This window comes from Bos taurus, chromosome 6, assembly GCF_002263795.3.
Source record: "Bos taurus isolate L1 Dominette 01449 registration number 42190680 breed Hereford chromosome 6, ARS-UCD2.0, whole genome shotgun sequence".
Classification (NCBI taxonomy): domain Eukaryota; kingdom Metazoa; phylum Chordata; class Mammalia; order Artiodactyla; family Bovidae; genus Bos; species Bos taurus.
Genome location: NC_037333.1, coordinates 84,442,765 through 84,514,853, shown reverse-complemented (window position 1 = coordinate 84,514,853; position 72,089 = coordinate 84,442,765). Strand labels below are relative to the sequence as shown.

General features: G+C 37.6%; 2 protein-coding genes and 1 pseudogene across 2 annotated transcripts; all 3 read left to right on the top strand.

Moving 5' to 3' along the window:
* Nucleotides 1-1,748: 1,748 nt before the first annotated feature.
* Nucleotides 1,749-18,232, top strand: LOC100296421 (UDP-glucuronosyltransferase 2B4). The gene is made up of 6 exons (XM_002688329.7): nt 1,749-2,501; nt 3,243-3,391; nt 10,051-10,182; nt 12,723-12,810; nt 13,653-13,872; nt 17,193-18,232. The coding sequence occupies exons 1-6, from the start codon at nt 1,772-1,774 to the stop codon at nt 17,470-17,472; spliced, it is 1,599 nt and encodes a 532-aa protein (XP_002688375.1). The 5' UTR covers nt 1,749-1,771; the 3' UTR covers nt 17,473-18,232.
* A 15,346-nt stretch (nt 18,233-33,578) lies between these two features.
* Nucleotides 33,579-41,729, top strand: LOC104968908 (UDP-glucuronosyltransferase 2B18-like; annotated as a pseudogene).
* Nucleotides 41,730-50,183: 8,454 nt separating this feature from the next.
* On the top strand, nt 50,184-71,415 carry UGT2B10 (UDP glucuronosyltransferase 2 family, polypeptide B10). Its single transcript, NM_001046354.3, has 6 exons — nt 50,184-50,936; nt 51,788-51,936; nt 59,675-59,806; nt 60,047-60,134; nt 61,229-61,448; nt 70,924-71,415. Exons 1-6 carry the CDS (start codon nt 50,216-50,218, stop codon nt 71,201-71,203), a joined length of 1,590 nt encoding a protein of 529 aa, NP_001039819.2. The 5' UTR covers nt 50,184-50,215; the 3' UTR covers nt 71,204-71,415.
* The last annotated feature ends 674 nt before the right edge of the window (nt 71,416-72,089 follow it).

Genomic DNA, 72,089 nt, shown 5'->3' with positions numbered 1-72,089 from the left:
CATGTATCTTCTCCTTTCTTCTCTTAACAATATAAAAAGCAAGCAAGTAAAATGGATATAGTTGTATTTCTAGACATATGACATAGTTATTTAATAGTATATTTGAGAGGTGGGGGGAAGGCAGGAGCGGTTTAGGCCCTGAGATGACAAGGTTGTGCAGTGGCTTAGGCCCAGGGGTCAGGTGCTGTACCTGGGACACACAGCCTGGGGATAATGAGTCAAAGTTCCACTTTTGGCCAGAGGGGAAGTCAGAGAATATCAACAGTTATGTTCCTAGTAATGACCTATCAGAGCCACATGTTGGGACCCAAGGGTGAGGTACAGAGAAGCAGTGGTGTGAACACGGTAATTGTGGATCAGAACCCTGACTAGGACCCATGGTGAGGCACAGAGTGTCTGCACTGTTGCCCCAGCAATGGTAGGCTAAAGCCGTGACTCAGGACCCAGGAATGGTGTGTGAAACAGCAGCAGCTCAGCCTGGGTAATGGCCAGTCAAAACCAAGACTAGGATTAACAGCGTGAGACCCAAATAAACAGCAGCATGACCACAGTTATTAAGGACAAATCACTGACTTAGAACCTGGGAGCAGGGCACAGATCAGAAACTCTAGTTGCACAGATGGTAAGGCACTGTGACACATGGATCAGGGAAAGTGGGGTACAGGAGAGATGGGGAAACTCCTGGACCCCAAGACCAGGTCTCACCACAGTGACATTTCCAGCCTCAAGAAAGACACAGCAGCAGGGACCCTAGGCAGCTCTGTCAGTTGAATCAGTGTAGGTGGACACTGTGGAAGTGCTCAGGAGCAAGGCTGCAAAGGTCATGATGATGAGATTGCTGGAGTTCCCTTGCATTATTTTTCCTCATGGGCTGAAATTCCTCTGAGGGGATCTCTGCCAGTGCCAAGCTCCTCTGAACTGGAGGAAGGGGTGGTGGGGGTAAAATCTTTCCCACGCTTTTCTACGCAGTAATCCTCAGAGTTTGCAACCAGCAAGGTTTCTGCTGCTTCTCCATTGTAGTCCAGAAATTTTAAAAAGTAATTTATATTGGTTTATAGTTGTTCATTTGTTGTTTTTTTTTTGTTTGTTTTTGTGAGGGATGCAAGTGTTGGGACCGCCTAATGTTCCGTTTTGTTGATGTCACCTTTCTCTTATTCTATGTCAAAGTGATTGAAGACACAAGAGCCTCTCACTTGCTATTGTTTTACACTAGTCATTTTTCTTTGGAGAAGGAAATGGTATCCCACCCCAGTACTCTTGCCTGGAAAATCCCATGGATGGAGGAGCCTGGTAGGCTGCAGTCCATGCAGTCGCGAAGAGTCAGACATGACTGAGCAACTTCACTTTCACTTTTCACTTTCATGCATTAGAGAAGGAAATGGCAACCCACTCTAGTATTCTTGCCTGGAGAATCCCAGGGATGGGGGAGCCTGGTGGGCTGCCATCTATGGGGTCGCACAGAATTGGACACGACTGAAGCTACTTAGCAGCAGCAGCAGCAGTCTTTTTTCTTACATTATATAATTGATTTGTGTGTACAAGGTCATTGACTTTTAGCTGGGTGACAGCACTGACAAATCAATGTAAACACGGTGTATAATCTTGAAGTAGTCTACACTTTGCCCTTTGATCTAATTTCCACATCTGCTGACTATTCATGCAATATACTTATTTGAGGCAAAGGAGTTATAATTTAACTTCTGAATGATTTCTTCCAGATATAAACCTGAGCAATAGCAAAAGGATATAGTAGTTGTTTAATCTACTTCATATGAACAAGATGTCTATGAAATGGCTCTTGCTTCTGCAGCTGTTACAGCTCACTTGCTATTTTAGCTCTGGGAATTGTGGAAAAGTGCTGGTGTGGCCAGTGGAATTTAGTCACTGGATGAATATGAAGACAATACTGGATGAGCTTGTGATGAGGGGTCATGAGGTGACTGTACTGCAATCTTCAGCTTCCACTCTTATTGATCCCAACAAACCATTGGCTATGAAATTTGAGACTTTCCCTGTATCTTTAACTAAAGATGATTTTCAGACTCTTGCCAAGATTTTGATTGAGACATGGATGCTTGCGGTGAAAGATTTCTTTTGGATCCATCTTTCAACAATACAAAGTCTATTTGATGAATTTTCTGATATTGGTATGAAGATATGTAGTGAAGTTGTTTCAAACAAGAAACTTATGACAAAACTACAGGAATCGAGGTTTGATGTCGTTCTTGCAGATGCTGTTGGACCCTGTGGAGAGCTGCTAGCTGAGATACTTAAAGTACCTTTAGTGTACAGTCTCTACTTCTCACCAGGCTATTTGGTTGAAAAGAGGAGTGCAAGACTTTCATTTCCACCATCCTATGTACCTGTTATGTTGTCTGAATTAAGTGATCACATGACATTCATGGAGAGGGTCAAAAATATGATATATGTACTTTATTTTGACTACTGGTTTCAGCTGTACGATGAGAAGAAGTGGAATCAGTTTTACAGTGAAGTAGTAGGTAAGTCAGGCTTCCCTAATGGCTGAGTGGTAAAGAATCTGCCTGCAAATTCAGGAGGTGTGGGATCGATCCTTGGGTTGAGAAAATCCCCTTTAAAAGGAAATGGCAACCCATTTGGGTATTCTTTCCTGGAAAACTCCATGGACAGATGAGTCCATTGGGTTACAAAAGAGTCAGACACGGCTTAGAGACCAAACAACACACAACTAGGTAATTCATGTTCTTACTTGGTAACATTAAATGCTATCTTTCCTTATGCCTTGCAAGGTGAGTTTGTATAAATATAATTTCACAGAAATTAGTCTCAAATAAGTGAAAGAGTGAAATAAAAATATAAAATGACCCATCCGTCTTATAAATATTATGAAAACACTTAAATTATAGGGTAAGGTAGAACCCATTACTAGTTTCAGATACCAGGAAGTCACATACCACAACTTGAAGCACATAGGACTTCTGCAAGTGAATATATATCTAACTCACAAAACTTTTTTTTTAATTTAAAAAAATCACTAGTAATCTCATAAAATGTCTTAATAAATGAAGACATGTACACTGAGAATTACACACATATTATATTATACTATGTTATATTTATATTTATCGAAGAACAGATACATTCAAACATTTTTGACCACATTATCCCAAGCTCCTTTACAAAAATTACCTAAAATATATACACACAGCAATATTCTCATTTGATCCAACATTTGTTGTTTTTGTTTTTTATTTCACTTTCAGGAAGGCCCACTACAATGGCAGAGTTGATGGGGAAAGCCGAAATGTGGCTTATTCGAAACTATTGGGATTTTTCATTTCCTCGCCCACGGCTACCAAATGTTGAATTTGTAGGAGGCCTCCACTGCAAACCTGCCAAGCCCCTGCCTAAGGTCACCTACTCTTCTTTGTTCTTCTTTGTTAACTTTGTGTTTTCAATAGGAATCATGCTGTATTCTTTATTTAAAATGTTTGATTACAGTGAGTCAGATGTGGGAAGCTGGATAAAGTGACCTTCTAGTTAGATACTGATATATGTCTATAGGAACAAAGTATCTGAATTTCATTGTTGTTCCAGAATAAGCTAGAATATGTGGGACACTTTAAGAATATGTCAGTTAAATAACAGCTTCATTATTCAACACATAATGAAGCATAATCAGATATCCACTAAACAATATTTCTAGTTATATTACATTTTATATAAGTAATATATTAGCTACATAATTATATTATAATTGTAATCTTATGGGATAATTATATATGTCATATATTCTAGAAGTGAGTAGTAACATACATTAATGTAGTAGACACAGTTTTTGCTACGTGACACTCCACGTGGAAAGACAGAATACAAAGAAGTCATAAAAATTGTGCAGAAGTGTCGCTAGGAGTTGGACACAACTGAGCGACTTCACTTTCACTTTTCACTTTCATGCATTGGAGAAGGAAATGGCACCCCACTCCAGTGTTCTTGCCTGGAGAATCCCAGGAACGGGGGAGCCTGGTAGGCTGCTGTCTATGGGGTTGCACAGAGTCAGACACGACTGAAGCGACTTAGCAGCAGCAGCAACAGTTATAAAAAGGAAAGAATGGAATGCTAATAATTATCCAGCATGAATCATAGAAGGTATCTCTGATTCACTGATAATTAAGGTGAAATCAGAAGAATGCTCAAGAATAAACAGAAGGGATGGGGCAGGGGTAGAAGAAGATAGATAAGAAAAGCATGTAGAGTAGTAATGGTAGTTGTGAAGAAGTTTGAGCTTAGTGTAAACAGGAAAAGCCCAAGTAAAGAGACAGATGATGCTGGTGAAGTCAGGTGGAAACAGATAGCAACTTAGAACATCCAGTAGGGGCACTGGGAAAACATTGAAAGGATTAAGAAAGAAAGGTGGAGTCAAATATTGTTTAAACAGGCTTTCCTGGTAGCTCAGCTGGTAAGGAATCCACCTGCAATGCAGGAGACCCCAATTGGATTCCTGGGTGGGGAAGATCCCCTGGAGAAGAGATAGACTACCCACTTCACTATTCTTGCACTTCCTTAGTGGCTCAGACAGTAAAGAATCCACCTGCAATGTGGGAGACCTGGGTTCAATCCCTGGGTTGGGAGGATCCCCTGCAGGAGGGCATGGCAACCCACTCTAGTATACTTGCCTGGAGAATCCCCATGGACAGAGGAGCCTGGTGGGCTACAGTCCATGGGATCGCAAAGAGTTGGACATGACTGAGCAACTAAGCACTATATTATACTATTGCTTAAACAAACAAACAAGTAACATGTAGTCACTGGGTTGGATGTAAAGGGAAAATTGTGGGAGAAAAGGACACTTCTCAGGTTGTTGCTAGAGGTAGGCAACAATGAGTGAAAACTAGACTACAGTGTTCATAGAGATACGACCACACTGTATCTTATAATAGTACCAACCTTATATTGTTGAGAGAAAAAAATTTGTAAGTACATGTGAAACATCCAAAATGCCACTGGCATATACTCAGTGGTCTAGAAGAAATATTAACTGCTGTCATTATTTTTATTTTTTATTATAATATACTATCAATAACCCAATGTGTGCCAGCCACCTTGATCTATTCCTAATCATCAAGATTGTAGTATTCAGCAAACTGCTAGAGATTAGATATCCCATGGAGTGTTTTAAAGGTAAATCATAAAAGTTTACATAAAAATTAATGAAAATAATTTAATAAATTTAATAAAGCTTACTTTTAAATAAAATATAATTTAACATACTTAATGTAAACTTTTTTAATGTTAGGAATTTTTAAGATTTTGCCAGTCAGATATATAAGATGAAATGCTAAAATCCTTCTGTGAGATTTGAGGCTCTTCTCCTGTGCTTTGGCTAAAATGAACATTCTTCTTCTACAATATAAATGTATGTATTTATAAGGAATACTTAACCACTCTAAATCATATATAATATTTAGTTGGAAAATAACAGATATAATAAGATCACAATTTTCTCTAAGGTTAAAAAAATATAAGCTGGAGTTACAATTTTAAAGATTAGGAAACTTCTTTTTGTGTTCTATAAGGGCTAAACCAACTTTCTAACAGTGGTGAGGTAATATCTCATTGTGATTTTGAAATACGTTTCCCTGATGATTAGTGATATTGAGCATCTTTTCATATACCTGGTGGTGATTTGGAAGCCTTCTTTAGAAAATATCTATTTTGTTCTTCTGCCCATTCTTTAATTGAAATATGTGGTTAAAACACTTTTTTTTCCATTTTGTAGGTTGCGTTTTCATGTTGTTGATTGTTTCTTCTACTGTGCAGATGCTCTAAGTATAATATAGTACCACTTGTGGATTTTTTCTTTTGTTGTGGCTTTGATGTCATATCAGGAAAAAAAAAATCATTTTTAAGACTGATGCAACAGAGTTCCAGCCTTACATTTTCCTTTAGGGATGTTATCGTATATAGTCTTATGTTTAAGTCTTTGGAGTTGTTTTAAGTCATTTGGAGTTATTTTTGTGACGGGTGTAAGGCAGGGGTCTCATTTAATTTCTTGTGTATATACTTATCCAATTTTCTCCAAAAAGAAAGAAGTGACTATTCTTTCCACAGGGAGTGTTCTTGTCTCCCTTGTTGAATTGGTTGGCTATATATTCAGGGTTTTAATTCTAAACCCTGTATGCAGTTCCATTGATCTACGTGTCTATTTTGGGGCCAGTACACTATCATTTGAAATGTTGCAGCTTTAGTATAATTTGAAATTGGAAGGTATGATACTTTTGGTAGTGTGAACATTTTAACAATATAGTAACATTATGTTCAACAGTAAAAATTGAAAAATTGATTTTTTCAAAAATTGATTTTTCTCTAAAATCAGAAACAAAAAAGGATATATCAAATATATTTCAGCCTTTTCTAAAAGTATATAAATTTGAAAATAAGAATATCTCTGAATGGAGCATTTTAGTAAATCTTATTTCCTTTTATATAAATTTTCATACTTTTGCATATTTTCTTGCCTTGAACTTATATTATTTTCACAAAGATATCAGAGTATAAAATGAATCAGTCCACATCAGTGATTAATTTGTACTAATCACTGACAGGATATATTAAAATAATACCAAATCGATGTATCTTTCACAGCATAGATGAAGCAGCTTTGGTTAGCAAGCCAGCATGACAATGCAATGAAGACAAGCAACTTTAAATGTTACTACTGGTCAGGAAAATTTTGCTCCTCTACATTTATTAAACAGGATCATTGAGTAATGTGTAATTATTCTAGTATAGAGTGTACATTTTTTAAATTAGAAAGGATAAAGGACCACAAAACAAAATAATTCAGAAACAATCCAGGCAAATACAGATTCACATGGAGTTTTATATAGTTTGAAGTGAACTACTAAAAATGTGACCAGATCTCTGCTGCAGAAAGCCCTGGGGCACCTCTCCCACTGTCGGGCAGGTGTTCACTGGGGACACTATGTAGGGGACTCTGAGGGTCCTTCACCACAGCTGACATTGTACGTCCTACAGTGACATCAATTATACAGTATAGTTCAGGATGAAGGGTGCCACATGTAAACAAATTCAGCAATATGGTCAGTCAAATAAGCAAATACACAAGTATATCTCTGGGTTATACACAGGACTTACAGGATTATCTCATAGAACTTCCAAAAAATAATACCAGACTCCTCAATGTCAGAGATTAATAATTTACACAGCTTGGGAAATTATGACAAGTTTTAAGTAAGGATTATACAGCTGAGTGAATGATAGACATAAGTGATTCAAACTGTAAGTTTTTCATAGTGCTAATAGAGAAATGAAATATTAATCACTAATCTAAAATAATTCTCAAAAAAATATGTCTGGAATAAATAACTGATTTAGTAGACCTATAATAATAAAGAATTTAAGGTCAGTTGAATCCTACAACTTCCTTCTAAGAATTTATGTTAGTAATTAATAATATAATAGTTGAAAAATCTCAATATAATAGTGTTTAACAGTATCTCCTTGCTGCCAATGTATATTGGCCCTATCTCATTTCCTGCTTATAAACAAATGTATTTGCAAAAATATACATAATACTTCTTTTTCATTGACTATGCCAAAGCCTTTGACTGTGCGGATCACAACAAACTGTGGAAAATTCTTTAAGAGATGGGAATATCAGAACACCTGACCTGCCTCTTGAGAAATCTGTATGCAGATCAGGAAGTAACAATTAGAACTGGACATGGAACAACAGACTGGTTCCAAATAGGGAAAAGAGTACATCAAGGCTGTATATTGTCACCCTGCCTATTTAACTTATATGCAGAGTACATCATGAAAAACGCTGGGTTGGATGAAGCACAAGTCAAGATTATTGATATTGGGAGAAATATCAATAACCTCAAATATGCAGATGACATCACCCTTATGGCAGAAAGTGAAGAGGAACTAAAAAGCCTGTTGATGAAAGTTAAAAAGGAGAGTGAAAAGGTTGGCTTAAAGCCCAACATTCAGAAAACTAAGATCATGGCATCTGGTCCTATTACTTCATGGAAAATAGATGGGGAAACAATGGAAACAGTGACAGACTTCATTTTTTTGGACTCCAAAATCACTGCAGATGGTGATTACAGCCATGAAATTAAAAGACACTTACTCCTTGGCAGGAAAGTTATGACCAACCTAGAAAGCATATTCGAAAGCAGAGACATTACTTTGCCAACAATGGTCTGTCAAGTCAAAGCTATAGTTTTTCCAGTAGTCATGTATGGATGTGAGAGTTGGACTGTGAAGAAAGCTGAGTGCCAAAGAATTGATGGTTTTCAACTGTGGTGTTGGAGAAGACTCTTGAGAGCCCCTTGGACTGCAAGGAGATCCAACCAATCCATCCTAAAGGAAATCAGTCCTGAATATTCACTGGAAGGATTGATGCTCAAGCTGAAACTTCAATACTTTGGCCACCTCATGAGGAGAACTGACTCATTTGAAAAGACCCTGATGCTGGAAAAGATTGAAGGCAAGAGGAGAAGAGGATGACAGAGTATGAGATGGTTGAATGACATCACCGACTCAATGGGCATGAGTTTGAGCAACCTCCGAGAGTTGGTGATGGACTGGGAGGCCTGGCGTGCTGCAGTCCATGAGGTCACAAAGAGTCGGACACAACTGAGCAACTGAACTGAACTCAGTATAATAGAAGAAATAGACCTCGTATCACCCATTTCTTTCCCAAGGGCTTCAGGGATGATTTATGTTGAAAAAACAGCCATTATGGAAAACAGTATGGAGTTTTTCAAAATTTTTAAAATATTTTTTCTTAGTCTGAATATTTATTAGCACAACTAACCAATGTCCAAGACATGAAGTTAACATATTTAAGGAACATGAGGAGGAAGGAAATCACTCTATAAACTATATAGTATGTGGTAAGAATAATATAAAAACATATCAACACCTATGGCTCAGCAATGTCTCTTTTGTGGGTACATATACAAAAGAATTGATTTTATTACCCCAATGAGCTGTCTGTACATGTCCGTAAAAGCTCAACTCACAAGAGTCAAGGGGCTAGGGCAACCCAAGTGTCTAGCAACTAATGAAGAAATAAACAAAATATCATATACACAAGTGATGGAATATTACTCACATTTAATTTTTTGTGTGTGGAAGGATAGTTATTTATTGATAAACAATGATTATTTCTTTTTTTTTTGGTTTCTTTTTTTTTAATGTTACAATATTGTATTGGTTTTGCCATATATTAACATGAATCTGCCACAGGTATACAAGTGTTCCCCATCCTGAGCCCTCCTCCCTCCTCCCTCCCCGTATCATTCCTCTGGGTCGTCCCAGTGCACCAGCCCCAAGCATCTAGTATCGTGCATCGAATCTGGACTGGCGACTCGTTTCATATATGGTATTATACATGTTTCAATGCCATTCTCCCACACCAATACAGTATACTAACGCATATATATGGAATTTAGAAAAATGTTAACAATAACCCTGCATACAAGACAGCAAAAGAGACACTGATGTATAGAACAGTCTTTTGGACTCTGTGGGAGAGGGAGAGGGTGGGATGATTTGGGAGGAAGATTATTCACATTTAAAAGGAAATTCTGACAAATGTCACAACATGAAGGAACCTTATGCTAAGTGAAATAAGTCAATCAGAAAAAGATAAATACTGTACAATTCAACTTATAAGAAGTATCCAGACTAATCACATTTGTAGAAACATAGGGTAGAATGAAGCTTGCCAGAGGCTAGAGAATGAGGAATGTAGCGTTTCTTAATGAGCATAGAATTCCGGTTTTGCCAGATGCAAAAGTTCTGGAGATTGGTTACACAGTGGGAATATACTTAATGTTGCTATACTATACACTTAGGAATGATTAACAAAGTAAATTTTATGTCATGTGTATTTTACAACAATATTTTTTTTAAAAACCTCTACTACAGACTATATTTGATTTTCTCTCTTTAGTTTCTGGTAGCAATCCCTTCAATAATGTTTGCTGTGCTCCTTCTCTTTTATGATGGAACAAATTCTGTTTTTCACAGGAAATGGAAGAATTTGTGCAGAGCTCTGGAGAACATGGTATTGTGGTGTTTTCATTGGGGTCAATGGTCAGTAACATATCAGAAGAAAGAGCCAATGTGATTGCATCAGCCCTTGCCCAGATTCCACAGAAGGTACACACAGTCCCTTAACAGTGAGCAACTATTTAATGTCTGTTAAACAATGGCACCCCACTCCAGTACTCTTGCCTGGAAAATCCCATGGATGGAGGAGCCTGGTAGGCTGCAGTCCATGGGGTCGGGAAGAGTCGGACACCACTGAGCAATTTCACTTTCACTTTTCACTTTTCACTTTCATGCATTGGAGAAGGAAATAGCAACCCACTCCAGTATTCTTGTCTGGAGAATCCCCAAGGACGGGGGGGGGCTTGGTGGGCTGCCATCTATGGGGTTGCACAGAGTCGGACACGACTGAAGTGACTTAGCAGCAGCAAACTCTATAAAAGGTCTGATTTTAGACATTTTCTAACAGAAAGGTAAACTACATGATAATTCCAATTTATCTCTCATATATATATAAACCAAAATATATATAGTAGGTGTTATAGAATTACAAGGAGTGTCTTTCATCCATAATAAATTTAGATTAACATTGTAATTAAAAAAAATAATGATATTAAAGAGACACAATATGAATTTTGGTATTATAATGGTATCTTGGGGCCATAAAAGAAACCGCCAAATTCTGCTTTGTCACTTGTTCCATTTCCTTGAATGATATCTGAGGTACAGTACACATACAGATATTCTCTGGGGTTAAATTTTAACAGAAAATATAGTCACACAATAATTTTAAGCAATATTGATAGAAGTCTGTAGTGCTTCTTGCAGTGTACACTTAGCATGTAATCCTGGTCCTTTTTGTATCCCATAAGTTTTGGAACAGACCTATCAGTGTGTTTTTAGAGTGCTACTCAGAGAAAGGATGGACAAGAGTCCCCAAACTGCCATCCCCCAACTGATTTAGAGAAGAGAAACATCTACCTCCCTGGTTGACTGCTGCTGCTGCTGCTAAGTCACTCCAGTCGTGTCCGACTCTGTGCGACCCCATAGACAGCAGCCCACCAGGCTCCTCCGTCCCTGGGATTCTCCAGGCAAGAACACTGGAGTGGGTTGCCATTTCCTTCTCCAATGCATGACTAGGCCCTGCTAAAATCTGAAGCAGGAAGATCAATGTGAAAGAGTGAAGATAGGGTCCTGCCCTTAAGGTGAACTCTGTAAAGGTGAACTCTGTAAAGTCTGGTCCTTAATGAACTCTGCTTCCTGTCATATTCTTCCTCCTGAGTGAAGAGGGAGAAGGGACTATAAGAAGCAGTCAAGCATAAGGAAGACTGGCATGGAAAAGATTCAGCTGCCTTCTTCTTCATAAAATACAGCAGTAACTTTTTTTCTAATATATAAAATACCCCTGCAGTCTTCGGATATTTGTGAACAACTTTTTTAGTTTGCAATAATAATAATAATCTAATAATCTAATCTAATCTAATAATCTATGCTATTTTTTGCTGAGAAACTAAAAATAATTTACACTCATTCACAGAGAAAATAGAAGTTAAACACTAATAAATTATAATCCAGTTTATGAGAATTGCTTGGAATTCCAAAATTGTTCCTTATTTTTGTACTGAATCTAGAGACCACACTAATCAATTCTGTCAATGCTTTGTGCTTCATTGTTGAAGTATTCAGGACCAGTTGAATAAACTTTGATGCCACTATTTTGGAACTTTTTCAATAGTCCTATTGTCCCTCTCAAATTTCCAACTGGCTTTTCTTTTCTAAAGGTAAAACATCCAAGTCTAGTAATAGTGGTAATACTTTGGATTCATGTTAAAAAATTCCAGTTGTCATTGCCTTTGCAAGTGCTTAACAGTTTATAACTTAAATGAAGCTATACTTCCTAAGAAGCACTAATTAACTTATTATTAATAAATTATGAATAAGCAAAGGTATTTATTTCTAAGTGGCTGATGCATGCCATTTTCCTCTTTGTAACCAAAATGTGTGAAAGTCAATAAAATAACATTATACTAACAAGTTGATATAACTAAACTCTCTTCTATAATGGTCAAAAAGAAATCAGTGAATATTAAATTTGAAGATGACAGCTAGTATAAAAAGAAGGCAAATAAGTGTGTATGTTACTTGTAATCTGTCACTGTCTTTTTGTTCTTGAAATAAGACCACCTAGAAATTATTTAAGTTTTCATGTTGGGACTGACATCTCAATCATCTATGCCATTATGTGTATATCAAGTGTAGGTGTTCCTATTCATGTCAGGGTATTGTGCATGGGTTCTAATTCACTTCAGTTGTATCCAGTTCTTTGCAACCCTATGGACCATATCCCACTTGGCCACTCTGTCCATGGAATTCTCCAGGCAAAAATACTGGAGTGGGTTGCCGTGCCCTACTCTAGGGCATCTTCCCAACTTAGAGACTGAACCCACATCACTTATGTCTCCTGCATTGGCAGGTGGGTTCTTTACAAGCAGCACCACCTGGGAAGCCAGTCAATGTATTAACAGTTAATATTACTTAATATGCCCTCATTTCTTACATGTCATATGGAAGACTAGATATATTTTGATCACTTTAGAATTGTAACGTTGAAGTTCAACTCATAGAATAAGATATTACCCTTACCCTAACAGGTTCTATGGAGATATGATGGCAAGAAACCAGACGCCTTAGGACCCAATACTTGGCTGTTTAAGTGGATCCCCCAGAATGACCTTCTTGGTAAGACTTGGTAGAAAAAAGTATTGAAAACACGGTAACAGCTGAGCAAAGTGATAGCACTTCAAAAGGAAACAAATGTATAGAGAATTATTGAAACACTTGAAAAATGTATTATTTTATTTTCATTTCCTATGTGAGGGGGAAAAGGGAGAATATATAACAATTGGCCTTTTATTCTACACAGTCACACCCCTTATGGCCAGAATTTTTATTTTGGCTCTAATTTCTACTCACAGTGATCTTTTCAATAACTTCCTTGAATGTTGTTCTGTCTCTGAATTCTTTCCTTATACCTCTCTTTTCCCCTCTGTAGGGGTATGCTAAATGCTACTAAAAATGAGTTCCCTTTTTATTACAGGTGACTCTCCATTTTCTGTTTAAAAGAAAAATCTGCAATCATTTTTATGATGCAATAACACACTTCATGACAAAAGGTTGCTTTTCCTTCCCAGTGCCACTACCATTATCCTTCTTTTCCCCTGTCAGGCCAAATGACTCCACTATATCTTTAAGAGAATAATTTCTGGCATGCCCTCCTCTTTTTTTTTGCACTGTGGTTTCTTTTACCCAGAATATTCTTTCAAGTTGTTCATCTGCCAATCATGGGTTCATCTGTGACGTTCAAGTGACTCAGCACTTCTTTCACAAAGTCTTCATTTTCCCCTTCAGCAGACATAGCAGTTTCTTCTCTGAGTTCTGAAAGCAATTTAAAAACACTCTCATATGTGTAATAATCTGTTATCTAAAAAAACACTGCTTCTTTCAGAGCCTTATAAAGCCCACTTCTCATTTTATTCTAAAAGTTATAATTAATCATTTTATTGAAATTCACTCAATCCTAGGTCATCCAAAAACCAAAGCCTTTATAACTCATGGTGGAAGCAATGGCATTTATGAGGCCATCTACCACGGAATCCCTATGGTGGGCCTTCCTTTGTTTGCTGATCAACCTCATAACATTGTTCATATGACGGCCAAGGGAGCAGCTATCAGATTGGACTTGGAAACAATGTCAACAGAAGATTTGCTCAATGCATTGAAGGAAGTCATTAATAATCCTTTGTGAGTATATGTTTTTTACCTGACATTCTTTCTAGAGAAGTTTTCATCTGAAGGCCAAGGAGGCAGAAATGAGCCTTCACATAAGTATAATGAAGAGTAAGCCTTATTCAATGCTTTGAAAACAATCAACAATAACCTATTGTGAGTGTCTCAATATTTTTTCATGGTTTTCTGGGAAAGGTTTGTCAGTAGTTTAAAGATAGTAGAGAAATTCTAAAAGACTTAATCATTAGAATGAGAAGAATCACTGAAATGGTAATAGAAGGATTAAGAAGCATTGAGAACAAAGGTAAGTAGGGAACCATGTATCATATTAATATGAATACACATCTGCCCACTTTACTTTCTTTCAGCCTGTGAACTCCTCAAATGTTTTAAACTCTACAAAGATACTTTATTTTCAGTAAACCACTTTGACATAATCAATCTTAAATTCCCATTACATTTAATATTTTCCAAGTTTTCTATGCTAATATTTTGGCTTCATCACTGATAAATGGTAAACACCTAGAATTTTCTAATTACTCATTTTCAACTATGTAAATAATATTTATAAATACAGGTTTATTCTTAGGTTTTCTGATTATGATAATTTTTGTCTAATTTAGAAGAATTATAAATCTAAATGCAGTTGATTTGGAAAGATATGTTGGGATATTCCTTTTTAAAATTTTTTTACACAATTTTTAAAGCCTATTTTCCATTCAAAATTATTACCAAATATTGGTTATGCTCACAGTGTTGTACAACACAACCTTGAGCTTATATTATTTCCAGTAGTTTAGCTTCCTACACCTCTATGCATATATTTCTATTCCTCCAATCTGGTAACCAAAATTGTTCTCTATATCTGCAAGTTTTTAATAATACTTTGCTAACTACAACTTTCTAACTTAATTTCAACTATGTAGATATTGCTTATAAATGTAGATATATCCTGAGTTCTTTAGGTTGTGATTGATTTTGTCTTATTTGGAAGATATGATGGGATATTACTGTCTAAAAGCCAAATTTTCAAAAATGAGAAATATTTGATTTCCAAATCACTTCAGGATATACGTGAATTTCAGTAACACAATTATATTAATATCATAAATGTTATATATATATATATGTTTCCCCCTATTGTTTCATAATGACTTTGCAATGAAACATTTTGAGAATGCCAGTAACAGTAGCACAGTGTGTATTTGTGTTTTTATAGCTACTACTGCTAAGTCACTTCAGTCGTGTCCAACTTTGTGTGACCCCAGAGATGGCAGCCCACCAGGCTCCCCTATCCCTAAGATTCTCCAGGAAAGAACACTGGAGTGGGTTGCCATTTCCTTCTCCAGTTTTTATAGCAGTGTTATTTAAATTTAATTTTAGCACAGCTATTGTCCTAAATGAGTAGCGTAAAAAGCACATTTTCTTTTTTTTCTTAAGTAATAGATCTTTCATTTGCTGATTCTATATAAACATACATCTCTCTAGTATCTTTATATTTTTTTAATTTTAATAATGTAAAGTTGGTGTCAAAAATGAAGATGATTTCTTAGCTGCTATATACTTAATGTTCATGATATGCTACATATTTTATTTAGAAGCATAGTGTTACTTTACACATATTAAGTAACTTCTTTATTGTAGTCTACTCATAAGATGGTTAGATGCTATCACCGACTCAATGGACACAAGTCTGAGCAAGCTCTGAGAGTTAGTGATGGACAGGGAAGCCTGGCGTGCTGCAGTCCATGGAATAACAAAGAGTCGGACATCACTGAGTGACTGAACTGATTCCTATTGTATCACAAAAATATTTCCTGATTACTGCAATCCTTGCAAACACCAAGTGCTCCCCCTGTGCTTTGACAGAAAAGGGAAAAAAGTTAACTCCATTGTTATCGCTACAGTGCCATGTTATAGCACTTTGTGATTTAGAGTTCATGAACCATATCTCATTATTCTTTCTACTTTCTTGTCTGTTAGCCATCATCTCTAGGTCAGGAAGATCCCCTGAAGAGAATGGCTACTGACCCTAGTATTCTTGCCTAGAGAATTCCATGGACAGATGAGCCTGGCAGGCTACTGTCTATGGGGTTGTAAAGAGTCAGACACAACTGAACACAAACACAGACACAGTCCATCATCATTTTAACAGTAGAAACAGTAGTTCAGGCATTGTAACTGCAATGCCTGAAAGTGAAATTTTGAGTCTTCTCCACATTCTAAGAGAATCTTTTTCTAAAAGAACAGGAACCAGAACAATATGAGAAAACATTTTCTGAGTGTATACTAGATTCTAAGAATGTCTCTAAGAATCAATATGATATTCTCAAAATAATCAGATAAGGTACTATTTCTATCCATTTTATACAAAAATGAAAACCTGTGGACTCTATTGTGATTGGGCCCTCCATTTATAAAATAAAAATTTAAAAGATAAAAATGTTTTAAAAAATTAATAAAATTAAGTTTTAAAAAAACTAAGGGACAGAAAGAATAAAAAATGGCCAGCAAGTATCGGAGTCAAAAATCAAACCAAGTCAATCCACTTCCACATTTTCAACCACTATTTCACTAATGTAAGATCAATCCTTTCTGGACTTGTCTCTCAACCTCATCATAGATTTACTTGCTATATCTGGATTATGACTGCATTTTAAAACATGTTTATCAGGTCAATTAACAATTCTTTACTAGATAATTCAAACTTTGAACAAACAAATTATGAATTTTTTTTTTTTTTCGCTTTGGAACAACTCATGCCATTCTTTAGACTACACAGTCTTTTCCCTCTCATTTTCTTTCTTTTCTTTTTAGCTCAAAATCCTAAGAATTTAAGAAATCCTAGCTCATAAGCTGGGCTTCCATTGTAGCTCAGATGGAAAAGAATCCACCTGCAATGCAGGAGATCCTGGTTCAATTCCTGGGTCGGGAAGATCCTGGCAAAAAGATAGGATAATCCAGTATTCTCAGGCTTCCTTGGTAGCTTGAATAGTAAAGAATCTGCCTGCAATGCAGATCTGGATTCAATCACTGGGTTGGGAAGGTCCCCTGGAGGAGGGCATGTCAACCCACTCCAATATTCCTACCTGGAGTATCACCATGGACAGAGTAGCCTAGCTTGGCTACAGTCCATGGTGTGGTAAAGAGTCAGACATGACTGACTGATTAAGCACAGCACAGCCCATAAGCTAAGATCTCAGTAATCACCTTGGAAGAAAAGTAGCTACTTTTCTTCCACTTTGTGTTGCACTCTTTGTTACCATTTGCAAGAAAATTTCATTTATTTATCTATTATAGCTCATTATACAAAGTAATCACTGATTTTCCTTCAGCTACAAAGAGAATATCATGAGGTTATCAGCTATTCAACATGATCAGCCTATGAAACCCTTGGACCGAGCGATCTTCTGGATTGAATTTGTCATGCGGCACAAAGGAGCCAAGCACCTGCGGCCAGCCTCCCACAACCTCACCTGGTTCCAGTACCACTCTCTGGATGTGATTGGGTTTCTGCTGGCCTGTGTGACAACTGTTGTATTTGTCATTACAAAGTGTTGTCTGTTTTGTTGCCGGAAGTTTGCTAGCATAGGAAAGAAGAGGAAAAGAGACTAGCTGTTTCTGAGATGTCTAGCAAATTTGCCAAATAAGTAGAACTCCTCATATTTATTACAGTAGGATGAATTATGATAAACTTCTACTCCTCTTGTGACAAAATATAAATTTTACTTTCAAGGGATTTTCTATCTGACAAAAATATGTCTTGCCAAGAAAAAACACTGAGGAAAAATTAAATAAAAATAAAACTATATGCATACATATTGAAATTTAATTTTTTAATTCAAAAGTTAATCTAAAAAGAAATGATTGTGTTTAACTATTTTTCACATGCTCTTTGTAAAAACAACAACAAGAAGTCTACTCACAGCATCTGTGTCATTTTCTAGATATTCAGAATTTTTAACTTCATTTTGATGTCAAATTTTATAGGTTTTCCTTGTTATTGAAATTGTTCAATAATTGGAATTCTGTAAAAAGATTCATCCATTTATTCTTTTGTGAGACCACTATCCGGTCTTCATTTCTACTGTTCATGCAGCCTCAGCATCACCTCCTACCTAGATCCATGGCAAGACATTTCTGTTCATCCAGTTTAGCTTATTTCCCAGAAGAGTGTTTGTAAAATTAGAAATATAGCAACTGCTACCTGCTTCCTATTATAAAATTGAAATATTTGTGAAAATCTTTAATTTCATGACTTAATTCTCTTTTTCTAATCCACCTTTTAGTCACCTATTATTTTCCCTCCCATATTCAACTTTTAATAATGGATGTAAGTTCTCAACTGTATATTAAAAAAAATATATAACCTGGACTCTACAGGGACTTAGAGAATTTTCATTCTCTCAGAATGTACCTGAATTTATCTACAGATCTTATCTATATCTATATACATATCTAAGTCTGTATATACTCTTACAAAACTGGAAACAGCATTACTTAACTACTTGCAGATACAATGTGATATCCAATGGTTTAGTTGACCATCAGATCAGATCAGATTAGTCGCTCAGTTGTGTCCGACTCTTTGCAACCCCATGAATCACAGCACTCCAGGCCTCCCTGTCCATCACCAACTCCCGGAGTTCACTCAGACTCACGTCCATCGAGTCAGTGATGCCATCCAGCCATCTCATCCTCTGGCATCCCCTTCTCCTCCTGCCCCCAATCCCTCCCAGCATCAGAGTCTTTTCCAATGAGTCAACTCTTCGCATGAGGTGGCCAAAGTACTGGAGTTTCAGCTTTAGCATCATTCCTTGCAAAGAAATCCCAGGGCTGATCTCCTTCAGAATGGACTGGTTGGATCTCCTTGCAGTCCAAGGGACTCTCAAGAGTCTTCTTCAACACCACAGTTCAAAAGCATCAATTCTTTGGTGCTCAGCCTTCTTCACAGTCCAACTCTCACATCCATATATGACCACAGGAAAAACCATAGCCTTAGCCTTGTTGACCATAGATTGAATTAATTACTATTGCATTATAATGTATTTTGAACCACACTTTTGATTAGCATTTATCATTATTTTGTTTCTTTCTTCAAGCAGCCTCATTCCTTGCCATAGCACTTATATGTAAAATTCAATTCTTTATCATGACAGAAAATAACATAGATATCTTGTTTTTAAACCTGAGTCCACCATGACTGACATAATCAGCAACAATGAGCACAGTACAAAAATTACAGAAATTTTAAGAAAAATTGGTGAATCAAATGAAAGCAATCTGAAGCCACACTAATGAAAACTGCACATCAGGAAAGCAGTTTATGATCGAACTGGTCCAGGTAAAGAAATGAGTATTTTAGTCAAGAGGACCACAATCCACACTGTATAACATTCATCAACCTAAGACAACCAGTAATGCTGAATAAGCTGAAGTTGAAAGGTTCTATGAAGACCTACAAGACCTTTTAGAACTAACACCCAAAAAAGATGTCCTTTTCATTAAAGGGGACTGAAATGCAAAAGTAGGAGGTCAAGAAACATCTGGAGTAACAGGCAAATTTGGCCTTGGAATGTGGAATGAAGCAGGGCAAAACTAATAGAGTTTTGCCAAGAAAACGCACTGGTTATAACAAAAACCCTCTTCCAACAACACGAGAGAAGACTCTATAGATGGACATCACCAGATGGTCAACACCAAAATCAGATTGATTATATTCTTTGCAGCCAAAGATGGAGAAGTTCTATACAGTCAGCAAAAACAAGACCAGGAGCTGACTGTGGCTCAGACCATGAACTCCTTATTGCCAAACTCAGACTTAAATTGAAGAAAGCAGGGAAAACCACGAGACCATTCAGGTATGATCTAAATCAAATCCCTTATGATTATACAGTAGAAGTGAGAAATAGATTTAAGGGCCTAGATCTGATAGATAGAGTGCCTGATGAACTATGGAATGAGGTGCGTGACATTGTACAGGAGACAGGGATCAAGACCATTCCCATGGGAAAAAAAAAAAATGCAAAATGGCTGTCTGGAAAGGCCTTACAAATAGCTGTGAGAAGAAGAGAAGTGAAAAGCAAAGGAGAAAAGGAAATATATAAACATCTGAATGCAGAGTTCCAAAGAATAGCAAAAAGAGATAAGAAAGCCTTCTTCAGCGATCAATGCAAAGAAATAGAGGAAAACAACAGAATGGGAAAGACTAGGGATCTCTGCAAGAAAATCAGAGATACCAAAGGAACATTTCATATGAAGATGAGCTCGATAAAGGACAGAAATAGTATGGACCTAACAGAAGCAGAAGATATTAAGAAGAGATAGCAACAATACACAGAAGAACTGTACAAAAAAGATCTTCACGACCCAGATAATCACGATGGTGTGACCACTCACCTAGAGCCAGACATCCTGGAATGTGAAGTAAAGTGGGCCTTAGAAAGCATCACTATGAACAAAGCTAGTGGAGGTGATGGAATTCCAGTTGAGCTATTCCAAATCCTGAAAGGTGATGATGTGAAAGTGCTGCACTCAATATGCCAGTTTGGAAAACTCAGCAGTGGCCACAGGACTGGAAAAGGTCAGTTTTCTTCCAATCCCAAAGAAAGGCAATGCCAAAGAATGCTCAAACTACCACACAATTGCACTCATCTCACATGCTAGTAAAGTAATGCTCAAAATTCTCCAAGCCAGGCTTCAGCAATATGTGAACTGTGAATGTCCTGATGTTCAAGCTGGTTTTAGAAAAGGCAGAGGAACCAGAGATCAAATTGCCAACATCTGCTGGATCATTGAAAAGCAAGAGAGTTTCAGAAAAACATCTATTTCTGTTTTATTGACTATGCCAAAGCCTTTGACTGTGTGGATCACAATAAACTGTGGAAAAGTCTGAAAGAGATGGGAATACCAGACCACCTGATCTTCCTCATGAGAAATTTGTATGCAGGTCAGGAAGCAACAGTTAGAACTGGACATGGAACAACAGACTGGTTCCAAATAGGAAAGGAGTAAATCAAGGCTGTATATTGTCACCCTGTTTATTTAACTTATATGCAGAGTACATCATGAGAAACGCTGGACTGGAAGAAACACAAGCTGGAATCAAGATTGCCGGGAGAAATATCAATAACCTAAGATATGCAGATGACACCACCCTTATGGCAGAAAGTGAAGAGGAAATCAAAAGCCTCTTCATGAAAGTGAAAGTGGAGAATGAAAAAGTTGGCTTAAAGCTCAACATTCAGAAAACGAAGATCATGACATCCGGTCCCACCACTTCATGGGAAATAGATGGGGAAACAGTGGAAACAGTGTCAGACTTTATTTTTCTGGGATCCAGGGTCACTGCAGATGGTGACTGCAGCCATGAAATTAAAAGACGTTTACTTCTTGGAAGAAAAGTTATGACCAACCTAGATAGCATATTCAAAAGCAGAGACATTACTTTGCCAACAAAGGTTCATCTAGTCAAGGCTATGGTTTTTCCAGTGGTCATGTATGGATGTGAGAGTTGGACTGTGAAGAAGGCTGAGCGCCGAAGAATTGATGCTTTTGAACTGTGGTGTTGGAGAAGACTCTTGAGAGTCCCTTGGACTGCAAGGAGATCCAACCAGTCCATTCTGAAGGAGATTAGCCTGGGGTGTTCTTTGGAAGGAATGATTTTAAAGCTGAAACTCCAGTACTTTGGCCACCTCATGTGAAGAGTTGATTCATTGGAAAAGACCCTGATGCTGGGAGGGATTGGGGGCAGGAGAAGAAGGGGATGACAGAGGATGAGACGGCTGTATGGCATCACTGACTCGATGGATGTGAGTCTGAGTGAACTCTGTAAGCTGGTGATGGACAGGGAGGCCTGGCATGCTGGGATTCATGGGGTCGCAAGGAGTCGGACATGACTGAGCAACTGATCTGATCTGATCTGATCTGAAGACATAACTAATATTAATAATAAACTGAAACATGATTATACAGTGGAAATGAGAAATAGATTTAAGGGACTAGATCTGATAGAGTGCCTGATGAACTATGGACAGAGGTTCTTGACATTGTACAGGAGACAGGGATCAAGACCATCCCCAAGAAAAATAAATGTAAAACATCAAAATGACTGTCTGAGGAGGCCTTACAAGTAGCTGTGAAAAGAAGCGAAGTGAAAAGCAAAGGATAAAAGGAAAGACATATACATCTGAACGAAGTGTTCCAAAGAATAGCAAGAAGAGATAAGAAAGCCTTCTTCAGCGATCAGTGCAAAGAAATAGAGGAAAACAACAGAATGAGAAAGACTAGAGATCTCTGTAAGAAAATCAGAGATACCAAGGGAACATTTCATGCAAAGGTGGGCTCGATAAAGGACAGAAATGGTATGGACCTAACAGAAGCAGAAGATATTAAGAAGAGGTGGCAAGAATACACAGAAGAACTGTACAAAAAAGATCTTCACGACCCAGGTAATCATGATGGTGTGATCACTCCCATTCACCTAGAGCCAGATATCCTGGAATGTGAAGTCAAGTGGACCTTAGAAAGCATCACTATGAACAAAGTTAGTGGAGGTGACGGAATTGCAGTTGAACTATTTCAAATGCTGAAAGATGATGCTGTGAAAGTGCTGCACTCAATATACCAGCAAATTTGGAAAATTCAACAGTGGCCACAGGACTGGAAAAGGTCAGTTTTCATTCCAATCCCAAAGAAAGGCAATGCCAAAGAATGCTCAAACTACCCCACAATTGCACTCATCTCACACACTTGCAAAGTAATGCCAAAATTCTCCAGGCCAGGCTTCAGCAATATGTGAACCATGAACTTCCAGATGTTCAAGTTGATTTTAGAAAAGGCAAGGAACCAGAGATCAAATTGCCAACATCCGCTGGATCATGGAAAAAGCAAGAGAGTTCCAGAAAAACATCTATTTCTGCTTTATTGACTACGCCAACACCTTTGACTGTGTGGATCACAACAAACTGTGGAAAATTCATCAAGAGATGGGAATACCAGACCACCTGAACTGCCTTTTGAGAAATCTGTATGCAGGTCAGTAAGCAACAGTTAGAACTGGACATGGAACAACGGACTAGTTCCAAATACAAAAAGGAGTATATCAAGGCTGTATATTGTCACCCTGCTTATTTAAAGTTAAATATGCAGAATATGTCATGAGGAACACTGGGCTGGATGAAGCACAAGCTGAATCAAGATTGCTGGGTGAAATATCAATAACCACATATATGCAGATGACACCACCATTATGGCAGAAAGTGAAGAAAAACTAAGAGTCTCTTGAGGATGAAGAAGGAATTCATAGAGCCTGGACTCCCTCTTAGGCCTGTTCATGCTGATCATTCTAGGCCACATTTCCAACGGACTCTGAACTCTGTGTTTAGTGTCTATGAATACAACAACAGAAGGATAAGACCCCCTACAGACAGGGGAACCTTGAAGATCATATCTAGGTTACTCAATGCCTAAGAGAAAACATACACTAATCACCCCTTCCTCCAGACAAGCCATATATTTTTCTGTATCTTTCGGAGTGTAACCTTGGGTTTATTGATTATTGGCTAACTGTTTGAGCACATGAGCACATAGCACGTGAATGATGGGGTTACTGGGATTGTATTTTCCTTGGTTTATGTAAGTCTCAAGGAATTTAGAGTGGTGGGTTCAGACACGTACTCATGGGGTATAAAAGATTTTCACAAATGCTGGTTGGTGTCCTTGGCTAAGAGAAGACTCTGCCTTGGGCCCACCGGTGTAATAAACTGCGCTCCACTATCTGCATTGTCCTTCTGAGTGATTTTGTTTTCCAGAACGTGTGCTACAATAATGAAAGTGAAAGAGGAGAGTGAAAAAGTTGGCTTAAAGTTCAACATTCAGAAAACTAAGATCATGGCCTCTGGTCCCATCACTTCATGGCAAATAGATGGGGAAACAGTGGCAGACATTATTATTTTGGGCTCCAAAATCACTGCAGATAGTGATTGCAGTAATGAAATTAAGAGACTCTTACACCTTGGAAGGAAAGTTATGATCAATCTAGACAGCATATTAAAAAGCAGAGACATTACTTTGCCAACAAAGATCTGTCTAGTCAAGGCTATATTTTTTCCAGTAGTCATGTATGGATGTGAGAGTTGGACTGTAAAGAAAACTTAGAGCTGAAGAATTAATGTTTTTGAACTGTGGTGTTGGAGAATACTCTTGAGAGTCCCTTGGACTGCAAGGAGATCCAACCAGTCCATCCTAAAGGAGATCAGTCCTGGGTGTTCATTGGAAGGACTGATGTTGAAGCTGAAACTCCAATACTTTGGCCACCTGATGTGAAGAACTGACTCATTTGAAAAGACCCTGATGTTGGGAAAGATTGAAGATAGAAGGGAACGACAGAGGATGAGATGGTTTGATGGCATGACCGACTCAATGTATATGAGTTTGGGTAGACTCTGGGAGTTAGTGATGGACAGGGAGGCCTGGCATGCTGCAGTCCATGGGTCGCAAAGAGTCAGATGTGACTCAGTGACTAAATTGAAACTGAACTCCACAGCACGGTTTTGCAGAATATCTGAGTCAACCTCATCAAGGGACATAAATTTGGGTTGCACACAAACAGAGCCACAGATGCCTACACAGGTGGTATATAGGATGTGTGTGCATGCTTAGTCACTCAGTCATGTCTGACTCTTTGCAATCCAAAAGACAGTAGCTGGCTAGGCTCCTCTGTCCATGGGCTTCTCAAGGCAAGACTACTGGAATGGGTTGCCATGCCTTTCTGCAGGAGATGGTCCTGATCCATGGATTGAAACCAGGTATCCTGCATGGCAGGCAGATTATTTACTGGCTGAGCCACCAGAGGAGCCTGATATATAGAACATCTGTGAGCAAACCAACTCACTGACTTCAGCAATCTCCACCCTTGGAGAAGGGGGGGAAATAATATGAAAAAAGCCTGATTAAACCTAACTTTTAGGACTTCTTTCCAGCAAGTATGAATAGACTCTACCTATAACAAGGCAGTGACAGCTTTGGAGCAGAAAAGAAGTCCTGCCTCACACCCTGCTAGTTTTTAGAAACTTACACAGCAACAACACTCCCTATCAAGGTTTTAACAGCCAGCACACACACTCTGATGAAAGGTGACTGACATCCATCTCCAAATGACAGCTCACACCAAAGCCATTGAAAACATGTAGTCTATACAGGAATATTCACATATAGGTGAATACTCACCCTATCAGGACCACAATATAGAATTATTCATCCTAAATTCAGAGAGACAAAGTTAAGTGAAATGAAAAAGCAGAGGAAATACTCCCATTAAAAGAGCAAGAGAAATCCCCTGAAAAAATACATAATGAAACAGGCATCATCAATCAATCAGACCCTGAGTTTTAAAAGGAGGCAATATGGTCCCATCACTTCATGGGAAATAGATGGGGAAACAGTGAAAACAGTGTCAGACTTTATTTTTCTGGGATCCAAAATCACTGCAGATGGTGACTGCAGCCATGAAATTAAAAGACGCTTACTCCTTGGAAGGAAAGTTATGACCAACCTAGACAGCATATTCAAAAGCAGAGACATTACTTTGCCAACAAAGGTTCGTCTAGTCAAGGCTATGGTTTTTCCTGTGGTCATGTATGGATGTGAAAGTTGGACTGTGAAGAAGGCTGAGCACCGAAGAATTGATGCTTTTGAACTGTGGTGTTGGAGAAGATTCTTGAGAGTCCCTAGGACTGCAAGGAGATCCAACCAGTCCATTCTGAAGGGGATCAGCCCTGGGTGTCCTTTGGAAGGAATGATGCTAAAGCTGAAACTCCAGTACTTTGGCCACCTCATGTGATGAGTTGACTCATTGGAAAAGACTCAGATGCTGGGAGGGATTGGGGGCAGGAGGAGAAGGGGACGACAGAGGGTGAGATGGCTGGATGGCATCACTGACTCGATGGACGTAAGTCTCAGTGAACTCCGGGAGTTGGTGATGGACAGGGAGGCCTGGCGTGCTGCCATTCATGGGGTCGCAAAGAGTCGGACATGACTGAGTGACTGAACTGAACTAAACTGAATATAAATATTAATTAAATTTTAAGGAAAGTTATAGATAAAAACACAAATAACTGTAACAAGAAGTTATAAATTATAAAGATCAAACAACCAAAATTAGAGAATTCAATTTCTCTAATTTTTCTCTAATTTCTCTGAGACAAAAAGCAATTTATAAGCAATCAATAGCTAACTAAATGACACAGAAGAACAAGTCATTTGGAAGACAGCTTAGGAAAAAAATCACCCAATCAAAACAGCAGACATAAAAACAAATGAAAAAATGAAAGCAACATACAAGAAATGTGGGATAATAGAAAATGTGCCAACTTATGCATAATAGAGGTCCCAGAAGAAGAAGAGACAGATAAGGAAATAAAAAATCTATTTGAAGAAATTATGGATGGAAAATTCCCTAACATAAAGCAAGAAACAGATATCAAAATGGTATGAAACAAAATCAACCTAAACAGACCCACACCTAGACATATAATTAATATGGTAAATGTTAAGGATAAAGACAGTATTCAAAGGTAGGAAGAAAACACAAGGAGTCATTTTCAAGGAGACTTCCATAAGTCTATCAGATGATTTCTTGACAAAAACAAGCCATTTGGAGAGTCATGCTAAAAACAAAATCCTGAATGAGAAAACCCTTCAAACTTGCCCAAGAAGACTATCATTTAGTATAGAAAGAAAGATAAAGAATTTCTCAGACATGTAAAAACTGAAAGCATTCAGCAGTACCAAACCTATCTTAAAAAGGGGGCTGAACGTTCTCTAAATGAAAAACAAGCAAAGCTCTTTAGAAAGATAAGATCTGAATAAGAAAGGCAAGCATAGAGTAAAGGCTGAAGATTACTTAGATAAAGCAGTACCTAGAATAAAAAACAATAAAAAAATTGAAAAAGCAACTATAATTATAATAAACAGTCAAAGAATAAGCAGGATGAAAATAAAAATAAGATAACAAAGTCACAAAATTTGGGGAAGAGAATTATAAAATATAAATCTTTTAGAGTATGACTGAACACAAATGTTATATAGTTTTAAGCAAATAGACATATTTAGTGTCAACTTAAACAAATGCCATGGTAACCACAAATCAAAAACATAGATAGATTCACAGAAACCAAAAACATTGGAACTATACCAGAATACAAGGGGGGAAAAAATCATTGAGACAAGTGGAAAAATAAAAAGAAATGAACACAGAAGTACTATATAAACAATTGGAAAACAATTGGAAAATATAAATGTCTGTAACTGCATAATTTTGAATAATTACTCTAAATGTCAATGGACTTAATGCTCTAATCAAAAGATAAAAAAAAGTGGATGAATGGATTAAAAAATATAAGAACAGTTATACTTCAGAGTGAAAGACACACAGAGATTTATTTGTAAAGGGATGGAAAAAGATATTTTATGAACATGGAAACAAGAGAGAAGTAGGGGCAGCAATACTCATACCAGACAAAATAGACTTTTAAAGAAAGGCCATTTAAAAGACAAAAAAAAAAAAAAGGAAGCCATTACTTAATGATAAAGGGATCTACATAAGAAGATATTAAGATATTATCCCACTTAACATATACACACCCAATAGAAGAGCATTCAAATATATAAAGCAAATATTAACAGAAATAAAGGGAGAAATTGACAATAATACACTAAGAATAGCAGATATTAACAACTGTCTCCCATCAATGGAGATATCACTCAGATAGGAAATCCATATGCCAACAGAGTCTTAAACAACACTGTATACTAAGGGGTCTTAATAGATATCTACAGGACACTACTTCTAAACAAGCAGAATACATATCCTTTTCAGGCACATGTGGACGATTCTCTAGGACAGACCATATAGTAGGTCAGAAAACAATTTTCAACAAATATAAAAGGATGGAAGTTTTATCAATCATCTCATAAATCACAATGGTATGAAATTAGAAATCACCTATAGAAAGACAAAGAAGATAAAAAGGAATATGTTGAGACTAAACAATATGCTACTAGAAGACCAATGGGTCAATGATGAAACCAAAGAAGAAATGAGAAAATACCACAAGACAAACAAAAATGAAAATACAATTTTACAAAATCTATGGAATGCAGCAAGAGTAATTCTAAGAGGGAAGGTCATAGTGATGAAGAGCTTCTTCAAGAAACAAGAAAAATCTCTAATAAAAACCTAAACCACCATGTACAAGAAGTAGAAATAGAAGAATAAGCAAGCCCCAAAACAGAAAAGGAAGGAATTAATAAAGGTCAGATTTTCTTTTTTTAATGTTAAAAAACAATTAAAGCCAACAATTTGTTTTTTAAAGATAGAATTGACAAACCTTTAGCCAGGCTCACCAAGAAGAAAAGAGAGGCCCAAACAAAATAACAAACAAAAGAAAAGAATAATCAATATCACAGAGATACAAAAATAAACATACTATGAATACACCATGAAGAGTCCGACAAATTGGAAGAAATGGACAAATTTCTAGAAATATGCAACTTACCAAGACTGTCAAGAAGAAATAGATAATGTGAACAGAACGATCACTATAAGTGAAATAGAATCTATTAAAACAACAACAAGCTATCATTCAACAAAAGTCCAAGACAAGACAGCTTCAATGAGAATTCTACCAAACATATAAATTCGAGCTTATCCGTCTCAAGCTTATCCAAAAAATTAAAGAGACAGAATGCCCCCAAATTCACTAAGGAAGGGAAGTATTAACCTGATATAAAATCAGACAAGGACACAATACAAAAAATTACAGGCCAATATCTTTGATGAGTGCATATGCAAAAACCTCAAAAAATAGTAGCAAATTGAATGTAACAATATATAAAAAAAGATGATTCAACTGATTCTGTTTGAATTTTTCCATGGCCACAAGATGATTCAACATAGGTAAATCAATCAGTGGAATACATACACGAAAAAAGAAACTAAGAAAACACATAATCATCTCAATAGGCATAAAATAGCATTTAACAAAATCCAACATCTTTTCATGAGAAAAATACCCTCATTAAAGTGGATATTGAAGGAACATATCTCAGCATAATAAAGGTCATTTTTTTGTAAAATCACAGTTAATATAATACTCAAAAGTGAAAACTTGAAAGACTTTCTGCTAAATTCAGAATCAAGACAAAGACGCCTACTGTTACTGCCTCTGTTAATGCAGAATGTAAATTCATACCCACAGCAATCAGACAAGAAAAGCAGAATAAAATTATCCAAATTGGAAGGGAAGAGGTAAAACTGTCACCACTTGCAGATGACATGACACACTATGTAGAAAACCCTAATGTATCTTAATAAAAATTATTAGAATAAGTGAATTTGGCAAAGTTGAAGGATAAAAAATTAATACAGAAATCTGTAGTATTTCTATATACTGATCTTGAAATATCAAAAAGTGAAAGAAAAAAAGTCTCATTTAAAACCAAATCAAAAACAAGTAAAATACCTAAGAAGAAACCAAGGAATTGAAAGTCTTAAATGCTTGAAACACTAATGAAGGAAATTAAAAATTATTCAAGGAAATGAAAAGCTATCCTTTGCTTTAGAAGAATTGACATTGCTAAAATGGCCATATTGCCAAAAGTAACCAATATATTTAATTAAATCCCTACGATAATATCCGGAACATTTTTCACAAAGCTAGAAGAAATAGTACTAAAATTTATAAGAACTAAAAAAGGCTCCAAATGGCAAAAGCAATCAAGAGGAAAATAAAGTTGATAGTATAACCTTTCCAGACTTCAGATAATACTACAAAGCTACCGTAATGAAAACATTGCAGTAGTGGCACAAAAACAGACTCATAGACCAGTGGAACAGAGTAGAGGGTCTAGAAACAAACCCAGCAAGCTAAAGCCAATTATGACAAAGAAGGCAAAAATATACAAAAAAGAAATTAGTGTCTACAACAACGATGAAGGAAAAGTAGACAGGCACATTAAAAACAATGAGATTGGAATATTCCATTGCACCATATGTAAAAATGAACTCAAAATGATTTAAAGACTGAAATAGTAAATGACACCATAAAACTCCTGCTGCTGCTAAGTCACTTCAGTCGTGTCTGACTCTGTGGGACCCCATAGACGGCAGCCCACCAGGCTGCCCCGTCCCTGGGATTCTCCAGGCAAGAACACTGGAGTGGGTTGCCACCTCCTTCTCCAATACATGAAGTGTGAAAAATGAAAGTGAAGTTGCTCAGTTGCATCTAACTCTTAGTGACCCCATGGACTGCAGCCTATCAGGTTCCTCTGTCCATGGGATTTTCCAGGCAAGAGTACTGGAGTGGGGTGCCATTGCCTTCTCCAAGAGAACAAAGACAAAACCCTCTTTGACACAAATCATAACAAAATTTTCTTAGATTATTCTTCCTAGGAAATAGAAATAAAGGCAAAAATAAGCAAATGTGACCAAATCAAACATGAAAGCTTTGCACAGGAAAGAAAACATTAACAAAGCAAAAACACAACCTATGAAATAGGGGGAAATACTTGCAAATAATATGACAAACAAGGGAATAATATCTCAATATACAAATAGCTCATACAATTCAATATAAAAAAGAAAACAAACCAATCAAAAAATGGACGGAAGACCTGAATAAACATTTCTACAAATAAGATAAATAGATAATTAACAGGTACATGAAAAGATGCTCAATGCTACTAATTATTTGAGGCATTCAAATCAAAACCACATAGAGGTATCACTTCACAGTAGTCAGAATGTCTATCATCAAAAAGTCTACAAATAGTAAATGCTAAAGGAAATGTGAATAAAAGGGAATCCCCATACACTGTTGCTGGGAATGTAATTTCCTGCGACGGCTATGAAAAACAGTATGCAGGTCCATTAAAGACCAAAAATAGAACTACCACATGATCCAGTAATTCCCCTACTGGTTATACAGCTGAAAAAATCAAACACTAATTTCAAAAGACACATGCAACACAATATTCATATCAGCACTTGATATAACAGCCTAAACACAGAAGCCACATGAGTGCCCATTAACAGACAGTTATCTTAAGATGTGGGATATATGTACAAAGGTATATTACTCAGCCTTGGAAAGAATAAAATATTGCCATTTGTAGCAACATGGATGGAACTAGAGATCATTATTCTTAGTGAAATATGTCACACAGAGAAAAATACTATGTCACTTATACATGGAATCTAAAAAAATAATACAACTGAATCTATATACAAAACAGATTGACAGATATAAACAATAAAATTATGCTTACTAAACAACAGGGGGAGAACAACCAATTTAGAAGTATGGGGTAAGAGATGTAAACTACTATACATAAAATAAATAAGCAACAAAATTCTACTGGATAGCACAGGGAATTATACTCAATATCTTGTAATAATCTATAATGGAATATAATTTACAAAACTACTAAATAATTATACTATAGCCCTGAAGCTCTAACAGAAAATTGTAAATCAACTACACATCAAGGTAGATAGATAGAGATAAATAAAAAATTTTGCACCTTGACCTCCCATTTCTTTTTCTTTTAATTTGTGGCTGTGCTGGGTCTTCTTGATGCACAGGCTTTCCTTTAGTTGCAGAGACTGGAGGCTACTCTCTAATTGAGTTGGACATGCCACTCATTGAGGTGGCTTTTCTTGTTGTGGGATGGAGGCTCTAGGGCATGCATGTTTCAGTACTTGCAATGCATGGGGCTCAGTAGTTGCAGTTCCCAAACACTAGAACTCAGGCTGAATAGATGCAATGCATCACCTAAGTTGCCCCATGGCATGTGCCATCTTCCTGAATCAGGAATTGAACCTGTGTCTTCTGCATTTGCCAGGTTGATTCTTTACCACTGAGCCACCACTGTAGCCCCAAACCTCTCACTTCTTAGATGGTAACATGACATATTTCCCAAATTCTTACTTGAAGTAAGAAAAACTATTAAAATAAATAAATTTAAATTAAAAAAAGAAAAACTACTGAAAATTATATTTTAAAACAGCTATTCAATATCTAGAAAGTGCGCTAAAGGCATACAAGCAAGTAAAGACACATTTATTCTAAAAATACATCAGCAGAAAAATCATTGAATGCTTATGCCATTTAAACCTAAAACAGCTCCCTCTCTCACCATCCTTATTCAGACCACTAGACTTCACTCCAAGTAGGTTCAGAAAGAACACAAATTTCACACTACCCACAGGTCCCATTTGAGCATTATGATATCTTTCTAGAGGAGTCAAATCACTTGAATTTCTCACACACACTCACTGTAGCTATGGGTTAAAGCGGCTAAGTTCCAGATAAATGGCCAAGAAAATTCTTCTTTCTGCCACCCAGTCCCACTCATAGGCCAGAGGTTCTATTCAGGCACAGCATATTGAGAATCAGTTCAGTTCAGTTCAGTTGCTCAGTCGTGTCCGACTCTTTGTGACCCCATGAATCGCAGCATGCCAGGCCTCCCTGTCCATCACCAACTCCCGGAGTTCACTGAGTCTCATGTCCATCGAGTCAGTGATGCCATCCAGCCATCTCATCCTCTGTCATCCCCTTCTCCTGCCCCCAATCCCTCCCAGCATCTGAGTCTTTTCCAATGAATCAACTCTTCACACCAGGTGGCCAAAGTACTGAAGTCTCAGCTTTAGCATCATTCCTTCCAAAGAAATCCCAGGACTGATCTCCTTCAGAATGGACTGGTTGGATCTCCTTGCAGTCCAAGGGACTCTCAAGAGTCTTCTCCAACACCACAGTTCAAAAGCATCAATTCTTCGGCACTCAGACTTCTTCACAGTCCAAGTCTCACATCCATATATGACCACAGGAAAAACCATAGCCTTGACTAGACCGACCTTTGTTGGCAAAGTAATGTCTCTGCTTTTGAATATGCTATCTAGATTGGTATTAACTTTCCTTCCAAGGAGTAAGCGTCTTTTAATTTCATGGCTGCAGTCACCGTCTGCAGTGATTTTGGAGCCCCCAGAAATAAAGTCTGACACTGTTTCCACTATTTCCCCATCTATTTCCCATGAAGTGATGTGACCGGATGCCATGATCTTCGTTTTCTGAATGCTGAGCTTTCAGCCAACTTTTTCACTCTCCACTTTCACTTTTATCAAGAGGCTTTTTGGTTCCTCTTCACTCTCTGCCATAAGGGTGGTGTCATCTGCATATCTGAAGTTATTGATATTTCTCCCGGCAATCTTGATTCCAGCTTGTGCTTCTTCCAGCCCAGAGTTTCTCATGATGTACTCTGCATATAAGTTAAATAAGCAGGGTGACAGTATACAGCCTTGATGTACTCCTTTTCCTATTTGGAACCAGTCTGTTGTTCCATGTCCAGTTCTAACTGTTGCTTCCTGACCTGCATACAGATTTCTCAAGAGGCAGGTCAGGTGGTCTGGTATTCTGATCTCTTTCAGAATTTTCCACAGTTTATTGTGATCCACATAGTCAAAGGCTTTGGCATAGACAATAAAGCAGAAATAGATGTTTTTCTGAAACTCTCTTGCTTTTTCCATGATCCAGTGGATGCTGGCAATTTGATCTCTGGTACTGAATCCCAAATAGCTATTTCCTAGCTCATTAATAAAATGGAAGTTCCATGATGAAAAGGTAAATTAAAAATAGACATTTCTATTTACACATAAAAAAGGGATGTCACAGAGAAAGAAGTGTGCCACTGTCCCTGTCCCCAGCTGTGAAGGCAAAGTTCAGAGTATGACCAGAGGGAAACTTAAGGATATAAGCACTGTTCTCAAGGAACACAGTTTATTTGAATCAGATTGTGGGAAGGTCAAGCTTATAAGTGCCCACAAATTATGAACGGTTTGCTGGTAAGCAGTTAAGAAGAAAGCTGGTTGCTTCATGACAGGTACAAGCTGAACATTGGCAAGCAAGTTTATCAGAGAAAATCAGAGAAAAACACAGCTATGAAGAGCATTCTTGAGGTCAGAACATCCCTCAGACATTGGCTTCTAAAACTATCCTTGCAAAAGAGAATGAACTTTTGTGGATCAGTTTCTGAAGCAATTTAGGCCTCTAAGACATTATCAAAAACTGTAGCATAATCACCCAGCTGATATGAGCTAATAGTACGAAAAGAGACTGTTAAAAGGAGAGTGTTACTAAAAACAATGTCAACTCAGGGAATGTGAATATGCCCAAGGTTACTACTACTATTACTACTACTAAGTCGCTTCAGTCGTGTCCGACTCTATGCGACCCCATAGACAGCAGCCCACCAGGCTCCCGAGTCCCTGGGATTCTCCAGGCAAGAACACTGGAGTGGGTTGCCATTTCCTTCTCCAATGCATGAAAGTGATAAGTGAAAGTGAAGTCGCTCAGTCGTGTCCGACTCTTCGAGACCCCATGGACTGCAGCCTATCAGGCTCCTCAATCCATCGGATTTTCTGGACAACAGTACTGGAGTGGGGTGCCATTGCCTTCTCCCATGCCCAAGGTTACACCCTCCAAATAGCTGCATTAGAGACTTTACACTGTAGAGGAAAGAGACTTAAAATAGTCCATGGAATCACTAAACATATATCAGTAACAAGATATGGAATCAGAATTGCTACACTGCACTGTGTAAATGTAACACTTTGACAATAATTTCACAATATATATAAAGAAATCAAATATGTGACTTAAATGAGGAAAAACAGTCAATAGAAACTGTCTATGAGAGGGACTAATGGTTAGCTCTAACAGGGAAAAACTTCAAATTAGCTAATGTCAATGGGTTCAATGACTCAGAGGAAACTACTAAATAAAAAAACCAAACACTGAAATAAAATGAGAAACTAAAATAAAAATATAAATTATCATAGGAGACTATTGGAACCATTATATTATTTCAAACACAGAACTTATAAGAAATGGATAAATTATTGGAAGCATACAACTCACCTTCATGAAACTATGATTAAAGAAGAAAAGTATAATAAAAAGGTCCTATCTAATAGAGTCTATAAGTAAAAGATAGAAATCATATTTTCCAAATGTAACAACTGTGAAGAGGGCTGAGCGCTGAAGAGTTGATGCTTTTGAACTGTGGTGTTGGAGAAGACTCTTGAGAGTCCCTTGGACTGCAAGGAGATCCAACCAGTCCATTCTGAAGGAGATCAGCCATGGGATTTCTTTGGAAGGAATGATGCTAAAGCTGAGACTTCAGCACTTTGGCCACCTCATGCGAAGACTTGATTCATTGGAAAAGACTCAGATGCTGGGAGGGATTGGGGGCAGGAGGAGAAGGGGACGACAGAGGATGAGATGGCTGGATGGCATCACTGACTCGATGAACGTCTCAGTGAACTCCGGGAGTTGGTGATGGACAGGGAGGCCTGACGTGCTGCCATTCATGGGGTCGCAAAGAGTCGGACATGACTGAGCGACTGAACTGAACTAAACTGAACAAATGGAAATTTTGGAATTGAAATTTACTATATCTGAAATGAAAATTTCACTGGAGGGAGTCAACAGTAGATTTGAAGAAGCTGATGATAAAGCAAGTGAACTTGAAGATAGATCAAGAAGATAATAAAATCCAAAGAACAGAGACAAAAAATGAATAAACAAAAATGAACAGAGGCTTAGAAAATAAGCCTCTGTTGGTACATAATAAAGCAAACTGAAACACACAAAAAAGGGGAGTGCCAGGAAAAAAGGAGCAAACTAAAATATTCAAAGGGCTTCCCTAGTAGCTCAGACAGTAAAGCATCTGCCTGCAGTGCAGGAGACCTGGATTGGATCCCTAGATCAGGAAATACCCTGGAGAGGAAAATGGCTACCCACTCCAGTATTCTTGCCTGGAGATTCCCATGGACAGAAGAGCCTGGTAGTCTGTGATCCACGAGGTTGCAAAGAGTCGGACACAACTGAGTGACTAACACACACACAAAATATTCAAAACAAATAATGACTGAAAACATCTCAATTATGATGAAAAATATTAATCTACAAATCCAAATTGTCCAACTACTTCAAGTAGGATAAACTTGGATAGCCATACACAAATGCTACTGAAATGTTGAAAGCTAAAGTCAGAAAGTTTTGAAGCACTAAAAAAAATTACTCAACCTCACAAGTGAATATCAACATACTGCTTATATCTCATCAGAAACAATGGATGCTCTCTGGCAGTGAGATGACATAGTCAAAGTCCTAAGAGTCAAAACTGTCAGCCAAAAATTATATATCAAACAAAATACTCTTTCAAAAATGAGTGCAAAATATAGATAACCCTCTGCCCACATCTGCCCAAAAAGAATTTATTGGGCAGAATTCTGTATCAAAGTGAATGCAGACACAAGAGCCTCTCACTTGCTAGTGTTTTACGTTAGTCTTCTTTCTTAACTAATATAATTGATATAATTTATTTGTGTGTACAAGATCATCAACTTTTAGATGAGTGACAGCAAAGACAAAACTGAAGTGTTCTACAAGTGGACCATTTCACTTGTGTTCTACTTCTGCTGACTATTAATGTAATCTACTTTTTTGAGGCATAGGAGTTATAATTTAACTTGCTGATTGATTTCTTCTGGATATAAGCCTGAGCAATAGCAAAGTTCAGTTCAGTTCAGTTCAGTCACTCAGTTGTGTCCGACTCTTTGCGACCCCATGAATTGCAGCATGCCAGGTCTCCCTGTCCATCACCAACTCCCGGAGTTCACTCAGACACACGTCCATTGAGTCGATGATGCCATCTAGCCATCTCATCCTCTGTCATCCCCTTCTCCTCCTGCCCCCAATCCTTCCCAGCATCAGAGTCTTTTCCAATGTGTCAACTCTTCACATGAGGTGGCCAAAGTACTGCAGTTTCAGCTTTAGCATCATTTCTTCCAAAGGAATCCCAGAGCTGATCTCCTTCAGAATGGACTGGTTGGATCTCCTTGTAGTCCAAGGGAATCTCAAGAGTCTTCTCCAACACCACAGTTCAAAAGCATCAATTCTTCGGTGCTCAGCCTTCTTTGCAGTCCAACTCTCACATCCATACATGACAACAGGAAAAACCATAGCCTTGACTAGATGGACCTTTGTTGGCAAAGTAATGTCTCTGCTTTTGAATATGCTGTCTAGGTTGGTCATAACTTTTCTTCCAAGGAGTAAGCCTCTTTTAATTTCATGGCTGCAGTCACCATCTGCAGTGATTTTGGAGCCCAAAAAATAAAGTCTGACACTGTTTCCACTGTTTCCCCATCTATTTCCCATGAAGTGACTGCTTCTTGCATTCTCCCAACTCCTCAGCAATCACTGTAGGGGCTGGCAGCATCCACTGGATCTCAGTTTGGGGAGCTCTCATTCACATTGGAGGCCAGAAATTGCTGATGGCTATGACATTTCTTGTTTATTAATATGGCAGGAGATATCTTCATTTCACATTTCAGTGCCTTAAAAAAGCCCATTTCTCATTTTATTGTAAAAGTTATAATTAATAAGTTTACTGAAATTCGTTAATTCCTAGGTCATCCAAAAACCAAAGCCTTTGTAACTCATGGTGGAAGCAACGGCATTTATGAGACCATCTACCACAGGATCCCTATAGTGGGCCTTCCTTTGTTTGCAGATCAACCTCATAACATTTACATGAAGGCCAAGGAAGCTGCTGTCAAATTGGACTTAGAAACAATGTCAACAAGAGATTTGCTCAATGCATTGAAGGAAGTCATTAATAATCCTTTATGAGTATGGTTTTGGTTTTTTGTTTTTTTTTTAACTAGATATTCTTTCTAGAGAAGTTCTCATCTGAAAGCCAGGGAGGCAGTCATGAGTCTTCACAGAAGCCCAGTGAGAAGTAAGTTTGGCTCAGTGCTTTGAAAACAGTCACCAATAATCTATTATGAGTGTCACATTAATATTTTTTCATGGTTTTATGGAAAAGGTTTGTCAGTGGTTTAAAGATAGTGGAGAAATTTTGAAAGAACTAATCATTAAAAGGGATGACAGAAGATGAGATTGAATGGCATCACTGACTCAATGGACATGAGTTTGAGCAAACTCTAGGAGATGGTAAAGGACAGGAAAACCTGGCCTACTGCAGTCCATGGGGTCACAAATAGTCAGACATGACTGATACACTGAACAACAATAGCAACAAAATCATTAAAATGAAAGAATCACTGAAATGGTAATAGAAGGATAAAGAAGCATTGAGAACAAAGTTATAGTAGGGAACAATGAATGCTAATGAATGTTTGTCTGCCCACTTTACTTTCTTTCAGCATGTGAACTCCTCAGATGTTTTAAACTCTTAAAAGATGGCTATTTTCAGGAAACCACATTGACATAATCAATCTCAAATCCCCATTACATTTAATATTTTCCAGGATTTCCAATATTTTGAAATATTAGAAAATACTATGCCAATATTTTGATTCCATCACTGATAAATGGTAAACAGCTAGAACTTTCCAATTACCCAATTTCAACCATGTAGATACTATGTATAAATGTAGGTATATTCTTGGGTTTTTTGATTGTGATAGTTTAGTCTTCTTTGGAAGAATTATAAAATCTAAATGTAGTTGACTTGGAAGGGATATGCTGGATATTCCCTTTATAAAAGTTTTTACACAATTTTTAGGCAATTTTCCATTCAAAACCAAATATTGGTTATAATCCTAATGTTGTACAATACAACTTTGTACTTATATTATTCCCAATAGTTTTTGCCTCTTACCCATATATTTCTGTTCCCCTAAATACAGTAACCAATAGGTTGTTCTCTATCTGCAAGTCTTTAATACTTTGAACCCATCACTCATAAATGGTAAACAAATAGAACTTTTTAACTTAATTACAACTATGTTGATGCTGCTTATAAATATAAGTATATTCTGAGTTATTTTGTTTGTGTTTGTTCTTGTCTTATTTGGAAGAGATATGTTGTGCCATTACTATCTAAAAGCCAAATTTTCTAAAAGCAAAAATATTTGATTTCCAAATCACTTCAGGATATACATGAATTTCAGTAACACAATTATATTAATATCACAAATACGACATATACGTGGGGAAACAGTGGCTGACTTTATATTTCTCGGCTCCAAAATCACTGCAGATGGTGATTGCAGACATGAAATTAAGAGATGCTTACTCTTTGGAAGGAAAGTTATGACCAACCTAGATAGTATATTAAAAAACAGAGACATTACTTTGTCAACAAAGTTCCATCTAGTCAAGGTTATGGTTTTTCCGGTGGTCATGTATAGATGTGAGAGCTGGACTATAAAGAAAGCTGAGGGCAGAAGAATGGATGCTTTTGAACTGTGATGTTGGAGAAGACTCTTGAGAGTTCCTTGGACTGAAAGGAGATCCAACCAGTCCATCCTAAAGATCAGTCCTGAGTGTTCATTGGAAGGACTGATGTTGAAGCTGAAACCACAATACTTTGGCCACCTGACGCAATGAACTGACTCATTTGAAAAGACCCTGATGCTGGGAAAGATTGAGGGCAGGAGGAGAAGGGGATGATGGAATATGAGATGGTTGGATGGCCTCACCAACACAATGGACATGGGTTTGGGTGGACTCCAGGAGTTGGTGATGGACAGGGAGGCCTGGCTTGCTATGGTTCATGGTGTTGCAAAGAGCTGGACATGACTGAGCGATTGAACTGAATTGAACTCATAAATATGTATACTTCCCTCTATTGTTTCATAATGTCTTTGAAATGAAGCATTTAGAGAATGTGTCAATAATAGTAGCACAGTGTCCATTTGTGTTTTATAAGTTGTGTTATTTAATTTTAGTGCAGCTATTTACCTAAATAAGCAGTATATAAAGCAAATTGTCTTTTTCTTAAGAAAAAGATCTTTCATTTGCTGATTTTCTATATGTATATCTTTCTAGTATATTTATATGTTTTTTAATTTTAATAATGCAACATTGGTGTCAGAAAATTAAGATGACTTATTGCCTGCTATATACTGAAGGCTATGATATAACGCATATGTTATTTAGTAACATAGTGTTGTGCATGCATGCCAGGACGTTTCAGTTGTGTTGGACTCTTTGCGACCCCATGGACTGTAGCCCACCAGGTTCTTCTGTCCACAGGGATTCTCCAGGCAATAATATGGAATTTACACATATTAAGTAACTTTTTTATTGTATTCTTTTGCTATAGTATTACAAAAAAATGTTTCCAGATTACTGCAGTCCTCTGGAAAACTCCATGTGCTCTCCCCATGTTTTTGACAGAAAAGAGGAAGTTACCTCCATTGTCATAGCTGCAATGCCATGTTATATCACTTTGTGATTTAGAGTTCATGAACCATATTTCTTTATTCTTCCTACTTTTTGGTCTACTAATCCATCATCCCTGTGTCAAGAAGATCCCCTGGAGAAGAAAATGGCTGTCCTCTCCAATATCCCAGCCTGGAGAATTCCATGGACTGAGAAGCATGGCCAGCTACAGTCCATGGGGTCTCACACAGTCAGACCTGACTAAGCAACTAACACACACACACACACACACTCAACACACACACAGTCCATCATCATTTCAACAGTAGAAACAAATGTAACTGCAATGCTTGAAAGTGAAATTTTGAGTCATTTCCAGATTCTTTCAGAACGAGAACCAAAGCAACAACAATATGAGCAAACATTTTCTGACAGAATACTACCTGCTGGGAATATCTCTAAGAATCAATACATTATTCTCAAAATGATCAGATAAGGTACTATTCATATCCAATTTATATAGCAATTGGGCCCTCCAATTATAAAATGAGTAGTTTGAAAATAAAAAGGTTTTAAAAATTTAATAAAATTATATTAAAAAACAAAAAATAAAACAGAGGAACAGAAAGAATAAAAAAAAGCAGCCAACAAGTGTCAGAGTCCAGTCAGGAATCAAACCGAGTCAATCCACTTCCACACTTTCAGCCACTACTTCACTAATGTAAGATCAGCTCTGTTTGGACAGGCCTCTGAACCCCATCATAGATTTGCCTGCTATCTCTGGATTATGACTGCATTTTAAAACATATCTACCACATTTATTAACAATTCTTTACTAGAAAATTCAAACTTTGAACAAATATATTACGAATTCCTTTCCTTTCTTTCCCCTTTGGGACTTAACTCATTCCATTCTTTAGAGTACACAATCTCATCCTCTCCCATTTTCTTTCTATTTTTTGGCACTTGAAATCCTATGCATTTAAGGTATCTTAACCCACAAGTTAAGGTCTCAATAATCACCTTGGAGTAAAATTATCTATTTTTCTTTCACTCTGTGTTGTTCTCTCTGCTACCATCTGAAAGAAAATTTCACACATTTGATCTATTAGAGCTCATTCTATAAATAGATGTCTGTTTGATTTTCTTTCAGCTACAAAGGGAATGTCATGAGGTTATCAGCCATTCAACATGATCAGCTTATGAAACCCTTGGACAGAGCAGTCTTCTGGATCGAGTTTGTCATGTGCCACAAAGGAGTCAATCACCTGCGACCAGCTATCCACGACCTCAATTGGTTCCAGTAAAACTCTCTGGATGTGATTGGGTTCCTGCTGACACATGTGGCAACTGCTGCATTTGTCATCACAAAGTGTTTTCTGTTTTGTTGCCAGAAGTTTGCTGGCATAGGTAGGAAGGAGAAAAGAGACTAGCTGTTTCTGAGATATCAAGCTTGTTTGCCACATAAATAGAACTCCTCATGCTTATTCCAGTAGGAGGAATTATGATAAAGTTCCTCTCCTTTTGTGACAAAATATAAAATTCACTTTCAAGGGATTGTCTACCTGACTTAGAATTATGTTTTGCAAAGGAAAAATACTGGTTAAAAATTAAATAAAAAACTACATGCATATATAGTGAAATTTTTTACTTTAATTCAAAAGTTTTACTAAAGAGAAATTATTGAATGTAATTGTTTTTCACATGTTGAGTGCAGAAACAAGAACAATAACCAGTCTACTCAACTGTATTATTTTGTAGATATTCAGAATTTTAAACTTCATTTGATTTAGAATTTTATAGTTTTTCCTAACTATAGAAATTGTTCAATAATTGGAATTCTGTAAAAAGATTCAACCCTTAATTTTATTTCTGAGACTATTAATAGTTCTTTGTTTTCACTGTGCATCCAGCCTCAACAGAACTTCTTACCTAAAGCCATGGCAAGACATTCACTTTCATCCAATTAAACTATTTCCCAGAAGAGTGTGGGATTAGAAACACAGCAAAGATCACATAATCATTTCAATAGGCACAAAATAGTATTTGATATAATCCAACATCCATTCATTAAAAAAAAAAAAACTCTCATTAAACTGAATATAGAAGGAGTATATCTCAACATAATAAAGGCCATTTATTATAAAAACACAGTCAACATAATACTCAAAATTGAAAACTTGATCAGAATCAAGTAAAAGATGCCCACCCTCACTGCCTGTTTAATACAGTATGAGAATTCATATACACAGCAATCAGACAAGGAAAAATAGAATAAAATTATCCAAATTGGAAAGGAAGAGGTAAAACCACCACCACTTGCAGATGACAGGATACTCTATGTAGAAAACCCTAATTATCTTCATAAACATTATTAAAATAAATTAATTTAGGAAAGCTGAAGGACACAAGATTAATTCACAGAAATCTGTTATATTTCTATACACTAATACTGAAATATCAAAATACTAAATGCCAAAGAAAATGTGAAGAAAAGGGAACCCTCATACAGTGTTGCTGGGAATGTAAATTGGTGCAATTGCTATGAAAAACATTATGCAAATTACTTAAATACCAAATATAAAACTACCACATGATCCAGCAATCCCACTTTAGGTATATAGCTGAAAAATGAAAAACTCTAGTTTCAAAAGATACGTGCACCCCAATGTTCATAGCAGCACCATTTATAATAACTAAAACATGGATAGGACTTCCCTATAGCCCAAATGGTAAAGAATCTGCCTGCAATGCAGGAGACCCAGGTTGAATCCCTGGGTAGGGAATATCCCCTTGAGAAGGAAATGGCAACCCACTCCAATATTCTTGCTTGGAGAATTCCATGGACAGACAAGCCTGGCAGGCTACAGTCCATGGGGTTGCAGAGTTATACATGACTAAGCAACTAACACACACAAAGCATGGAAGCCACCTAATTCCCATTAACAGACAATTATTTTAAGAAGGTGTGGCATATGTGTACTAAGGAATATTACTCATCCTTGGAAAGAATAAAATACTGCCATCTGTAATAACTTGGTTGGAACTAGAGATCACTATTCTTAGTGAAATATGTCACAAAGAGAAAAATACTATGTCACTTAATATGGAAACTAAAAAAATAATACAAATGAATCTATATACAACAGATTGACAGACATAGACAATAAACTTATGCTTACCAAACAGCAGGGGAGACAGCAACCAATTAAGAGTATGGAATAAGAGATGCAAACTACAATACATAAAATAAACAACAAGAATCTACCAAACAGCACAGGGAATTATTACCCAATATATTGTAATAAGTATAATGGGATGTAATTAAAAAAATACTAATTAATTATACTATACCCCTGAAATAACACAAAATTGTAAATCAACTACATATCAATGTAGATAGATAAACATAGATAGAAAATTTTGCACCTTGACTTCCCCCTTCTTTTTCTTTTAATGTGTAGCTGTGCTGGGTCTCGCTGCAGAGGCTTTCTTCTAGTTGCAGAGAGTGAGGGCTACTCTCTAGTTGTGGTACACAGGATCCTCACTGAGGTGGCTTTTCTTGTTTCAGAGCACTGGTCCTAATGCTCGGGCTTCAGTAGTTGAAATGCATGGGCTCAGTAGTTGCAGTTCCCCAGCACTAGAGTGCAGGCTGAATAGCTGTGATGCACTGGCTTAGTTGCCCTGCAGTATATAGGATCTTCCTGAACCAGAGATCAAGTCTGTGTCTCCTGCATTAGCAGACTAATTCCATACCACTGAGCCATAGCTGAAGCCCAAACACTCTCATTTCTGAAATGGCAACATGATATATTCCATGAACAAATTCTTACGTGAAGTAAGAATAACTACTGAAATTTATATTTTAAAACAACCATTTAGTTTCTAGAAAGTTCCCTAAAGATATACAGCAAGTAAAGACACATTTATTTCAGAAAAATACATTAACAGAAAAATCATTGAAAGCCTTTGCCATTTAAACCCAAAACATCTCCCTCTCTCATCATTCTTATTCAGAAAACTAGACTTCATTCTGGGTAGGTTCAGAAAGAACACTAGGTTCTCACTATCCACAGCTCTCTTTTGAGTGTTATTGTATCATCTAAGAAGGGTTTAGCACTTGATTTTCTCACATATACACACACATACCCCCTAGTTATGAGTTACAGTGGCTAATTTCCAGATAAGTATGGCCATCAAAGTTCCCCCTTCTTCCACCAGCACCACTAATAGGGCCGAGGTTCTATTCAGGCACAGAATATTGAGAATACTGAATCCCAAAAGGTGTTTTCCCAGCTCATTCATAGAATCTAAGTTCCATGATGAAAAGGAAAACTAAAAATTGGCACTAGTGTTTACATACAAAAGAGGGATGTCACAGAGAAAGACATGTGCCACACTGTTCCTATTTCCAGCTCTGAAGAGAAAGTTCAGAAAGCTTGACCAGAGGGAGACTTAGGATAAAAAAGCTATTCTTAAGGGGCTCACTTAATAGAATAAGATTGTGAAAAGATCAAGCCTATGAGCATCCACAAACTATGAAAGATCTGTTGGTAAACAGTTAAGAGGAAGGTAATTGTTTAATGACAGATACAAGCTGAACATTGACAAACTAGTTTATCAAAGAAAATCAGAGAAAGACACAGCTCTGAAGAGAATTCCTGAGGTCAGAACACATCTCAAACACTGACTTTTAAAACTATCTGGCAAGGGGTCAGATTTTGGAGCAATTTATGCCCCCAAGAAGAGATCAACAGCTATAATACAATCACTCAACAACTGATGAAATCTAACAGTATGAAGTTCAGTTGAGTTCAGTTCAGTCGCTCAGTCATGTCCGACTCTTTGCGACCCCATGAACTGCAGCATGCCAGGCCTCCCTGTCCCTCACTAATTCCCAGAGCCTACCCAAACTCATGTTCATTGAGTTGGTTATGCCATCTAACCATCTCATCCTTTATCGTCTGTTTCTGCTCTTGCCCTCTATCTTTCCCAGCATCAGGGTCTTCTCAATTTAGTCAGCTCTTCCCATCAGGTGGCCAAACTATTGGAGTTTCAGCTTCAACATCAGTCCTTCCGATGTACATCCAGGACTGATGTCCTTTAGGATGGACTCGTTGGATCTCCTTGCAGTCCAAGGGACTCTCAAGAGTCTTATCCAACACCACAGTTCAAAAGCATGAATTCTTCAGTGCTCAGCTTTCTTTATAGTCCAACTCTCACATCCATACATGACTACTGGAAAAACCATAGCCTTGACTATATGGGTCTTTGTTGACAAAGTAATGTCTCTGGTTTTTAATACACTAGGTTGATCATAACTTTCCTTCCAAGGAGTAAGTGTCTTTTAATTTCATGGCTATAATCACCATCTGCAGTGATTTTGGAGCCCCAAAACATAAAGTCAGCCACTGTTTCCCCATCTATTTGCCATGAAGTGACGCATGCCATGATCTTAATTTTCTGAATGTTGAGCTTTAAGCCAGCTTTTCCACTCTCCACTTTCACTTTCATCAAGGGGCTCTTTAGTTCTTCTTCACTTTCTGCCATAAGGTGGTGTCATCTGCATATCTGAGGTTGTTGATATTTCTCCCAGCAATCTTGATTTCAGCTTGTGCTTCATCCAGCCCAGCATTTCTCATGGTGTGTTCTGCATGTAAGTTAAATAAGCAGGGTGACAATATACAGCCTTGATGTACTCCTTTTCCTATTTGGAACCAGTCTGTTGTTCCATGTCCAGTTCTAACTGTTGCTTCCTGACCTGCATACAGGTTTCTCGAGAGGCAGGTCAGGTGGTCTGCTTTCCCATCTCTTTCAGAATTTCCCACAGTTTATTGTGATCCACACAGTCAAAGGCTTTGGCATAGTCAATAAAGCAGAAATAGATGTTTTTCTGGAACTCTCTTGCTTCTTCAATGATCCACAAGATGTTGGCAATCTGATCTCTAGTTCCTCTGCCTTTTCTAAAACCAGCTTGAACATCTGGGAGCTCACGGTTCACGTACTGCTGAAGCCTGGCTTGGAGAATTTCGAGTATTACTTTAGTGGTGTGTGAGATGAAAAGAGACAGTTAAAAGAAGAGTGCTACTAAAAGCACTGTCTGCCCAGGTAATGTGAATACTGCAGCAGCTGCACCCTCCAAATAGCTGCATCAGATGCTTTACCCTGTAAGGGAAAGAGACTTTATTAAAATAGTCCATGTAGTCAGTAAACATATATCAGTAATAAGACATGGGGAGAAGGCAACGGCAACCCATTCCAGTACTCTTGCCTGGAAAATCCCATGGACAGAGGAGCCTGGTAGGCTGCAGTCCATGGGGTCGCTAAGAGTCAGACGTGACTGAGCGACTTCACTCTCACTTTTCACTTTCCTGCATTGGAGAAGGAAATGGCAACCCACCCCAGTGTTCTTGCCTGGAGAATCCCAGGGACGGGGGTGCCTGGTGGGCTGCCATCTATAGGGTCGCACAGAGTCGGACACGACTGAAGCGACTTAACAGCAACAGCAACAAGACATGGAATTAGAGTTGTTACACTCCATTGTCTAAATGTAATACCTTAACAATAATTTCACAAGACATATAAAGAAATATAAATACGTGACCTAAATGGTGAAAAAACAGTCAGTAGAAACTGCTTATGAAAGAGACTAATGGTTGGCTCTAACAAGGAAAAACTTCAAATTAGCTAATGTCAGTGGATTCAGTGACCCAAAAGAAACTACCAAAAAGACGAAACACTGAAATAAATACAATTAGAAACTAAAATAAAAATATAAGTGATCATAAGACACTATTCAGTATCATTATATTCCTTCAAATTGGAGAACTTAGGAGAAATGTGGAAGCTTACAACCTATCTTCATGAAACTATGATGAAAGAAGAAAGGTATAATAAAAGTGTACATCTAATAGAGTATAAAAATAAGAAATAAAAATCATATTTTTTAAAAATAACAAATGGAAATTTTGGAGTTGAAATGTACTATATTTGAAATGAAAAATTCACTAGTGGGAATAAATAAGAAGCTGATGAAAAAGTAAGTGAATTTGAAGATATATCAATAACATAATATAATCCAAAGAACAGAGACAAAAAAATGAAAAGAGGGTTAGAGAATATTGGTACATAATGAAGCACACTAACATACACAAAAGAAAGCTAAAACCAGAAAACCTTAAAGCACTAAAGAAAAATAATTCAGCCTTGCAAGGGAATATCAAGATACTGCTTATATCTTATGAGAAACAGTGGATGCTCTCTGGCAGTGAGATGATATAGTCAAAATCCAGATAGTCAAAACTGTCAATCAAAAATTCTATATCAAACAAAGTCAGTCGCCCATTGTTGTTCAGTCGCCCAGTCGTGTCCAACCCTTGCGATGCCATGGACTGCAGCACACCAGGCCTCTCTGACCCTTACCATCTCCTGAAGTTTGCCCAAGTTCATATTCATTTTATCTTTCATGTCATCCATCCATCTCATCCTCTGACACCCTCTTCTTCTGCCCTCAATCTTTCCAGCATCAGGGACTTTTTCAATGAATCAGCTGTTTGCATCAGATGACCAAAATACTGGAATTTCAACTTCAGCATCAGTCCTTCCACCAAATATTCAGGATTGATTTCCCTTAAGATTGATGGTTTGATCTCCTTGCTGTTCAAGGGATTCTCAGGAGTCTTCTCTAGCAATCACAGTTCAAAGGCATCAATTCTTCAGCACTCTGCCTTCTTTATGGTCCAACTCTCACACCCTTACGTGGCCACTGGGAAGATCATTGCCTTGACCATACAGACTTTGTCAACAGAATAATGTCTCTGCTTTTTAACCCAGTCTCTAGGTTTATCATAGCTTTCCTGCCAAGAAGCAAACATCTCCTGATTTCATGGCTGCAGTCACCATCTGTAGTGATTTTAGAGCCCAAGAAGAGGAAACCTGTCACTACTTCCATATTTTCCCCTTCTACTTGCCATGAAGTAATGGGGCCAGATGCTATGATCTTAGCTTTTTAATACTTAGTTTTAAGCCAGCTTTTTCACTCTCCTCCTTCACCCTCATCAAGAGGCTCTTTAGTTCCTCTTTGCTTCTGCCATTAGAGTGGTATCATCTGCATATCTGAGGTTGTTGATGTTTCTCCTGCCTATCTTGATTCCAGCTTTTAAGTCATCCAGCCCAGCATTTCTCATGATATCAAATGAAACACTCTTTCAAAACTGAGGGCAAAATATAGATAGTCCTCTACCCTTATCCACCCAAAAAGAATACATTGCTGGGAAATCTACCTTACAGAAAAAAACTGAAGGAAAACCTATGGCTTAAGAAGGTAAACCCAGGCTACAATTCTAATCACCATGGTAAACCAAAGAGCACTGGTAAAGGTAAGAAATTATATAAGACAGTATAAGTGATATAGGCTTCCCAGATGGCACTAGTGGTAAAGAACCCAGCTGCCAATGGAGGAGACATAAGAGACATGGGTTTGATCCCTAGATCAAAAAGAGTCCCCTAGAGAAGGGCACAGCAATCTACTCAGTATTCTTGCCTAAAGAATCCTATGGACAGAAGTGCCTGGCAGGCTACAGTCCATAGGGCCATAAAGAGTTGGACACTACAGAAGCAAATTAACACACACACACAAACACACACACAAGTGCATTTATCTTCTCCTTTTCTTTCTTAACAAATATAAAAAGCAAGCATGTAAAACATGTATATAGTTGTGTTTCTAGACATATAACACATTGTTAATATATTTTGGAGGTAAGGGGAATGCAGCAGAGGTAAAGGCCCTGAGATGACAGGGTTGTGCAGTGGCTTAGGCCCAGGGGAGGTGCTGTACCTGGGATACACAGCCTGGGGATTCTGGCCACAGAGGAAGTCAGAGACCATCAGCAGTATGTTCCTAGTAATGACCTATCAGAGCTACTGCTTGGAACCCATGGCTGGGTTACAGAGAAGCAGTGGTGTGAACACAGTAATTGTGGATCAGAACCCTGACTAGGACCCATGGTGAGGCACAGAGTGTCTGCACTGTTACACCAGCAATGGTAGGTTAAGCCGTGACTCAGGACCCAGGAATGGTGTGTGAAACAGCAGCAGCTCAGCCTAGGTAATGGCCAGTCAAAACCAAGACTAGGATTAACAGCGTGAGACCCAAATAAACAGCAGCATGACCACAGCTGTTATAAGACAAACCAGGAAGCAAGGCGCAGATCAGAAACTCCAGTTGCACAGAAGGTAAGGCACTGTGACACCGCAATCAGGGAAAGCAGGGTACAGAGTGATGGGGAGATGCCTTGACCCCAAGATCAGGTCTCACCACAGCAAAATTTCAGCCTCAGGAAGGACACAACAGCAGGGACGCTGGGCAGCTCTGTCTTGAATCATTGTAGGTGCACACTGTGGAAGTGCTCAAGAGCAAGGCTGCAAAGGTCATGATGATGAGGTTGCTGGAGTTCCCCTGCACTATTTTTCCCCATGGGCTGAAATCCCTCTGAGGGGATCTCTGCCAGTGCCAAGCTCCTCTGAGCTAGAGGAAGGGGTGGGAGAGGTAAACTCTTTCTCACACTTTTCTACATGGTGATCCTCAGACTTTGCAATATGCAGGGTTTCTGCTGCTGCTTCATTGTAGTCCAGAAATTTCCCAAAGTAATTTCCAAACAATTTCCCAAAGTAGTTGTTCATTTTTTGGTTTTGCTATTTTTGTAAAAGACATAAGCGTTGGGACCTCCTAACCATGCATCTTGTTGATGTCACCCTTCTCTAATTCTGTGTCAAGGAAACGGCAGACACAAGAGCCTCTCATTTGCAGTGATTTACACTAATCTTCTTTCTTACATAATATAATTGATTTGGGTGTAAAAGTTCATTGACTTTTAGATTGGTGACAACGGTGATAAAACAGTAATAAACACACTGCATAATCTCGAAGTGTTCTATACTTTCCCCTTTCACCTGATTTCCACATCTGCTGACTATATGTGTAATCTATTTACTTTACGCATAGGAGTTATAATTTAACTTCTGATTGATGTCTTCTGGATATAAGCCTGAGCAATAGAAAAAGTCTTCAGTAATTGCTTAAAGTACTGCATATGCACAAGATGTCTATGCAACGGCTCTCACTTCTGCTGCTGCTACAACTGACTTGCTACTTTAATTCTGGAAGTTGTGGAAAGGTGCTGGTGTGGCCAATGGAATATAGTCATTGGATGAATATGAAGACAATTCTGGATGAACTTGTGACAAGGGGTCATGAGGTGACTGTTTTGATACCTTCAGTTACCACTTTCATTGATCCCAAAAAACCATCTTCTCTCAAATTGGAGACTTTCCCTCCATCTTTAACTAAAGAAGAAAGTGAGAATTTTGTCAAACTTTTTGTTGAGGCATGGATGCATGCGGTGAGAGACTCCTTTTGGAATCATCTTTCAATGGTGCAAAGTTTATTTTGGGGATATTCTGATATTTTAATGAAGATGTGTAAAGAAGTTGTTTCAAATAAGAAACTTATGACAAAACTGCATGAAGAAAGGTTCGATGTCATTTTTGCAGATGCTGTTGGACCCTGTGGTGAGCTGCTGGCTGAGATACTTAAAATACCATTCATGTATAGTCTCTACTCCACACCTGGATCTTCAGTTGAAAAGAAGAGTGGAAGGCTTCCATTCCCACCATCCTATGTACCTGCTATGTTTTCAGAATTAAGTGATCACATGACATTCATGGAGAGGGTCAAAAATATGATATATGTACTGTATTTTGACTTCTGGTTCCAGGCATACAATGAGAAGAACTGGAATCAGTTTTACAGTGAAGTACTAGGTAAGTCATGTGTTTAGTTGGTAGCATTAAGTCCTATCTTTATAGAGCCTTGGAGTGTGTTTATATAAATATAAATTTACTGAAATTTGTCTCAAATAAGTGAAACATTCAAATAAAAATATAAAATACCCATCAATCTTATAAATATCATGAAATGAAAACACTTAAATTATAGGGTGAGGTACAACCTTGTAGTCCTTTACTAGTACTGGATACCAGGAAGTCATTAACCACAATTTGAAGCACGTAGGACTTTTGCAAGTGACTATCTATCAACTTACAAAATGTCTTTCTTTTTAACTTAAAAATGTAAGTCACTAAAAATCTCATAAAATGTTTTGGCAAATGAAGACATGTACACTGAGAATTAAACGCATATTTGTAGCTCAAGTATCTAGGTAGCATTTAGAAATTGTTTCTACTTGTGAAGTTCAGTTTCCAAATAGTGTTATATATCATGTTACCCTATCTAATGTTGTATATTTGTCAAAGAACAGTTACATTGAAACATATTTGGTCACATCATCCCAAGGTCCTTTATAAAACTTACCTAATGTAAATACATGGGCTTCCCTGGTGGCTCAGATGGTAAAGAATCCACCTGCGATGCAGGAGACCTGGGTTCCATCCCTGAGTTGGGAAGATCCCCTGAAGGAGGGCATGACAACCCACTCCAGTAGTCTTGCCTGGAGAATCCCCATGGATGGAGGAGCCTGGACGGCTGCAGTCCATGGAGTCGCAGAGTCAGACACGACTGAGTGACTAAGCATAATATATATATATACACACACAGCAATATTCTCATTTGGTCCAACATTTGTTGATGTTTTTGTTTTTATTTTCACTTTCAGGAAGGCCCACTACATTAGTTGAGACAATGGGGAAAGCTGAAATGTGGCTCATTCGAAACTATTGGGATTTTTCATTTCCTCGCCCACGGCTACCAAATTTTGAATTTGTTGGAGGGCTCCACTGCAAACCTGCCAAATCCCTGCCTAAGGTCACCTACTCCTCGTTGTTATTCTTTGTTAACTTTGTGTTTTCAATAGGAATCATCCTGCATTCTTTATTTAAAATGTTTGATTGCAATGAGTCAGATGTGGGAAGCTGGATACAGTGAACTTCCAGTTAGAAATTGATATTTCTATGTCAACACAAGTATTTGAAATTTATTAACATCACAGAATAAACAGAACATGCTAGAGACTTTGAGAATATGTTAAATTATGACTTCACTTTTCAACACATAATGAAGTATCAGACATTTACAGTTATATTATTATATAAAAATATAGTAAATATATAATGCATATTTTAATATTAGCATAATGTTAGTTACAATTATAGTAGCATAATTATCCTACTATAGGATAATTATATATATAACTTATTTGGGGAGAGCTAATATAGAGAAATATATAGACAGTTTCTGCCACCTGACACTCCACCTAGAAAGACAGAATACAAGGAAGTCATAAAAAGTATGTAAAAGCATTATAAAAGAAAAGACCACTGTGCTAAAGAAACATCCAGCATGAATCATAGGAACATCTGAAAGATGTTCATGAATAAACAGAAGGAATAGGGTTGGGATGGAAGAAGATAGAAAAGAAAAGCAGGTAGAGTGATAATGACAGTTCCCAAGAAGTACAAGTTCAGTCTAAACAAGAAGAGACTAAGTAAAGAGGCTGATAATGCTGGTAAGGTGAATTGGAAACAGATAATTATTAACATGAGAAACATCTAGCAGGAGCACCTGCAAGAACATTGAAAGGGATAAGAAAGAGATATGGTCACATATCCTTCAAAAAAAAACCAGGATGTAGTCATTGGGTTGAATTGTAAACGGTAGAGTGGGAAAGGAGAATATTCAGCAGGTTGTTCAAGATACAGGCAACATATTCACGGATAGGACAACACTAAATCTTATAATAGTAGCAACCTCATATTGTCATTGAGGGAAAAATTGTAAGTACATGTGAAACATCCAAAATGTCAGTAGCATCTAATGATCCAGAAGAAATATTAACTATCTTCATTATTCTTATTTTGTTACTATAATATACTATCACTAGCCCAATGTTTGCCAGGAATCTTACTGAAATTGAGATGACTTTCCTAATTGAGATTATATTACTCAGAAAGCTACTAAAGTAGATACTCCATTGTTGCTGTCTAGTTGCTAAGTTGTGTCCGACTCTTTTACGATACGATGGACTGTAGCCCACCAGGCTCCTCTGTCCATGAGATTTCCAAAGCAAGAATACTGGAGTGGGTTGGCATTTCCTCCTCCAGGGGACATTCCAGACCCAGGGATCAAACTTGCATCTCCTGCTTTGCAGGCAAATTCTTGTAACACTGAGCCACCAGGGAAGTCCTATGGAGTTTTTTAAAAATAAATTTAAAAAGTTTACTAAATTAAAAAAATTAAGTTAATGCAAATAATTCAATAAATTTAATAAAGTTTACTAAAGCAAATTTAATTTAACATATTAAAGTTAAAATTTTTAATTTAAAAAAAGAATATTTAAGGTTTGGCAATCAGGTGAGCAGGATGACTAAAATATTTTTGTAAGTTATAAGGCTCTAGCTAAAATGAACAACCTTCTTCAACAATATAAATGAATATATGTATAAATCTATATTTTCATAAAAATGCTTAATTACACTAAATCAGCTATAATGCAATATTCAGATGTAAAATAAGAAATATTAAAAGGTCACAATTTTCCTGAAGGTTAAAAAAGAATGTAAGCTAGAATTACAATTTTCATGATATATGTCATAATTCATATTTCATTATAGAAGTAGATAAAGATTAGAATTAAAGCACAAATTTTAGCATCATGTCTTCAAGGTCCATCTATGTTATTGAAATTGGCAAGATTTCCTTCTTTCTCATGGGATTTACCCATTGATGGGCACATAAGTTGTTTCTTAGCTATTGTGAATAATGCGACAATAAACACGGGAGCATATATATCTCTTTGCTATCCTGTTTTTATTTTTGTTTTTTGGCTGCATACCCAGAAATGGGATAACTGGGTCATACAGCAGATCTATTTTTAATTATTTTAGGAACTTTCATTTTGTGTTCTCTAAGAGCTAAACAGTTTACATCCCCACTGACAGTGGGACACTGTTCTCTACCTTCTCACAACACATCTCTTCTTAGTTTCAGACTTTCTAACAGGTATGAGGTAATATCTCATTGTGGTTTTGAAATACATTTCCCTGATGATTAGTGTTATTGAGCATCTTTTCATATATCTGGTGGTCATTTGGACATTTTGTTTGGAAAATGTCAATTTGATAATCTGCCCATTCTTTAATTGAATTTTGTAGTATAAGTTCTATATATATTCTGGATATTACCCTCCTCGCTCAACATGTGATTACAAAACCATTTTTGTTCCATTCTGCAGGTTGAATTTTCATCTTGTTGTTTGTTTCTTTTGTTATGAAGAAACTTTTAAGTTTCACACAGTCCAATTTGTTGATTTTTTTCTTTTATTGTGATTGTGATATCAAAAAATCATTTTCAAAATCAAACATAGGGAGATTCATCCCTATGTTTTCTTGTAGGTAGGAGTGTCATAGTATCTGGTCTTATGTTTGAATCTTTGATTCATTTTGAGTTATTTTTGTGAGTGGTGTAAGATAAGGGCCTCATTTCATTTTTTTGCTTATGTTTATTCAGTTTTCTCAGAAAATAAAGAAGTGACTGTTATTTACCCATTGGGTATTCTTGTTTCCTTTGTTGAATATTGGTTGACTATATTCTCAGGATTTTGATTCTAAATCTTGAATGCTGTTCCATTGGTCAATGTGTCTATTTTTTGCCAGTACAATATGATTTGAAATATTGCAGCTTTGTAATATAATTTAAAATTGGGAGGTGTCTTTGAAATTGCCTTTGGCTCTGGGTAGTGTGAACATTTTCGGAGAAGGCAATGGCAACCCACTCCAGTGTTCTTGCCTGGAGAATCCCAGGGATGGTGGAGCCTGGTGGGCTGCCGTCTATGGGGTCGCAGAGTTGGACACGACTGAAGCGACTTAGCAGCAGCAGTGTGAACATTTTAACAATACTAATTCTTCTGATCCATTAACACAGGACAACTTTCTATTTATCTGTGTTTTCTTGTATTTCTAAAAAAAATGCTTGTAATAACTGTACAGATTTTTCACATCATTCATTAAATTTATTCCTAGTTATTTTCTTCTTTTGATGCTGTTGTGACTGGGATAGCTTTTTTCAGAAGTTACATTGTCAGTACATAAAAACAGAACTAATTTCTGTATGTTGATATTATCAGCATATAACCTTAATGCAGTTTTATTGAATTTATTAATTAATTCAGGTTTTTAGCTGAATCTATGAGATTTTTTGCACACAAAAAAATGTCTTCTGCAAAGAAAATGAAAATTTTATTTCTTCCTTTCTATTTAGGATGCCTTTCATTTCGTTGTCTTGCCTAGTTGCTCTAGCTAGGACTATGTTGAATCAATATGACATTTAGCATTCTTATCTTGTTCCTGATCTTTGAGAAAAAGCTTTCAAACTTTCACTGTTGAATATAATGTTAGGTCTGGGTCTGTCATGCATCTCTTTTATTACATTGTAACTCTTTTATTACATTTTTACAATGTAACTTTATTACATTGAGTTATGTTCTTTCTTCCGTATGTTAAGGGTTTTTATCATAAGAGAATGTTGTATCTTATCAAATGTTTTTTGTACATCTATTGAAATAATAAAGTTATTTTATATTTCATTCTATTCATGCTGCTGCTAAGTCACTTCAGTCATGTCCGACTCTGTGAGACACCATGGATGGCAGCCCACCAGGCTCCCCTGTCCCTGGGATTCTCCAGGCAAGAACACTGGAGTGGGTTGCCATTTCCTTCTCCAATGCATGAAAGTGAAAAGTAAAAGTGAAGTTGCTCAGTCGTGTCCGACTCTCTGCGACCCCATGGACTGTAGCCTACCAGGCTCCTCTGTCCATGGGATTTTCCAGGCAAGAGTACTGGAGTGGGTTGCCATTGCCTTCTCCATCTATTTATGCAGTGTATCACAATTATTATTTGGATACACTGAAGCATCCTTACATGTTAGAGATAATTCCCACTTGGTCTTGGTATATAATTCTTTTAATGTGTTCTTGAATTTAATTGCTGATACTTTGTTGATGATTTTTGCACCTATACTATAGTCTGGACATTGGCCTGTAGTTTTTACTTTTGTACTGTTCTTATCTATTTGGTATAAGTGTAATGCTGGCCTTGTATCCTCTTTTTTAATTTTTAAGATTTTCTGAAGAACTGGATTAATTATCCTATACTGATTTATAGAATTCCTCAGTGAAGCCATCTGGTCCTGGTGTTTTATGTGTTGGTTAGTAGTTAGTTCATTCACTCAGTCATGTCTGACTCTTTGTGACCCCATGGACTGCAGCACACCAGGCTCCCCTGTCCATCACCAGTTCCTGGAGCTTGCTCAAACTCATGTCCATTGAGTCAGTGATGCCATCCAACCATCTTACGTGTTGGTAGGTTTGTGATTACTGATTTGACTTCTTTACTCATTATGGCTATTCAGATTTTCTATTTCTTCCTTACTCAGTTCTGGTAGGTTGTGTTTTTAAAAAGTTATCCATTCTTCTTGGGTATATAGTTTGTTAGGATATAATTATTCATAGTAGTCCCTTTGGATCCTATATACTTTTGCAGTATCAACCTTAATGCATCCTGTTTCATTTATAATTGTATTTATTTGAGTCCTCTTTTTCTTTGTCAGTCTAGCTAAAGGTTTTTAATTTTGTTTACTTCTTTGAAAAGACAGAGAAAGATAAATATTGTGTGATATCACTTACATGTGGAATCCAAAAATGCTGACTCATAATAATAGAGAGTAATATGGTGGTTTCCAGGGGCTGCTGCTGCTGCTAAGTCACTTCAGTTGTGTCTGACTCTGTGTGACCCCATAGCCAGCAGTCCACCAGGCTCCCCCGTCCCTGGTTGCCATTTCCTTCTCCTTCGAAGGCCTGGTAGGTGGAAAATAGGAGAGATGTTGTTTAAGGATACAAACTTGTAAGTTTTCTTAGTAAATAAGCCCTAGAGATATAAGGTACAAAATAGTGAATATAGACTACAATATTTTATTATAATCATCATACTTGCTAAGAGGCCAGATGTTAATTTATCCAGCCACCAAAAAAAAAAAAAAGAAATCATAATGATGAAAATTTGAAACATCAGTAAAATGGCAATCGTATTACAATAATAGATGTATCAATCATCATGTTTTACATCTTAGCTTACATAATGTAATATGTCAAATACATTTTCAACATTTTCTAAAAGCATATGAATTTGAAATTAATATCTCAGAATAGAGAGTTTTAGTAAATCTTACTCCCTTTTAAATAATTTTTCATACTTTTGCATATTTTCTTGCCATGAACTTATATTATTTTTTTAAGATATCAGAGAAAGATGAACCAGTCCATATCAGTAATTGATTTGTAGAGATAAGATGTATTACAATAACACTAATTGGATGCATTTTTTCACAAAATAGATGAAAAATTTTGGGTAGCAAGCCAATGAAGCAAAACATTGAAAATGAGTAACTTTAAATGCTACTACAGCTCACTGGAAATACAATCATTACCTGGATATACTATGAGAATCTTAAGAGAGTTCAGTGTCTTAATATTAAGACTGATATCACCAGGGTGAAATTATACTTTTGAAAAAGCTCATCAAATACAGTCTTCAAGGTTAAGTTTAAAAAATTCCTTCTTTTCTTTTTTAGATTATAAAATAGTTTTGTAAAGAAGTTTTACAAAATAATTAGTATCATTAAGTATACATTTTATGATGGAAGAATTGGGTCATTATTTTCCAGATAGAAAAGAATAATGAACCTAAAATAGAAGAAAGAACTAAGAAAATATGAGTATGTGATTTTGATCAAATATCTAGAAAAAATTTGCTCCTCTACATTTTAAAACTAGAGAACATTGATCACAGTAGACTTACTCTAGTATAGAAAGTAAGTTTTTAATTAGAAAGGATCAAGGATCACAAGACAAAATAATTCAGAAACAATTTCAGGCAAGTTCAGATTCGAAAGGAACTTTATTTAGTTTGAAATGAACTACTCAAAAGGTGACCTGATCTCTGCTGCAGAAAGCCCTGGGGCACCTTTCCCACCGTGGGGTAAGTGCACCCTGGGGGGACTAATGTAGGTGATACTGAGGGTCCTTCAACACAGTTGGACATAGCACATCATACCATGACATCAATTATACAATATAGTTTTGACAAGGGGTGCCATATGTAAACAAACTCAGAAATATGGTGGCTCAAATAAATAACTATGCAATTACATCTCTGGGTTATAAATAGGACTTACAGAACTGTTTCACAGAATTTCCAAAATACAATGTCAGACTCCTCCATGTCTCTGATTAGAAATTTAGATAAAGAGTTTGGGAAATTATGACAAAGTTGAAGGTAAGGGATAAGGATTACAGAGCTGAGTGAATGATAAACATAAAGTAATTCAAATAATAAATTTTTCATGTACTAATAGGGAAATGAAGTACTAATGATGAACCTAAAATAATTCTCAAAAACTCTGCCTGAAATAAATAAATGATTTAGTAGACCTAGAATAATAAGGAATTACAAGTGAATTAAATACTGCAGTGTAGCTTCTAAAAATCTGTTAGTAATTAACAACATAACTGAGGCAGAGGCTGAGTATAATACTGTTTAACAGCACCTCCTTGTCACTACTATGTACTGGCTCTATCTCATTTCCTGCTTATATGCAAACACCTTTGCACAATTATACATAATAAAAGAAATGACCTCATATGACCCATTTCCCTCCAAAGGGATGAAGTCTGTTTAAAAAAAAAAAAAAAAGTCATTACTGAAAATCATATACAGTTTACTCAAAATATTTTTTAGTGTTAAATACTTATTAGCACATGTGACCAAAGTCCAAGATGCGAAGTTAGCATGTTCAAGAACATAGTGGGGTGCAGGGAAAGGGAATCAGTCTATAAACTAGCTATATAGCATGCAGTAAGAATAATGTACACTTTCTAGTACAAAACTTGTCTATCTATACAGCTTAGCAATTCCTCTGGGTGAGATATTTGCACAACAAGTAAGTAAAAGCTGTATTCCCAGGACCCAAGAAGTTGGGCAACCCAAGTGTCCATCAAGAGACAAAACAATAAACAAAATGTCATATGCACAATGATGAAATATTGCTTATCTTTAAAAGGAAATTCTGACATGTCACAACACGAATGAACCTTACACTGAGTGAAATAAACCAATCAGAAAAAGACAAATACTGTAGGATTTACTGTATAAGAAGCATCCAGACTACTTACATTTGTAGAAACACAGGGTAGAGAAAGAGGAAACTGAGTTTCTTAATGAGCATAGACTTCCAGTTTTTCTCCAGAAAAAGTTCTGGAGATTGGTTGCATGGTGTGAATATACTTTACACTACAATACTATACATTTAGGAATGATTAAGAAAGTAAATTTTCTGTTATGTGTATCCTTCCACAATATTTTTTAAGAAGCTACTACTCTAGTTTCTTCAGACTATATCTTATTTTCTCCCTTTAGTTGCTTGCATCAATCCCTTCAATAATGTCTGCTATGCTGCTGCTCTTTTGTGATGGAACAAATTCTTTTTTTCACAGGAAATGGAAGAGTTTGTGCAGAGCTCTGGAGAAAATGGCATTGTGGTGTTTTCATTGGGGTCAATGGTCAGTAACATGTCAAAAGAAAGAGCCAATGTGATTGCATCAGCTCTTGCCCAGATTCCACAAAAGGTACACACAGTAACTTAATAGTGGACAACTATTTAACGAGTCTGTTAAACTTTATAAAAGGTCTGATTTTTCTGCCAGAAAGGTAACTAATATGATAGCTCCAATTTATCTCATATATATATATATGTATGCATTATATATATAAATATATATATATGAATATATATGGCAGGTGCTATAGCCATGCAGGGACTGTCTTTGATAGATAATAATTTTAAATTATTACCTTTACCTTAACAGGTTCTATGGAGATATGATGGCAAGAAACCAGACACCCTAGGACCCAATACTCAGCTGTATAAGTGGATCCCCCAAAATGACCTTCTTGGTAAGACTTGGCAGAAAAAAAAATATTGAAAACATGAATAACAGCTGAGCAGAGGGATAGTACTTCAAAGGGAAACAAAGATATAGAGAATTATTGAAACACTCAAAAAGAAAACTTTACTGCTTCATTTCTATTTACTATGTTAGGGGAAATGGGGACGGTTGGCAGGGCTTCCCAATCTGCTCAATGGTAAAGAATCTGCCTGCCACTGCAAGAGATACAGGAGAAGTGGGTTCTGTCCATGGATCCCCAAGATCCTCTGGGGAAGGAAATGGCCACCCACTTCAATATTTCTGTCTGAAAAATCCCATGAACAAAGGAGCCTGGCGAGCTTCTCTTCATGAGGTCACAGAGTTGGAGAAGACTGAGCGACTTAGCATACACACCCATAACAATTGGCATTTTACTATACACAGTCATATCCCTTATGACCAGAATCTTTATTTTAGCTGTAATTATTTCTCACCATGAACGTTTCAATAACTTCTTGGATTGTTGTTCTGTCTCTGAATTCTTTCATTACATCTATCTTTTCCCTTCTGTAGGGGTATGCTAAATGCTACTGAAAATAAGAGTTCTCCTTTTATTACCAGTGACTCTTCACTTTCTGTAAGAAAAAAAAATTCATAATCATTTTTATGAGGTGATAAAACACTCCAAGATAAAAGGTTACTTTTCCTTCCTCTGGTTCCAGTGCCTCTACCATTACCCTTCTCTTCCCCGACACCATTCTTAATCAGACTAAATGACTCCACTCTATCTTTAAGAGAATAATTTCTGACATGCTCTCCTCTTTTTTTGCACATGTGGTTTCTTTTACCCAGAATGCTCTTTCAAGTTGTTCACCTGCCAATCCTGGATTCATTTGTGAAGTTCAAGTGACTCAGCACTTCTTTCATGAAGTCTTCATTTACCCCTTCAGCAGATGCAGCAGTTACTTCTCTGAGTTCTCAAAGCAATTTAAAAGGACTTTCATATGTGTAATAACCTGTTGTTGAAGACACTGTTTCCCTCAGTTACCTTATAATGCACTTTTCTCAGTTTATTTCTAAGACTTAAAATTAATAATTTTATTGAAATTCACTCAATCTTAGGTCATCCAAAAACCAAAGCGTTTGTAACTCATGGTGGAAGCAACGGCATTTATGAGGCCATCTACCACGGGATCCCTATAGTGGGCCTTCCTTTGTTTGCTGATCAACCTCATAACATTGTTCACATGAAGGCCAAGGGAGCTGCTGTCAGACTGGACTTGGAAACAATGTCAACAGAAGATTTGCTCAATGCATTGAAGGAAGTTATTAATAATCCTTCGTGAGTATATTTTTTTTTACTAGATACTCTTTCTGGAGAAGTTCTCATATGAAGACTCATTAGTCTTCACATTAAGTAAGATTCACTCAATTCATATTGAGTCATCAATAACCTATTGTGCTGCTACTGCTGCTGCTGCTAAGTCGCTTCAGTTGTGTCTGACTCTGTGCGACCCCATAGACAGCAGCCCACCAGGCCCCACCGTCCCTGGGATTCTCCAGGCAAGAACACTGGAGTGGGTTGCCATTTCCTCCTCCAATGCATGAAAGTGAAAAGTGAAAGTGAAGTCGCTCAGTAGTGTCCCACTCTTCGCGACCCCATGGACTGCAGCCTACCAGGCTCCTCCGTCCATGAGTGTCACATTAATATTTTTTCATGGTTTTACGGGAAAGGTTTGTCAGTGGTTTAAAGACAGTGGAGAAATTTTGAAAGATCTAATCATTATAATGAGAAGAATCACTGAAATGGGAATAGAAGAATTAAGAAGTTTGAGAACGAAGTTAAAGTAGGGAAACATAGATGTCCACTTTACTTTCTTTCAGCAAGTGAATTCCAAAAATGTTTTAACCTCTTCTAACAATTTATTTTCAGTAAACAACCTTGATATAATCAATCTGAAATTCCCACTACATTCAATATCTTCCAAGTTTTCTATGCTATTATTTAGACCCGATCACTGATAAATGGTAAATAGTTAGTACTTTCTAATTAGCCAGTTTAAACTATGAAGATATTATTTATAAATGTAGGTGTATTCTTAGGCTTTTTGATTGCTGCCATTTTTGTCTTGTTTGGAAGAATTATAAAATTTAAACAAAATCGACTTGGAAGTGATATGTTGGGATAGTTCTCTTTTAAAAATTTACACAATTTTTAAATATTACTTTCCATTTAAAACTAGTAGAAAATATTGGTTCTATTTCCAGTGTTGTACAATGCATCCTTGAGCTTATATACTTCTCAGTAGTTTTTCCCTCCTACTCCCCCACCCATATATTTCTACCCCCCTAAATATGGTAACCAACAAATTGTCCTCTGTGTCTGCAAGTTTGTAATAATATTTTGGTTCCATCACTGATAAATGGTAAAAAACTTTATTCAGTTACAGCTATGTAGATACTATTTACAAAGGTAGGTATAATCTGAGTTCCTTTCAATTGTCCTTGTTTTTGTCTTATTTGAACAGGTATTTTGGTTCAATATTTTGAACAGATATTACTATTTAAAAGCCAAATTTATGAAACCAAAAATATCTGATTTCCAAATCACTTCAGAATGTACATGAATTTTAGTAACACAACTAAATTAACATCACAAATATGATGTATATGTTTCCCCTTTTCTTCATAATGTCTTTATAAAGAAAACATTTTGAGAATTTGTCAGTAATTGTAGCACAGTGTATATCTGTGTTTTATAAGCAGTGTTATGTAAATTTAATCTTAGTACAGCTATTGTCTTAAATGAACAGCAAAAATATTACATTCAGTTCAGTTCAGTTCAGTCGCTCAGTTGTGTCCGACTCTTTGCAACCCCATGAACTGCAGCATGCCAGGCCTTCCTGTCCATCACAAACACCCAGAGTTTACCCAAACTCATGTCCATTGAGTCAGTGATGCCGTCCAACCATCTCATCCTCTGTCGTCCCCTTCCCTCCTGCCCTCAATCTTTCCCAGCATCAGGGTCTTTTCAAATGAGTCAGCTCTTCGCATAGATGGCCAAAGTATTGGAGTTTCAGCTGCAACATCAGTCCCTCAAATGAACACCCAGGACTGATCTCCTTTCGGATGGACTGGTTGGATCATCTTGCAGTCCAAGGGACTCTCAAGAGGCTTCTCTGACATCATAGTTCAAAACTATCAATTCTTAGGCATTCAGCCTTCTTTATAGTCCAGCTCTAACATCCATACATGGCTATTGGAAAAATCATAGCCTTGACTAGACAGACCTTTGTTGACAAAGTAATATCTCTGCTTTTTAATATGCTGTCTAGGTTGGTCATAACTTTCCTTCCAAGGAGTAAGCATCTTCTAATTTCATGGCTGCAATCACCATCTGCAGTGATTTTGAAGCCCCCAAAAATAAAGTCAGCCACTGTTTCCACTGTTTAAATGAACAGCAAAAATATTACATTATTTTTCTCTTTTTTTAAAGAAATAAACCTTTCATTTGCCGATTTTATATAAATGTACATCTCTCTAGTATCTTTATTGATTTTTACTTAATAATGTAAAACTGGTGTCAAAAAATGAAGATGATTTATTACCTGCTATATACTGAATATTCATCATCTGCTACATATTGTGTTTAGTAACATACTGTTGTTACCATTGTTGTGGCAGTTGTTCAGTCACTAAGTTGTAGCCAAACTCTTTGTGACCCGATGGAATGCAGCATGCCAGGGTTCCCTGTCCTTCACTATCTCCTGGAGTTTGGTCAAACTCATGTCCTTTGAGTTGGTGATGCTATCTAACCATCTCATCCTCTGCTGCCTGCTCCTTCTTTTGCCCTCAATCTTTCCCAGCATCAAGGTCTTTTCTAATGAGTTGGCTCTTTGCATCACATGGCCAAAGTATCAGAGCTTCAGCATCAGTCCTTCCAATGAATATTCATGGCTGATTTCCTATAGGATTGACTGGTTTGATATCCTTGCAAGTTTGATCTCCTTGCAAGTTTGGTCTCCTCAAGTGATTCTCAAGAGTCTTCTCCATCACCAAAATTTAAAAGTATCAATTCCTCAGTGCTCTGCCTTCTTCCTGGTCCATCTCTCACATCTGTACTTGAAAAATCGTACTTTGGCTATATGGGTCTTTGTCAGCAAAGTGATGTCTCTGCTTTTTAATACACTGTTCACATTTGCTATAGCTTTCCTTCCAAAGAGCACGTATCTTTTATTTTCACGGCTGCAGTCACCATCCTCAGTGATTTTGGAACCTAAGAAAATAAAATCTGTCTGTTTCAACTTTTTCCCCTTCTATTAACCACGAAGTGATGGGACAGGATTCCACAATCTTAGTTTTTTGAACGTTGATTTTTAAGCTCTAGGTGACTACACCATTGTGGTTATCCAGGTCATTAACACCTTTTTTGTATAGTTCTTCTGTGTATTCTTTGGCTGCAAAGAATATAATCAATCTGATTTCGGTGTTGACCATATGGTGATGGCCGTGTGTTGAGTCTTCTCTTGTGTTGTTAGGAGAGGTGTTTGTTATGACCAGTGCATTTTCTTGGCAAAACTCTATTAGTCTTTGCCCTGCTTTATTCCGTATTCCAAGGCCAAATTTGCCTGTTACTCCAGGTGTTTCTTGAGTTCCTACTTTTGCATTCCAGTCCCCTATAATGAAAAGCACATCTTTTTTGGGTGTTAGTTCTAAAAGGTCTCGTAGGTCTTCATAGAACCATTCAACTTCAGCTTCTTCAGCATTACTGGTTGGGGCATAGACTTGGATTACCATGATATTGAATGGTTTGCCTTGGAAATGAACAGAGATTATTCTGTCGTTTTTGAGATTGAATCCAATTACTGCATTTCAGACTCTTTTGTTGACCATGATGGCTACTCCATTTCTTCTGAGGGATTCCTGCCCGCAGTAGTAGATATAATGGTCATCTGAGTTAAATTCACCCATTCCAGTCCATTTCAGTTTGCTGATTCCTAGAATGTCGACATTCACTCTTGCCATCTCTTGTTTGACTATTTCCAATTTGCCTTGATTCATGGACCTGACATTCCAGGTTCCTATGCAATATTGCTCTTTACAGCATTGGACCTTGCTTCTATCATGAGTCACATCCACAGCTGGGTATTCTTTTTATTTTGGCTCCATCCCTTCATTCTTTCTGGAGTTATTTCTCCACTGATCTCCAGTAGCATATTGGGCACCTACTGACCTGGGGAGTTTCTCTTTCAATATCCTATCATTTTGCCTTTTCATACTGTTCATGGGGTTCTCAAGGCGAGAATACTGAAGTGGTTTTCCATTCCCTTCTCCAGTGGACCACATTTTGTCAGATCTCTCCACCATGACCCGTCCATCTTGGGTTGCCCCACGGGCATGGCTTAGTTTCATTGAGTTAGACAAAGCTGTGGTCCTAGTGTGATTAGATTGACTAGTTTTCTGTGAGTATGGTTTCAGTGTTTGCCCTCTGATGCCCTCTTGCAACACCTACCGTCTTACTTGGGTTTCTCTTACCTTGGGCGTGGGGTATCTCTTCACAGCTGCTCCAACAAAGCACAGCCATTGCTCCTTACCTTGGATGAGGGGTATCTCCTCACAACCACCCTTCCTGACCTTCAACATGATATAGCTCCTTTAGGCCCTCCTGCACCCATGCAGCCATGGCTCCATGGACGTGGAGATGGTCCTCCCAGCCACCGCCCCTGGCCAGAAGCTCTATACGGTCAGCAAAAACAAGAACAGGAGCTGACTGTGGCTCAGACCATGAACCCCGTATTGCCAAATTCAGATTGAAATTGAAGAAAGTAGGGAAAACCATTAGAGCATTCAGGTATGACCTAAGTCAAATCCCTTATGATTATACAGTGGAAGTGAGAAATAGATTTAAGGGCCTAGATCTCATTGACAGAGTGCCTGATGAACTATGGAATGAGGTTCGTGACATAGTACAGGAGACAGGGATCAAGACCATCCCCATGGAAAAGAAATGCAGAAAAGCAAAATGGCTGTCTGGGGAGGCCTTACAAATAGTGGTGAAAAGAAGAGAAGTGAAAAGCAAAGGAGAAAAGGAAAGATATAAACATCTGAATGCAGAGTTCCAAAGAATAGCAAGAAGAGATAAGAAAGCCTTCCTCAGCAATCAATGCAAAGAAATAGAGGAAAACAACAGAATGGGAAAGACTAGAGAGCTCTTCAAGAAAATCAGAGATACCAAAGGAATATTTCATGCAAAAATGAGCTCAGTAAAGGACAGAAATGGTATGGACCTAACAGAAGCAGAAGATATTAAGAAGAGATGGCAAGAATACACAGAAGAACTGTACAAAAAAAGATCTTCATGACGCAGATAATCACGATGGTGTGATCACTCATCTAGAGCCAGACATCCTGGAATGTGAAGTCAAGTGGGCCTTGGAAAGCATCACTATGAACAAAGCTAGTGGAGGTGATGGAATTCCAGTTGAGCTATTCCAAATCCTGAAAGATGATGCTGTGAAAGTGCTGCACTCAATATGCCAGCAAATTTGGAAAACTCAGCAGTGGCCACAGGACTGGAAAAGGTCAGTTTTCATTCCAATCTCAAAGAAAGGCAATGCCAACGAATGCTCAGACTACCGCACAATTGCTCTCATCTCACACGCTAGTAAAGTAATGCTCAAAATTCTCCAAGCCAGGCTTCAGCAATATGTGAACCATGAATTTCCTGATGTTCAAGCTGGTTTTAGAAAAGGCAGAGGAACCAGAGATCAAATTGCCAACATCCGCTGGATCATGGAAAAAGCAAGAGAGTTCCAGAAAAACATCTATTTCTGCTTTCTTGACTATGCCAAAGCCTTGGTGTAGATCACAATAAACTGTGGAAAATTCTGAAAGAGGTGGGAATACCAAACCACCTGATCTGCCTCTTGAGAAATTTGTATGCAGGTCAGGCACCAACAGTTAGAACTGGACATGGAACAACAGACTGGTTCAAAATAAGAAAAGGAGTATATCAAGGCTGTATATTGTCATCCTGTTTATTTAACTTATGTGCAGGGTACATCATGAGAAACGCTGGACTGGAAGAAACACAAGCTGGAATCAAGATTGCCAAGAGAAATATCAATAACCTAAGATATGCAGATGACACCACCCTTATGGCAGAAAGTGAAGAGGAACTGAAAAGCCTCATGATGAATGTGAAAGTGGAGATTGAAAATGTTGTCTTCAGTTCAGTTCAGTTCAGTCGCTCAGTCGTGTCCCACTCTTTGCAACCCCATGAATCGCAGCACGCCAGGCCTCCCTGTCCATCACCAACTCCTGGAGTTCACCCAGACTTACGTCCATCGAGTCAGTGATGCCATCAAGCCATCTATCTCATCCTCTGTTGTCCCCTTCTCCTCTTGCCTCCAATCCCTCCCAGCATCAGAGACTTTTCCAATGAGTCAACTCTTCGCATGAGGGGGCCAAAGTACTAGAGTTTCAGCTTTAGCATCATTCCTTCCAAAGAAATCCCAGGGCTGATCTCCTTCAGAATGGACTGCCTGGATCTCCTTGCAGTCCAAGGGACTCTCAAGAGTCTTCTTCAACACCACAGTTCAAAAGCATCAATTCTTCAGCTCTCAGCCTTCTTCACAGTCCAACTCTCATATCCATACATGACTACAGGAAAAACTATAGCCTTGACTAGACCGACCTTTGTTGGCAAAGTAATGTCTCTGCTTTTTAATATGCTATCTAGGTTGGTCATAACTTTCCTTCCAAGGAGTAAGCGTCTTTTAATTTCATGGCTGCAGTCACCATATGCAGTGATTTTGGAGCCCAAGAAAATAAACTCTGACACTGTTTCCACTGTTTCCCCATCTATTTCCCATGAAGTGATGGAACCAGTTGCCCTGATTGTCGTTTTCTGAGTGTTGAGCTTTAAGCCAACTTTTTCACTCTCCACTTTCACTTTCATCAAGAGGCCTTTGAGTTCCTCTTCACTTTCTGCCATAAGGGTGGTATCATCTGCATATCTGAGGTTATTGATATTTCTCCCGGCAATCTTGATTCCAGCTTGTGCTTCTTCCAGTCCAGCGTTTCTCATGATGTACTCTGCATAGAAGTTAAATAAGCAGGGTGACAATATATAGCCTTGAAGTACTCCTTTTCTTATTTGGAACCAGTCTGTTGTTCCATGTCAGTTCTAACTGTTGCTTCCTGACCTGCATACAGATTTCTCAAGAGGCAGATCAGGTGGTCTGGTATTCCGATCTCTTTCAGAATTTTCCACAGTTTATTGTGATCCACACAGTCAAAGTCTTTGGCATAGTCAATAAAGCAGAAATAGATGTTTTTCTGGAACTCTCTTGCTTTTTCCATAATCCAGCAGATGTTGGCAATTTGGAAACGAAGATCATGGCATCCGGTCCCATGACTTCATGGGAAATAGATGTGGAAACAGTGTCAGACTTTATTTTTCTGGGCTCCAAAATCACTACAGATGGTGACTGCAGCCATGAAATTAAAAGACGCTTACTGTTTGGAAGGAAAGTTATGACCAACTTAGATAGCATATTCAAAAGCAGAGACATTACTTTGCCAACAAAGGTCCGTCTAGTCAAGGCTATGGTTTTTCCTGTGGTCATGTATGGATGTGAGATTTGGACTGTGAAGAAGGCTGAGCGCTGAAGAATTGATGCTTTTGAACTGTGATGTTGGAGAAGACTCTTGAGAGTCCCTTGGACTACAAGGAGATCCAACCAGTCCATTCTGAAGGAGATCAGCCCTGGGATTTCTTTGGAAGGAATGATGCTAAAGCTGAAACTCCAGTACTTTGGCCACCTCGTGTGAAGAGTTGACTCATTGGAAAAGACTCTGATGCTTGGAGGGATTGGGGCCAAGAGGAGAAGGGGACAACAGAGGATGAGATGGCTTGATGGCATCATTGACTCGATGGACGTGAGTTTGAGTGAACTCCGGGAGTTGGTGATGGACAGGGAGGCCTGGCGTGCTGCAATTCATGGGGTCGCAAAGAGTTGGATGCGACTGAGCGACTGATCTGATCTGTTTATTCTTGCTACCTCTTCTTAATCTCTTCTGCTTCTCTTAGGTCCTTACCATTTCTATCCTTTTTTTTTGCCCATCCTTGCATCAAATGTTCCCTTGATAATGCCAATTTTCTTAAAAAGATTTCTAGTCTTTCCCATTCTATTGTTTTCCTCTAATTCTTTGCTTTGTTCACTTTAATGGCTTGGTACTTTGCATTCTTTGGAACTCTGCATTCAGTTAGGTATATCTTTCCCTTTCTTCCTTGCCTTTGGTTTTTCTTCTTTTCTCAGCTATTTATAAAGACTTCTCAGACAAACACATTGCCTTCTAGTATTTCTTCTCTCTTTTTTTTTTTTGTTGAGCACATAGAACTTCTCCATTTTGGGTGCAAAGAATATAATCAATATGATTTTTACTCTGATCATTTGTTTCCAGATTATTGCAATCCTCTCAAAAACCCAGTGCGCCTCCTCTGTTTTGACAGAAAAGGGAGGGAAGTTGCCTCCATTGCTATTGCTTACAGTGTCATCTTGTAACACTTTGTGATTTAGAGTTCTTGAGCTATATCTCTTTATTCTCCCTTCTTTCTTGTCTATTAGTCTATTATCATTTTAACAGTAGAAATGAATGTAATTGCAATGCCTGGAAGTAAAATGTTGAGCCTTCTCCAGAGTCTTTTAGAACAAGAACCACAACAATGCTAGCAAATATTTATTACAAGTATACAACATGCTAGGCATGCCTCTAAGAATCAATACAATATTCTCAAAGTATCTCAAAAAAATTATCTCAAAATAATCAGATAAGGTACTGCAAGGAGATCCAACCAGTCCATTCTAAAGGAGATCAGCCCTGGGATTTCTTTGGAAGGAATGATGCTAAAGCTGAAACTCCAGTACTTTGGCCACCTCATGCGAAGAGTTGACTCATTGGAAGAGACTCTGATGCTGGGAGGGATTGGGGGCAACAGGAGAAGGGGACAACAGAGGATGAGATGGCTTGATGGCATCACTGACTCGATGGACATGAGTCTGAGTGAACTCCGGGAGTTGGTGATGGACAGGGAGGCCTGGCGTGCTGCAATTCATGGGGTCGCAAAGAGTTGGATGCGACTGAGCGACTGATCTGATCTCATCTGAAGGTACTATTCCTATCCATTCCATAGAAAAATGAAAAACTGAGGAATAGATCATATCATGAATGACCCCTCCAATAGAAAAATAAAAATGTTTTAAAAATTTAATAAACTTAAAGCAAATAAAACTGTGGGACAAAAAGAATAAAAAAGCAGCCAACAGGATAAATGTCAGAATCAGGAGTCAAGCACAGACAATCCACTTCAACACTTTGGAACACTATTTCACTAAGGTAAGATCAGCCCTGCCTGGACATGTCTTGGAACCTCATCATAGACTTTCCTGCTATCTCTAGATTATGACAGCATTTTAACACATTTCTATCAGGTCTTTACTAGATAATTCAAACTTTGAACAACAAACCATGATTTTTGTTTTGTTGTTTTCTTTCCTTTTGGGACTTAACTCATTCCATTCTTTAAACTCCACAAACCCCTCCCATTTTCTTTCTTTCCTTTGTAGCTTGAAATGTTATACATTTAAGAAGTCCTAGCTCTTAAGCTAAGATATTAAGAATCACCTCACAGGAAAGTTATCTATTTTTCTTTAAGTCTGTAATGCATTCTTTGTTTCCATCTGCAAGAAAATTTCACAAATTTTCAATTATAGCTCATTCTATATATCCATGTCTGTTTGATTTCCCTTCAGCTACAAAGAGAATATGATGAGGTTATCAGCCATTCATCATGATCGGCCTGTAAAGCCCCTAGACCTAGCAGTCTTCTGGATTGAGTTCGTCATGCGCCACAAAGGAGCCAAGCACCTGCGACCAGCTGTCCACAACCTCACCTGGCTCCAGTACCACTCTCTGGACGTGATTGGGTTTCTGCTAGCCTGCGTAGCAACTGGTGCATTTGTCATCACAAAGTGTTGCCTGTTTTGTTACCAGAAGTTTGCTGGCAAAGGAAAGAAGGGGAAAAGAGACTAGCTTTTTCTGAGACCTCAAGCAGGTTTGTCCCATAGATAGCACTCCTCCAATTTATTCCAGTTGGAAAAATTATGATGTTTCCCATCCTCTTGTGACAAAATATAAACTTCATTTTCAAGGGATTTTCTACTTGAGTTAGAAATATGGCTTGCCAAGGAAAAACACTGGCAAAAAATTGAATGAAAATAAAACTGTAAGCTTATATATTGAAATTTATTACTTTAATTCTAAGTAAGTAAGTGAGTGTTAGTCGCTCAGTCATGCCCGACTCTTTGTGACCCCATGAACTGCAGCCCACCAGGCTCCTGTGTCCATGAGATTTTCCTTACTTTAGTCAATGCATCTGCCAAAGCACTTCCTTCATGTAAAGGGCCAGGCAAGCCGGAATGGGCTCTAATATGTCCCACAAAATATTTTTTATCTCTGTGTTTAATCTCTTTCTTACCGGGAGCCTGGTTCGGGCATCACTTACCGGGGTCCAGCCCCGGTTGGATCCAGGGATTCCCTCAGGAGGACAGCATTGGCGACTGAGAGAAATAGAGAAAGAGATAAGGAAAGAATTTTGCAGTTAAGAAAATAGAGGAGAGAAAAGAGGCTGATATTCCTTGGTTTATGCAGAAAGCCAATAAAGCCCCAGCATGGGACTTGGTCTGTTCACATAGGCCGCAGGTGCCCTCTCAAATAGCTGAAGGTGTCCCACCTTAGGCACCTTCTCGAGTGGGTCTTAGAAGCCCAGGCAGGAAAATGAATGCAGAGGGCCCTTGCGCTCCAGGGAATCAGCCTGAAAAGGAAAAGGAAATAGAAAGAACAACATGGGGAGACCAAGCTTGATGAGCATGGCCCACACTTTATTTTCCAAAGTAGTTTTTATACCTTAAGTTGTGCA

Excerpts from the sequence above, each read along its gene's own strand:
- LOC100296421 (XM_002688329.7), top strand. The coding sequence starts at position 1,772 with ATGAACAAGATGTCTATGAAATGGCTCTTGCTTCTGCAGCTGTTACAG. Across the intron at positions 2,502-3,242 it reads GTTTTACAGTGAAGTAGTAG|GAAGGCCCACTACAATGGCA; the intron begins GTAAGTCAGGCT and ends TTTCACTTTCAG. Across the intron at positions 3,392-10,050 it reads CTGCCAAGCCCCTGCCTAAG|GAAATGGAAGAATTTGTGCA; the intron begins GTCACCTACTCT and ends TGTTTTTCACAG.
- UGT2B10 (NM_001046354.3), top strand. The coding sequence starts at position 50,216 with ATGTCTATGCAACGGCTCTCACTTCTGCTGCTGCTACAACTGACTTGC. Across the intron at positions 51,937-59,674 it reads CTGCCAAATCCCTGCCTAAG|GAAATGGAAGAGTTTGTGCA; the intron begins GTCACCTACTCC and ends TTTTTTTCACAG. Across the intron at positions 60,135-61,228 it reads CCCCCAAAATGACCTTCTTG|GTCATCCAAAAACCAAAGCG; the intron begins GTAAGACTTGGC and ends ACTCAATCTTAG.